The 70,388-nt window shown below is 41.7% G+C and overlaps 7 protein-coding genes across 7 annotated transcripts in view; 4 read left to right on the top strand and 3 right to left on the bottom strand.

The window, feature by feature from the left end:
• The window catches only part of LOC139341524 (serine/threonine-protein kinase 32C), a 73,058-nt gene extending 70,577 nt beyond the window's left edge, over positions 1-2,481 (top strand). The window contains exon 12 of the mRNA XM_070978079.1: positions 1-2,481. This exon is cut by the window's left edge and continues 1,562 nt beyond it. The gene's annotated coding sequence lies outside the window, so the exon portion shown is untranslated.
• A 260-nt stretch (positions 2,482-2,741) lies between these two features.
• On the bottom strand, positions 2,742-8,068 carry LOC139341601 (placenta-specific protein 9-like). Its single transcript, XM_070978176.1, has 3 exons — positions 7,777-8,068; positions 3,488-3,579; positions 2,742-3,035 (listed from the first exon to the last, which is right to left on the bottom strand). Exons 1-3 carry the CDS (start codon positions 7,841-7,843, stop codon positions 2,886-2,888), a joined length of 309 nt encoding a protein of 102 aa, XP_070834277.1. The 5' UTR covers positions 7,844-8,068; the 3' UTR covers positions 2,742-2,885.
• A 3,482-nt stretch (positions 8,069-11,550) lies between these two features.
• On the top strand, positions 11,551-22,530 carry LOC139341267 (L-threonine ammonia-lyase). The gene is made up of 11 exons (XM_070977686.1): positions 11,551-11,823; positions 15,203-15,524; positions 16,650-16,766; positions 17,458-17,699; positions 18,261-18,426; positions 19,660-19,759; positions 19,891-19,966; positions 20,153-20,278; positions 20,621-20,788; positions 20,901-20,958; positions 22,392-22,530. The coding sequence occupies exons 1-11, from the start codon at positions 11,708-11,710 to the stop codon at positions 22,488-22,490; spliced, it is 1,590 nt and encodes a 529-aa protein (XP_070833787.1). The 5' UTR covers positions 11,551-11,707; the 3' UTR covers positions 22,491-22,530.
• A 2,084-nt stretch (positions 22,531-24,614) lies between these two features.
• LOC139341401 (transmembrane protein 254-like) lies at positions 24,615-30,346 on the bottom strand. Its single transcript, XM_070977920.1, has 4 exons — positions 30,222-30,346; positions 28,045-28,148; positions 25,535-25,594; positions 24,615-25,384 (listed from the first exon to the last, which is right to left on the bottom strand). The coding sequence occupies exons 1-4, from the start codon at positions 30,306-30,308 to the stop codon at positions 25,264-25,266; spliced, it is 372 nt and encodes a 123-aa protein (XP_070834021.1). The 5' UTR covers positions 30,309-30,346; the 3' UTR covers positions 24,615-25,263.
• A 5,431-nt stretch (positions 30,347-35,777) lies between these two features.
• Positions 35,778-40,765, bottom strand: LOC139341418 (transmembrane protein 254-like). The gene is made up of 6 exons (XM_070977951.1): positions 40,650-40,765; positions 39,637-39,750; positions 39,480-39,545; positions 39,208-39,311; positions 36,703-36,762; positions 35,778-36,552 (listed from the first exon to the last, which is right to left on the bottom strand). The coding sequence occupies exons 3-6, from the start codon at positions 39,531-39,533 to the stop codon at positions 36,432-36,434; spliced, it is 339 nt and encodes a 112-aa protein (XP_070834052.1). The 5' UTR covers positions 39,534-39,545; positions 39,637-39,750; positions 40,650-40,765; the 3' UTR covers positions 35,778-36,431.
• Positions 40,766-44,107: 3,342 nt separating this feature from the next.
• mxtx1 (mix-type homeobox gene 1) lies at positions 44,108-46,175 on the top strand. The gene is made up of 3 exons (XM_070978052.1): positions 44,108-44,129; positions 44,732-44,916; positions 45,405-46,175. Exons 1-3 carry the CDS (start codon positions 44,108-44,110, stop codon positions 46,173-46,175), a joined length of 978 nt encoding a protein of 325 aa, XP_070834153.1.
• A 7,469-nt stretch (positions 46,176-53,644) lies between these two features.
• Positions 53,645-69,487, top strand: LOC139341090 (rho-related GTP-binding protein RhoQ). The gene is made up of 5 exons (XM_070977417.1): positions 53,645-54,218; positions 54,560-54,618; positions 61,716-61,880; positions 64,345-64,440; positions 66,543-69,487. Exons 1-5 carry the CDS (start codon positions 54,077-54,079, stop codon positions 66,702-66,704), a joined length of 624 nt encoding a protein of 207 aa, XP_070833518.1. The 5' UTR covers positions 53,645-54,076; the 3' UTR covers positions 66,705-69,487.
• Positions 69,488-70,388: the final 901 nt, after the last annotated feature.

Genomic DNA, 70,388 nt, shown 5'->3' with positions numbered 1-70,388 from the left:
TAGGCAAGATATGCCAAAGCTTTTCTACCATTTGCATAACCATTTCTAAGGAACTTTGAGTGTGTGAATGTATGTCTCTTTTCCCAGTATTACATAAAGTCAATGTTCCTTCTGCAAGTGAAAATACTATAATTTATACAATCATATTGTGATTATGTATAAAGTATCTATTTCAGGTGGGGGGGGCTTTAAAGTAATTGTTAAACATTTTGGGAAATACACCTATTCGCTGTCTTTACAAGAATTAAATGAGAAGATGGATCGCACCCTCATGTCTGTGAGTTAAATACAGAGCTGGAGCCAAGAGGCGATTCATTTCACTGGAAGTCACATGCTCTGTATGGCGAACAGGAACCTGATGCAGTGAATTTCTGGAAACGCTGCATAGATGTCCTGGATTGATGGAAACAGAAACACATAGTCACACCTCACCTTGCTGTCAAACCTCAAATTATACTTTATATTTGTGTACAGATTAAAAATGAGAAACAGTTTGTGGTGAGCTTATTAGTTTATCAGTTATTAGTGAGCTTCAGAGGTGTGGTGGGTGGATTGAACTTTGGTTAGAACCAGGCCTGCTTTTCCGGAGATTCTTGGAGGACTGCAAGGCGCTGGTCACATGAGAGGCGGAGGCAGCCAAAGGCATCGTGGGCTACATTTACACAGCGTTCTCACTTACTGGGCTGCATGTGAAATCTTACATTGGCTTGAAAACCACATCTAAGAATGCCCTCGGGAGCTCTCATGAGTTATGATCCCTGTGTTACTGTTCTACTGTCAGAGTTTTCACTTCGTCTGAAATACGAAGGGTGCGAAAAGATGTGAGAATGAAACCAGCAGAGCTCCAGTACAATGGTATTTGAGTAAGATGATTACTGTAACTAATTGCTTTCTGTTGAGTACTTTTTCATTTATTAATATGTAAAGTAATTGATTACATTTCCAGTAACTCGCCCAATACTGGTAATAATAGACTGGTTGCAGCAGACATGCTAACAGATTAGCTTGATAGCAACAGTGCTAGCTCAGCTGCCTCTGTCAGCCATGTGATCCTGGTCTTATAGGTTAAGGCGGTCTTACGAGAGTCTCCCAGCAGTTTCTCTCTGCTTCCAGCCTTTATGCTAAGCTAGGCTAATTGCCTCTGCAGCATCATACTGAACACACGGACCTGAGTGTGATGTCAACTCTCTGCTCATTTTCAGAAAGAAAGCAAATAAGAGTATTTCTCAACACGTTTAACTATGTCTTTAAACAGTATACATTATTAGACTGAGAAGCTTCTCTAAAGGGATATAAAGTGGCATCTTCCAAGTCTGCCCAAATATTTGACGAATTTAATAGTCTCAAGCCCTGTGCTTTATTTTGCATGCACCTTTACAGTATAAGCTTGTTTTTGCCAAAGCCTGGAGCTTGAGCCTTACTGGCTGATTTGTGCATGTACAAGCGTTCGGTAATAGCATATCTCAGTGCTCACCTGACTATAGACACAGTCCAAATCGGAGTATAACTGGCCTGCATAAATGTTTCTGGACAGTGAGTTTTGTGAACTTTAAACTGTACAAAATCGTATAATTCCAGTATTATATGGATGGCATGATATTTTTAGATGATATGCAGTACCTTTTGGCATCCCGTAGATTGTCTTAATGCTTTGGTCAAGTATACAGGCTCGTACCCTTGCTGGATGAGTGGAATGAGGTCAGCAGTTGTGTGTGATGCTCTGTTGTGGGTTTAAGTGTTGCGTTATTGTCTTTGCAGCAGAGGGAGAATATTTGGAACTGGGGCAGGTTTTCACTTCACCCCAGCGCAGAATTTGCTGCATTATTAAAACACTGAATGTCTCCATTTGTGCAAAAGGAAGCGCAGTTATTTCTACGACTCATTAAACCAGTCTGCACCCCATCCGAATCAACATAGGTCTGAAGTGGATGTGTAATTTATGTTAATCATTTGTAAATGGATGATGACTGATTTTGTAGCTTTTCTCAAAGTTACAATGGTAATCTGCAGTTTTGGCATTTGTTCATTGATATCAGTGATCATTCCTAATTGGACCATGCTTGCAAACTCTCCTGACATGTTTCTTTGTGTGTTAATGTTCTGGATGCTGTTAGGTGTTTCAAGAAAAAAAAAAAGAGAAAAAAAGGCATTGTGCTAGTGTTTGACCAGCGACAGCATGTCTCCTATTCAGCTGTTTTCCGATGGATGCTCTCGAGGTGTACCATACTGTAGATGTCTTAACTCTGTGGATACAGTTTGAAAATCAGTGCCCTGTTGAGAAAACAAATTGAGAAGAAGAAAATGTGATTCATGCCACTCTTTCCTCCTTGTGATCCTATTTTGCATAATGTTCTCGTGCTGCAGGATTTTTACGGGGAGTCAGTGAAAAGCCTTGTTACTGTACCAACTGAAACTGCTCCATGTGTTTAAAAAATGCTGCTTTAACTGCTTTGATAAAGAAATAAATCTCCTTCCAGTAAATTGGGTGTCTCTGTCTCTCATTGCTGTGTAAGTACAGCACAGTTTGTCTGCAGGCAGTAGAGGGCGATGGAGAGCAGGGGTATGGATCCACTGAGCTGAGACGTCCAACGTGAGATAAGCTCTTTGAACAGCATTGTAAACATGAGCTGTGCCGCTATTGACTGCAGGAGGATGAATCTGGGACTGAATCTATGAGAGGAAAAGAGATGAGGCTGTCACAGGATTAGTAAGAGTAAATAATGGAGACTAACTCTGGCCTTGGGTGTCCTCATAAAACCTTTATTTTGATGTACAGATACAATAAATGCATACACTGATTTAAAAAAAACAAAAAAAAACATTGCAAACAAACACATTTAATCCTTTAAAGTCAAAGTTCAAGAGCATTCTTGAGTCTGGCTGGTTTAAGACCGGCCTCTCTGCCCAGGGTCTTCCAGGATATCCACAACTGTTTTTCCTGTATTATCCAACAGGGGGCGCCACTTTGGGGCTTCAATGGCATCCAGGAGAGCAGCCAGCTCAACCTCCAAATTCTCCACTGTGTCCTCCACTTTCTATAGGAGAAAGAAGACGTGGTTGTGTGGTTGACATATGAATAATACATTAATAAGTTGTAGTATGAATAATAGAGTCATCACTCATGAATAAAACAATCACTTATTCATATGAATAATACAGTTGCCCATAGCAGCTAGTAAAGTAAGGTCAGAGTAAGTGTGGGGTTTGTAGGATGAGACTTGGAGTAAGTCATCCGCGTTTTGGAAAAAGTTGAGGGGTTTTGCACAGTAAGAGACTGTGGATGTGGCAGTGAGCCACGGCTTTGTCGACATCTTATCCCTAAAAGGAAATGCTGAGGATTTTTTTTTTTTTTTTTTGTCAGCCTAAGATGGAGAAAAAGCTGACATTTAATAATGAAGCTGACAACACCAGGGGTAGAAACATCCCAAATCCTGAAGGTTTCAAACCATTCAGGGCTCAAAATGTGAGACTGGTTTGGAAACGGCACCTTCTCCACTACATCCAGGCGGTTGTGAAGGTTCGTGTGCTCTTGACAGGCACTTGAACGCACCGATCGCGGCCTCAGGTCAGGCTCAGGTCCTGAAAAAGCAAAGATGCATATGTGAGTGGATTTATAGGGTATGAGGTATGCTTTTAATAGCAAGCCCATAAAAAAGCATAAAAGCTTTTGATCGCATGCTTTTACACGTACTGATTTCAAAAGGAATATTTCCCTTAATTTAAACGGGCATTAGGAACTCTTAAGAGAAAAAATATATTTTCAATGAGATACTAAAGGAAAACAGCAACTATTTAAACCATAGACACAGATTCCACACACCAAACAAACAAATGATGAAGATATAATTTCTAATTAAAGCAACAGTTTGATACCACCCATGTTTGTATACGTAAGAGCAGCCCAGTTAGCTTAGCATAGCTGGACACCGGCTGTTTGTGGGTGAATAAACTGGATGGAACAAAAGGTTCAGTCATCAAATTTGCATGAATGAGCCAAGATGGATTTTGGTTCCTTTGCACAGAGCCAGGCTAATTATTTTCCTCACCTTCCACTTTTAAGGCTAAGGTAAGCTAACTGGCTGCTAGCTGTGGCTTCACAGAGTACATGAGAGTCTTTGGTGCTACAATACAAAGCAAATGTAAGAGATAAACAAGTGAAAACATCTGTCAATGAATGTAGTATTAACACTTCATCTAACATGCACTTCTTGGATCATTTAGTTTGTTTCCAGTTCAAATAATCAGCTTACGTGTTGTGTTTTCTTCAGTCAAGTAACATTTATAACGTGGAGTCTAAAATAGTATAAAAACTGTGCGATACTCGGCACGCTGAGGAAACGCATGGTGCTCTTGGTGTGAATTCCCTTCAGCAGGGTGGGGAGGGCCACATTGTTCCTGCCGTTTTCTCCCCACAGTTGTTTCCAATTATCTGTTAGTCTTTGAAGCAGACATATTTGAGGCGAGGCCTGCGTTCTCTCTCGCAGGGCTCTGCTTCCATTTTCTAACACTTTCTTAGTGGCTGTGGGCCAAGCTCCCATTGATAGCATATTATGTTCTAAATGAGTGAACCTTTCATTCATTTACTGAACGCTGGCAGCGGTGCTGCTGCTGCTGCTGTTATTTGGATGAAACATTTGGGGTGCATGTGGACAGCTGATGTCTGAGAGTGAGTCTAGTTATTGAACATTAATGATACTAAGGCGGTGTTAGGTTGCTTCGGCAGAGCGGCTTTGTCAATATTATTCCTCCCATAACGTGGCTGCTTGCCAGTGATGTGCTTTCACCTTTTCTCCTGCAAACATCGGAGCTCATTCCATGAAAAAAAGAAAAAACGATTTAGGTCCCATCTTGAAGGAAATGAGCTGATAACTTCCAGTGAGCCAAAGTACCTTAAGGTGTACCTTCCAGGTGTAAAAAGTTAGAACCCTACGCCCCCAGACTGTCTTTGGTTTACTTGAGATTGGAATCTAATTTTTTTGTTCAACAGCCTGTTGGACACTTGTTTGAGCACTTTAAAAGAGATAATTTGAGGATCATTTTTTTACCTTTTGCCACCATTTAATACCTTTATATGACTCATTTTGTCTTCTCCAGGGTGTGGTTCACTCTCCATATTGGAAAACTGAGTGTCACATGTGCACACACACACATAAACACCAGGTATTCAGTCCACTGTCAAATAAACACAGACTGCGGCTTTGTTCAGCTTTCCAGCTTTTCAGCAACAGTTTCACTGTATTCACGTATGACATTTAAAGTCCTTATTCTTTCATCTTTCAATGATAATCAGATTGATACGTGAATTATTTTTCTGCCAGCCACGCTGCAAACAGTATCCGTACTAACAAGTCATTTAGTCCACCACTGACCCTTAAAATCCTTTCCTCCTTAAGCAACAAAGGCTGTGCCAGCAGAGTTGGCCAGAAATTATTCCAATATCTTATTCTGCACATTGTCCTTCCATGCATAGCCGTGCCTCAGCATCAGGCTGCCTTGATTTTACAGAGATATCCCATGGAAACATTTTACAAGCTCCATTACCCCAACCGGAGGGGTGCCAATTCAGGACATGCAGGAAACAGGCCAAGAAAGAGCGATGGATGGATGGAGGCTCCAACAAGTTCATTAGATTTTCTCACTGAGCGGTCAAAGCAGATGTCTGCCCTGGTGTGTCTTGTATGATGGAGGTTTTGTTGAACTGCCACGGGGGCATGAAGATTTGGCAAAGCTCACCTGCTCTGGTTTGACAGTGACTTATCAGCAGTCTGCTAAAGACATGAAGATTTCCTCCACAGGATCTTGAGGCAGAAGTCACGAAAGCGGTGATTTTTGTTGCTGCGATTCAAAACAACCCCATTCTTCAGCTGTAACAGAATGTGCTGCTGGTTTCACAATCAGCAAAAAAAAAAAAAAGTCCCCTCAAACCACAGCTGTGCTTCCATCTAAGTGTCAGTGTGTGTTTGTGTGATCCGTGTGTACACAGCCCAGCCTGCTCTTTAGGAGGAGACTTTCACCAGAGAGCGACACGCTGATGCTCATGATGAATGCTGGTATGGAAAGGAAGAAGTGGAAGAAGCATATGTTGTATGCAGGAAAATACAGATGCAATTAATGGGGCTGATGCAAAAGGGCCGGCTGAGATGCAATATCATCAACGGTCTGCATCTCCAAACAGCGTGAAGGCATTTGTTCCTGTTTGTGTTGGCTTTTGCACACTCCAAGGAAACACACCACAGGAAAAGCAAACAGATATGATGATCAAACTCACTGACCCCACTCCAGGACAAAGGTGAATAAATAACAGTGTGTGTGTGTGTGTGTGTGTGTGTGTGTGTGTGTGTGTGTGTGTGTGTGTGTGTGTGTGGGCTTGTGCACTGACATGGCTCTCTACAGGAGAGGGGAGGGAGGTTCAGTCGAGTGCAAAATGAAGTCAGTGCAGGTCAGAGTGTTAGTTCACACAAACCAAGCTCTGGCCCGACAGACGGCCATGGAAAACATTGAAGTGCTTTACAAGCACCGCTAGTGAAGAACGAACTAAGATGTGTGTATTACATACCAGCCTGCTTGAATATATGAGGCGATAAAACTGCGTATTGTGTGCCACAGCGAGTCTGCCCTGACACTTTAAATGCTTTCACCCGTTACACGTTAACTGATACTTCAACTGCTTTAAATGCTTACACTTCACATCAAGTGATTTTTACTTTCAGCTGGTAATTCAAATGTTTTCAACTCTTCACCCCTGCAGACATTACAGCTGCTCTCTGACTTTCCATGCCAACTGTCAGATCCACTGTTTAAAGTGTCTCCAGCGCTTCAACTTCCAGCAGAGGAGGAAGTGTTCAGATCCTTTACTTGAGTAAAAGTAGGACTACTGCACTGTAAAAATACTCTGTTGCAAGTAAAGTCTTGACTGAAATTGTTACTTAAGTATAAGCACGTCAGTATAATCAGAAAAATGTAATTGAAGTATTGAAAGAAAAGTTGTTCAATGCAGAATAACATCCCCCATATCCTGCCCTTTTCTGAGATAGTGGCCTCTAACCATGAAAAATCCTTTAAAAAGGAACTATTCCACCCATGTTAACTTTCTACTAAATTTCAAGTAAAATCAAGCTTTTAAGATAAAATTGGAGATGGAACGCTTTGTATGTTTCTCAGTTTGCTTGCTGCTTTTCGTGGATGTGCTTTTTGCTGCATGCTTCCTGCAGTTGGCCATTCTTGCGGTATGAAGTCAGTGTAATTCACACTTGAGGCCGTCAGTCACAGATTTGGCTCTGGAGGATTGGCCCACATTTTTGTGAATTTCCACTGGATTTTAGTAACAGTGGTAAACAAAGCTAAACTCACTGTTAAGAAGCTGAAAGGATGGAGGACGGAGTGATTGTTTGAAACTTCACTGACAGAATGTTAGATGGTGTGTAACCAGAGCTGCAGTGAAATTAGCAACAGATGTGCTGAACACACATCAACCACATGTATGTGTATGTACACCCATGATGTCAGTTCTGCTTCATGTGTGTTCATCCAGCCATCATCTACACATACGCACACGTATCCATGAAGTATGTGAAAAGCACTGCCCCATGCATCATTGACAGAATGAGTGGAACAGTCTGAACATGAACTGCTTCATAAATCACCTTCACTAGTAGATCAACACACCTTCAACGCTGCCCGGCTGAATTCCCAGCTGTCTGTCCTCTGGCCCTCCCTGTCTGACCTGCGACCCCTCTATCCTCCCTCCTCCCAACAACACCCAGCTACACCCCTTACCTGCTGCAGCGCAGCCAATCAGAAGGAAGATGAGTCCGACCGAGGAGACGGAGGAGGAGCCCGTCATGGTGAAACCTGGTGAGCAGCTGGTGAAGACGAGTGAAGATTGTGTGGGAGAAAAGACTGAAATCGTGGGTGAGAGAGGCCCCAGATCTCCTCTAATTTAAGACAGATTGAAAACAACAAGGTTTCTTCTCCTCCGCCGCTCTTCCTCTCTCCGTCTTTGGCCTGCGTTTGCTCCTTCGCTCTCTAATCCTTCCCCTGTTGACTTGGTTGCGCCCAGTTTCCTAATGAAAACATTAGATGCAGAACAAAACTCTCAATGTGTGGGAAGGGGCGGGAGGGCTGTGCTGGGGAGGGGACTCAGATCTCAGTTCAGCCACAGACTGACTGGCTTTGGTTTTACTTTCTATGTGGTGTATTTTTATGTGGTGGAAGTTTCGTGTAACATTTATAGTCACTGCTATTTTCATGTTCACACTGAAGTTTATAAAAAGCATGATCAGCATTTTTCTGACATAGTTTATGAAGAAAACAGGACATAAGGAGACTTCCCAGATATAAAATTTCACTGTTATATTCATATTGTATTCCAGGACTGCACACACCATGCTTTGATTAATCAGAGATTACTCATTTCTGGCTGCACTGGAGGTAAGATTGAACCAGACAACCTCTTATTTGTTTTTGTTTCATTATTTCAGCTGTTTTTTTTGTTTTTTTTTCCTGATAAAATCAATTAAAAACCAGACAAAAAAAAGACTGTTTCTGGGAAACTCAGTCAGTGTTTCCGTTCAGCAGGAAGTCAAAGAAATGAGAATCAATGCAGCAGCAGCAGCAGAGAATGCCCTTTATAATCGCATTGATTGGTTCCTGTTATTCTCGCTGAATTGCCTTCTCCCTCTGCCTATGTGACTCACACACCTTCCCACACACACAACCACACAGCCAATACTATTACGTAGCAAACGCGGTTATCTTCATTAAGCCAGACTGCCTCCAGCCTTGTGCTCTGCTCTCTAGTCTGGCCCGTTAAGCAGATCTACAGGTTAAGCAGCAGAAAACAAAACTGGAGGAAAGTGAGTGAAGGGATCAAAGGAGACAGAGACAAACAGAGCCGGAAGACATTTGTGTCTGTGAGGAGATAGAAAATGAAGATACAGGCCAAGGACATGAGAAAAGAAACCATGACAAGAATTACTGCACACATGTCAAACATGAACAACTGTCTTGGTCTTTGATTTACACTTTAGTTTTAAGCAAAGTCAGTGGAAACTCAGACGTCCTCTGAGGCCATGCCAGAAAAATTAAGCATCACATTTGAAGCGAGTAAGTAAAAAAACAATAATTTCATGCTATCACAATGAATTTGAATGAACTGAACATCTTGCATGAAAGAAAAATAAAGATGTTAGTTTTTCCATTGCCTATTCCACTCTTTAATTTATTTTATGAATTATTCAGAAAACAATTACTTACTTATTTAATAGTTCATTTAACAGGGCCAGTTTGTTTTAAGAAATATTTTGTGGCCGAAAATGTGGAAGAAAAAGAAATGCTTTTCATATGAAGTCCCTGGACAGATATTACACACTATGACACAATATAATATTAAAATTTAAAAAGCAATTGAAATAATTTAGAACCAAACAAAAAACAAAGAAACATTGTTAGGTCCTGGAGGAAGAGAAAAGCAGCAGCACACAAAGCACTCCAGCACAATAAGCTTGACAAATAAATGTTCAGTGGGTCGTATTAATGTTACATAATTATTCAGATTTACATGATTCGCATTTGTTCTAAACTTTATTCCACAAAATAAAATAGAGATATGAAAGAAGTTTGAAGAAAAGTTTACAATACAACCTGTTTTAATAACAACAGAAAGCATATGTATTTTCTATTTTCAAGAAAATTTGGACTTCTCAAAATAGATCATCAAAAATTCTAAATTCTAAATATAATTGTTGTTTTAAATGTTATAAATGTACAAGACAAATATCACTTCTTGAATGTGTATCAGACACTGACGGAGACTTCCATGCGAGGCTTTTCTTAAACAGCACGATGTTAAATGTAAATGTATGTCAAAGTTCATCTTGTGACCCGTCTTTCAGGAAGTGGATGTTAGTGTCCTGCCAGCAGACACATGGTGCTGCGCAGAGCGTCTACACGAGCACAGAGCCAGAGGATCATGGCGTCCAGTCGGCCGACGTCACGCTGATCTGTGGTGTGAGGTGGGGTCACCTTCTCACTGTCTATTTCTGTCCAGTGCTCCTCTTTGTGCTGTCTGTAAGTCTGTTTGTTTTGTTCGGTGTAAGGCCTGGCAGTCGCTCTGATGACAGACATGGAAAGATGGCTGGCCTTCTTCATTTTATCCAGTCACTTATCCACACCTGAATAGGGAGCTCACTAAACCTTGTTGTTGCCAAGAAGTGAGCTCAGCTCTCTGTACCTGTCTGGGCCCTGGCACACACTGTCTTCCTGCCACTTTTTGAGGAGCTAAATCTTAATTGGGTGAGGTGTGTGGCTGTGTGTGAAATCTATGACTCCATCAAAAGAAGCAAAGCTCCACCCTCTGCTTCTCAGACGAGTCATGAGTCGACCTTTGGTGTGCCTGGACTGATCCTATTGCAGATTTGCTGTACTTACAAAAACTATCAGCAGTTTGATTGAAAAGGCTGCTTCAGGTTTTTAATGGTTTGTCAGGTCCGCTCATTGGTAGATACAGCATCTGTGTCCAGTGGGGTCCTTTGCTGTGACTGAAATAATACCATGATATCCGCTCACAACAGCTGAAAACTCACAATAGCTGTTGAGCTGTCTCCTCTTTTTTTATCATATCAAAACTATACCACTATTACCGTGGACAGTACGATGCAGCACACCACTACTGTGACTGACGCATTTTACACCTTAGCACTTTACACCTCAGTCACTACACACGTTCACATTTACCTGCAAATACTGTGTTTGAATCATGTCTGGTGATTATACACAATCCTGTAGTGATGTGAGTTGGGACACACCGTGGAAGAAGCCTGTCCACTGAACTCTGGCATCACTGTTGCTCCTCAGTTCAGGTTCGAGGGACACGTTGGACATCCGATCAGAGCTGAGTAGGATCTGGTCTACCTGCTGAGCTGGCAGCAGCCAATTTACCTCTTCTCCACTTTCCCTAAAGCCCCTGTTATCTGTCTGTCTGGCAGCCTGTCTCTCTTTACAGCTGTACTACATGTACAGTTTGATTGTGTTGTTCAAATTTGCCCTGGGAAGCTTGCTGCTCTGCAGCAACGTGCTGCCTCAGTTTCCTACAGATGCAAGCACAGACATCTGACAGCTGAACAGAAACTCGTCTACTGTTGCCCTCATAGAGAGCAGTGTGAGGTGAAGTGCAATGCACCTGGATTCTAGAAATGGAAAATAGAGATGCGAGGAGTTAGTTGTGACTCTTTTTTGCTGATTTTGCATGTACACTTATCAGATCTTGCAGTTCTCTGCACACAAACCTCCATCTCTATCCTTTCTGTCATTTCTGATCCTCCATCCATAGCCATCCCCTCTGTGTGGTTGAGCCTCCAGATCACTGCTCCCTAGATAAGTCTGCATCTATCTCCTTAAACTGTCTGATTATCGCTACGTCATAGAAAGGGGAAGTAATCCTGGTCTGGGCCCAGGAATAGAGCCCAGGGAGGGGCCAGGCCACTGGAGAGACGCTGCAGAGCCACCGTGCATGTGTCCCTGAGTAATCCCTTCTTAAATAGCTCCTGGGCAGGGAAAGAGGGGGGAGCTGGGACAGGGGACGTTACGCCGAGGGAGCAGCTCCAGTCAGTGTCCTTGTATCCCTCGGACACACCACAGCAGTCGGAAGAGAAGAGGGATTTGGATACGGAGACTTGCTGGACTGTAGGAGGACAGTTCTTCGACCAGGATGAACTTTGCTGCCCAGTTATTCTACTCCAGCTACTTGAGCGAGCGACTTGAGCGTTTGTACTCACCCCGGCCTGCACTGAAAGACAGCGAGGAGAATGACCCCTTCTGGCAGAGGTGGGAAATTACAACATGTAGCCCTGAGGACCCTCCAGACCTTTCCCCCACCCAGCTCAGCCCTGTAGTGTCAGATTTACCCTCTGTCCAGAGTTCGGAAATAGCTCCTACCTCCACAGCCTCAGTGCCTCTTTCTTCAGTTACTTCCATTCCTCCTCCCCGTCCACTTTCTTTGCAGCCTGCCCTGACGAACACAACCTCAAATCTCCAGTCTCTTCCTCCTCCACCTCCTGATCACCTTAATCACAAAAGGAAATCAACACAACCACCGGCTTGTCATCCAAACCCAAGTTCGGCTGCCACTATACCCAAACCAAGATCTAATATACCCCCTTCCACCAATCTTTCTCCTCTGAGGGTACCTCCCAAACCTTCTCCTGTTCCATCCAGGTACCCAGCAGACAAAGCCTCCTCCTCTTCCATGTCCCTGTCTTCCTCCTCTTCCTCAGCGCCTGCTCCTCGTAGAGGAGAGATATATCCAACTTTCAGAGCCCTGGTAGACTTCCTGCTTCGCTTGGTCCTCTACCTTGTCCTCCTCTTGGTCCCCAGGTAATTGTCACAGATTTAGAGAACAACAGAAAAAAATCAAAGAGAGCATTAGGATCAAAGAGGTCATTAATTATTTTACTGCAATACTGTGCTGGCTTTGTGCAATATATAAATGACATCTAGGGCCAAAAAGGGATTGTAAGTACTTCCTCTGTTTGTCTGAGCCAACATGAACAAACTTGATTTTCAGGGTTTAACACATCAGAACAATTTGAGACATGGCCTCAACCATGAAAGAAAAACTGAGCTGAACTTTCATGTACTTTGGTGTGAGTATCCAAACCCACTGGTGCTACATGTGGTACCTAAGTAGGCTAAAACAAACCAGACAAAGAATTCAAGAAAGTTGTCGAACAGGCTCTAAATGACAGAAAGATGCAGAATTGCACTTCTAACAATCCAACATGAACTATCAGGGTCATATAGTGCTAAGAGACATTTTCTTTTCCCAAATGAGCATTTTTCCAGTAGAATAAGGAAGCAGCACAACAGCCTGTCTGGGCATTTAGTCTTTAAAAGGACATTAAGAAGCTGAGATAGTCCAATGATGAAAGCCTGGTGGGGCTGAAACGTCTCCATTTTTTGCTTTGTCCTCACATTTCGTTTTATGTACCATTTTGAATTCAAAGAGTCTATTCCTACTATCTCAGCTCTTCATCACCTCGTTTGAGGAGGCTTTTTGAGGCTTGATACTGGCTGCCGTGTTGCTCTTCCCCCCTTTGATGTTGTTTTTGAACTCTGCTTTTGAACCACAGCACCCTAATCACAGGTGCTGCCTTGGACTTTTCAATTCACAGCTGTGTTAAGAGCACACTGTGTGCCTGAATAATGGACTGAGAGTGACTGACAAATGGGGCAGGGGGCAGCAATGGATGCCGGGGACAAGGTGAAAGGTCATAGTATTGTTAATGGCAGATCATTGTGATAAAAATAGACTGGGATGTTCTCTGCAGTGTTGGCAGATTTAGTCAGTTGTTTGGGAGAACTGCTCCACCTGGTGGTGGCCTCTTGATATTTGAACGCACTAAAAGCTGACTGAAGCAGGTGTATCACTGGATTCTCTTTCATTTTAGTCTCTTGAGTTGCTCAATTCTATCTGGATCATAATGGTGCAAACTCCACCCATCAGCCAGGTTAAAAAGACAATCACACAGCTTCGTTGTTGATCTGAATATGGCTGGCATGGCTCCAATGCACCACCTCGTTTAAAATCTCAAATCTAGCTATTAACCCTTTGTGATCTGCGTTAATGGCTAAGTGACAGGGTTAATCTGCAAAGGGTGTAATCCTATTATTTTGTTTATACTGTGTAAAGGGCCTCCTGATTAACTATGTGGTGAGAGACACAATCGAGTCTGATGTTTCATGTCATAGAGGAATGAGAGGAGTTTCAGGAGATGTTGGAAGAAGCTGAGCTATTTCAATGAATCGCACTGTTTTATTCTATTCAATGCCCATTTACTGAGCTGTTATAAATCAAACTGTCCTGCCCTTGGCCCTAAATTGCCACGATAATTGCCCATGTGTCTCCTAAAAAGAGTGGATGAAAGACCCAATGAATCATAAATTGACTTGTAGATGTAATCTGTCAAAGTGAGTGGAAGATGGCTTGACGCGAAAGGTGAATCAATTCATCTTAGACAGGAGGATCAGGTGTGTGATTATGTGTGATTGTGTGTGTGTGTGTGTGTGTGTGTGTGTGTGTGTGTGTGTGTGTGTGTGTGTGTGTGTGTGTGTGTGGGTGTGTGTTGGGTACATTTATGTATAATACCATGGGTTACCAGGGTTAAGGTCTACTCAGTTTTAATTTAATCAGTTCAGGAATTTCAAACTCAAAAGCTTGTTTTAAAAAGGGAATTTCCACTCAGCCTCAGATGTTCAAAGGACCGGCCTGATTTCAGTGTTTCATCTGAATTTGTTGAATTAAGGTGGTGTGTGTGGGATGGGTATGCAGGTAGCAGATCATGGTTTCCTGCAGCTCTAACACTCTGTACTGACTTTCCCTGATATTGTCTGCTGGAGGCCACACACAAACCTCACTGCTTTCTATTCTGGCTCACATCTGATTAAGACTTTCATTTGTAATGTGACAGGCTTGATTTTGCGCTTTGGCTTCCACTCTGCCCTGCCTTAAGGTCTACTTGTGCTTCGATGTTTCTGTTCCGGCAAATGTTTTATCGAACAGTATGCTCTCTCAGTGAGACTGAAGTTACTGGAAGTTTGATGTCACTCAATTAGCGGTTTAGGGGTTTACCCTTGAGTTTGCTCTAAGACACCCTCTGCTAGATGTTTTTGAGTTACCAATTAACATACTGTATATATCTTCTCTGTATAGAAACACTGGGGATTATAGAGGTTTTACTTAGAAGTTCTCAAAATTTAGCTATTTCAATTGAATCGAGTCATGATACAACAAAGAAAATATAGTTTACAGTGCTACCAGCCAAAGTATTCCATAGTACTCTAGATCTAGATCATTTCTTTCTGAATGTCAGCAGCCACAGGTTTCTATTCTTATACACAGTTACTGCTGAAAGCATAAATTGATTTGACAAGTCTTCCATGGTGGTGCATTCACATGTTGTGGGGAAGTTCCAGCTCCATGACCTGAGAGCTGGCAGCTGAACAACAACCTTTTGAATTCAAGTTCACATGATCTTTTCACAGTATCCATGTGTGAATTGGTTATATATGGGTTTCATTTTCGAGTGTGAAATGAATGTAGGATCTCAGCTCTCTGGCCACAAATCGACTAGCTGTGACTATCTCAAATGCAGCATATTTGATTGGAAAATTAAACTTAACTTCTGTCTGTTGTCGTCTTTCCCAGGGAAGAGTTGCGTCTGGGCCCCAACCAGCCTGGCAGCTCGTACAAATGCGGCCCTGTCAGTAACGGCACTGCAGGCCGCAGACCCACCCTCATTGAACCAGAGCGGCTGAAGGACTTTGGTGAGGAAGAGCTTCTCAATGGCGATGTGAGGGTCTTTGACACCAAGATGGTGGGAGGTCCTGAGATCATGCTTATGGAACCCCCGAAAACCAGACGTGTCAGCGAGTTTAGGATTGTCCCCAAACCCCAGTACCTCCGCTTTGAGGACATCAGCGCTGCAGCCTTCAGGATTCAGACAGAGATACAGAAGACACCCTGCACGGTACATTAACCATGAGCTTATGTTGTGTGAAGTGAGGTGGTGGGAAAGACAGGGGTGGATGACCTCTGACCTCTGTTGGAGGAGCAAACATCATCTCGATCACTAGACAGACACAAAAGGAGTTCTGTTTGGATTTGACGTAGTTTACTGTATGTCTCTGAATTAGAAATATTTGATATGAAACTAATTTCCATTTCCATTTCTACACAACTGGAAATGAAAGACAATAATCTGCACCCCAAAAATGTTCGAATGTCAGAGTGACACAATTTATGGAAAACGATTTAAGAGTAAGCTGTTAATTCAATTATGTTTGTTATTGTGTTTGTAGGTGGTGGTGGTGTTGTACTGGACTTACATTGAAATGTGTTTCTAATGTTTTTCTTCTCCATGTCTTCATGACTGTGTAATACATGATATAATAATACATGATGTGGGCAAAACACTGGAAACAACTCTCAACATAATGCAGTTCAACTCAACATCACTACGACCTCAACAATAAACATGTAGCTATATTAATACCTCTCTGACTGCGTCAAACTGAAGTAAACATTATTGTCTTTGTAAAGGTCTAATCCGTGGTTGAGCTGGTGTATTCTAATGATAACTTCATCAATAGGGTAACCTATTAACAGAAAGTATTTTGAGTTTTGAACGTCATAATACAGAATCATGCAGAATAAATCAGGACATTCTATTCTGCACACACACACACACACACACACACACACACACACACACACACACACACACACACACACACACACACACACACACACACACACACACACACACACTGCACACATGCTGAAAGTCATATATTACTTTTGTGTATTTCCATTCAGTATCTTATCAGTCTGCATGTCTGCTTTATTCCTCGTCATTTTACAGCATTTGTTGCTGTGAGAACAGTCTTCATGCTGTGATCATCCAAGTTTTCTCAATTACATCAGTGTAAACAAAAGCTGTGTACACTGAGGAGCCTGAATCAATTTTGGTTTCTACACAAAAAGATAAACTCAGGAGATTAACTGAATTAATAGTGTTTGGCCAAATCTTAAACTTCCTCATAAGATTAAACAGAGAGCTGCTCTTAAAGTGTTGCCTCTTCTCTGTGTGCAGTACTCCAGACTGTCCAAACAGTACGGGATGGAGATCTACCTGAAGAAGGAGCACCTGCACTACACGGGCTCTGTGAAGGAGAGAGGAGCCCTGTACCTGCTCACCTCCCTCACACAGGTAATCTGCTATCTGTGTGTTAACTGACCGTTACTGACCTGTGCAAACAAATATAGTCTGAGTGTAGCTTTAAGGGACAGTGGCTTGGAAATATGTCCCCTTGCATGTGTACACTGTATGTCTATGAGCAAGTAAGCCTTCCTCTCAACTGGGAGAACTAATATGAAATCCAGTCAACAGTATGAACAGACTTACAGCAAATGTATGTTTCTGAGTGCATGATAAATTCATAGGTTTAACCTAGTTTGAGTTTCTGACAAAGGTAAGTGGTGATGGATGGAGTGCAATGCATTGATGGAAAAATGATCCTCTTCAGTAAAGCCATGTAAAGATCTTCTTTGTGACAGGAAGCATCAGGGATTGTAGGAATTGTGGTACACATGATGAGAAACACTCGCTCATATCCATGTGTTAAATATAAGGCTATCTTAGCTTAGTATAAAGACAGGAAACAGAGGAAACACCTTGCTTTGTTTGAAGTACCAGCAGCTCTAAAGCTCTAAAGTTCAATCTTTTTTAACAACAATTTGCCAAGAAAAGGTCCTGCTCATCAGCCTCTGCAAAACAGTGAACATTTTTATGCTGGAAAGTCAAATTCCAATACACACTAAATGATTTTTCATTGACTTCCACTTGTGTTGACATATATGATATATGAATATATATGAAACATGTGTGTATGTCCCTCCAGGAGCAGCAGAGGAAGGGCGTGATCGTGGCCACTGACTGTAACTTCTCCATGGCCGTGGCTCACCATGCAGTGGAGCTGAAGATCCCGGTGTTTGTCATCATGCCGTCATGCTGCTCCTCACCTCGCCTCAGGATCTACAGGGACTACGGCGCTATGGTCATCTCCTATGGCAGCACTGGCCACGACTCCCAGAACCACGCCCGCCATCTGGCCAAAGAGAACGGATACCTCTACCTGGAAGAGTCAGTCCCACTAATCCACATTTACATTACTATTTACAATGGAAATAATGTGGAGTTAGGAAAAAGTAGCAGACCTCTGCTCGTGGCTACTGAGGCTACATTAGCTGTTACTAGCATTACATATCCAAATCTATCTATCTATCATACTGTGAGTTTGACAGTGTTATAGGAGTGCAATGCTAAATCAGTGGAAAGCTCTTTAAAGCAAGTCTAAGTAACTCTTGCTGAATGATGACTACTGTGGCAATAAGTGGTGGTGGTATATTTTCTTTTCTTATCAATTAAATTTTTCATTTGTAACAAGAAGAATGTTACTTATTCTCACAAATGTCTCACTTTTCCACTGCATGTGCTAATACTTTAGCACACTCTGGACTTCAGTGGGTTGGATACTTTTGGATACTGTTATGGAAATTGGTCATGAATTGAACTCATATTTCTACCACAATTTTCCATTGTTTTCACAGCTAAGAAAAATCTAGTTCTTCTTTCAATTGTAAAGTCTGCTAATCTATAACACTCTGAAGCCCTTCACCTCTCTATTTGTTTTCTGATGTCCAGAGATGAGAGTGCAGCGTACCTGGCAGGACTGGGAACTGTGGGCATGGAGATCTATGAGCAAGTGTCCAAACTGGATGCAGTGATTGTTCCTGCAGCTGGACAGTATGGTCTACTGGCTGGTACAGCTGCAGCCATGAAACACCTCAACTCGCAAATTCTTATCATCGTAAGTTAGATTGCTGAGATCCATGGAGGCAGAATTTCTATGCATCTGTATATCACTGTCAGCTACATGGAGAAGATGAATGCTGTCAGTGCTGTTTCTTAAAATGAGGTCACATTCCCCATGAACCCTTACTTCTTATTGCAAGGAAGAGATTGTTATGTGCCTCCTAAATCTCCCCAGTGTTGATCCAAATGCATTTTTTTCATTCTGCTTGGATTTCCTTAACAAGATAAATGTATTTGAAGTGTTTTCTCTTGTTCCAATATCTGCCCACAGCCGACACTCTGACAGCCTTAGCTCTGTTTACACTGGAGGAACAGAACAGCCCTGTGCTTCTATTTTCAATCATAAATATGTAAATATCGCTGTGTATGAAGAAGCAATCCATCAAGTTTACTGCCAAGTGGAGTCAGTAGTCATCATTATAAAATGCAGCATACTGTATATGTTGGTAAATGCTACCAATCTTCCCATAGATTGTATTTATTTGTATATTTAGACCCCCATTTGCTTCTGTAATAATAACAGGAGCTCATCTCTGTGGTCCTCATATTATATTGACAACACTTCAGTGAAATATCACATGACATGACACAGAACACCTGACATCCATACATACCAAAAGACTCAACAATATTAATACAAACAATACAAACACTGAGAAAAAACAACAACACTATAATTCAAATACCAAACCCCTGTAGCAGAATAAATGGCTCTATATAATTATGTCACCTCTTAACGATATAAAGTAATCAATGAAGCAATATACATTAATCAGGACCAGATTTGACCAATCCATTTCCTGTGTAAATGAAAACACGTCACAGTAATCATACAAATCTTTCCAATTTCATTAACATTAATATTAAGGATGTAGCACATCTAATTACAGCAGGCAGGATGCTGCATGAGGGGTTTTATTTTGAAATGTCTGCAGACTGAGTATACACAACTGATGACGTTCCCATGAGCCTCTGCTGTACTTTGTGTTTGGTGCTTGCTGGTATTAGCAAATATTAGCATTTGTGCTAAAAGGGTGACATGGGAAAGATTATACCTGCTAAACATTAGTGTGTTAGCACTGAAATGATTTGCATGCTGATGTGAGCATTTAGCTCAAAGCCTCACAGAGCTGCTAGCAAGGCTGTAGACTTAAACATGGTGAAAAAATACAAACAGAATAATCTCAGAAACTGACTCAGTTTTCACAGAATGGTCTTTCTTCAACAGGGAATTGAGCCAGAAGGTTTCCCTCTGCTGCTACAGTCTCTGAAAACTGACAGTCCAGTCAAAGACATACACAGCAACCCCAATAAGAAACTCTATGGAGGTAATGTTATCAGGACAGAAATGTCATGCCAACACTTCATCATTATCTGCACACTCTTCAGTTGGAAGCTCAAATGGGTTTTTAGTTTCCTGTTGACACTGAACGTATGCCAATTTTCTGTCTGCTCTCAGATCTTATGGAGCGTTCGCTGGGTGTTAACACTTTCCAGCTGGCAAAGAAACTAGTAGATAAAGTCATCTCTGTCAGGTACTGCATCTCCATCTATTTGAATGCTTTAACTCAGAAATTACATGTCCGTTATTATGTAAGTAAATATGTCCTATATGTTCAAAATGAAGTGCTTTGCTGTTCTGAGCCATCTTTACATTTTGTCATTTGAAGTACTGACTGTCTGACTCCAACTCTTTTTCTCTCTTTACCTCTGCCTCACAGTGAGGAGGACTGTTTGGTGGCAATGCTGCGGTTTCAGGAGTTTGAACGCTCTACTGTGGACACGGAGGGAGCCATGGGACTGGCTGCCATCTTGGCTGGGCAACTCCCAGAACTGAGAGGCAAAAAGTGGGTCAGATATGTTAATATTATTGAACCTGACTGAAAGAAGCTTAGAATTAAAGCAGCCCTCTTCATGTTAGTCAGAGGAACCAAAAGCTTCCTTGTGTATTTGAAACAGAATTTTTTTTTTTGAAACAATGTAAAACGCCTCTGCATCATTTTAAATGCTGTTTAGTCCTAGCTGAGACATTTTTCTTCAAGTCAGAAAAGCTGACTTTTTGGCAATAAAAAATGTCAGTAGAACTAATCCATTTGGCTGCAGATGAAACGACTCCCTCTGTGTGTGTGTGTGTGTGTGTGTGTGTGTGTGTGTGTGTGTGTGTGTGTGTGTGTGTGTGTGTGCTGCAGGGTCGCTGTAGTGGTGAGCAGCGCTAACATGGAGCTGGAGCTGGTGAGGCAGTGCGTGGACCGAGCCCTGGTGCTGGACGATCGGGTCAGTAAGTTCACTGTGCAGCTGGGAGAATGGCCGGGAGACATGGCTAAGCTGCTGGACGTCCTGTCCAGAGAGGACGTCAGGTAGGGTTGACAACCTTCCATTTAAAGTTTTTTTGCTCCGTGGTTTCATGCTGACACCCATCCTGTGACAATGCTGCCTTTAATTTTGTTGCTCTCTGTCTTTTCCTCCCAGGTTGTTGGATGTCTGCCATCGGAGACAAAGCAACAAGGCAGACCTCTTTAAGGCAAAGGTAGGCAACTAATCTGTCCTCTTCACCACATTCTTCTTCCTCCTCTTCAATCCGCTCATCCACCTTTAAGTCACTGCCATGGCTTTGAATTGGCAGGAAAATTGTGTGACTAATAAGGCAAAAAATACAAATCAAGTAAAATGTAGAGATATTTTTTGTGCTGATTTTGCAGATTGTGCATCCAGGAAGGGCTCAAACTCCCACTGCAAGAAATATTGGTACTACTTTCTAATGAGGCACCCTTCGTAAAGTAGTCACTAATGGCTTTATGACAAATTTAAAGTCCCCCTCCAGTCACAAATGTGATCTGTCTCTTGTTCCTACGGTTGAATGTTTGGGCTTCAATATGCAGAATGATGCATGTGCAGTCTGACTCGACAAGACTGTTTTCATATTCTTTGCTGAAAGTGTAAATTTTCTCTACACTAACTGAAAATGTGATTTTAAGAGGCAGACCTACGAGCAGGATTTATGATGTCACGGAGTTGAGAGGCCAATCCTGGTCCAGTATTCATCCATTAAAAAGAACAGTTTTGGGGTTGTCGGGTTGGAAAATCTCTCTGACGGGTTGGTCCAGGATCTGGAAAAGGCACCAAATTCATGACAGCAACTTACTTACAAATACATATTCAGTGGTTTAAAACCAAATATTAATGACTTTAAATGCAGACTTGATAAACCTCTGAGTATTTATTAATGGGTTACCGATATTCATAACTGCATCATTACTGAATAGAAACTATAAACAGAATTAATAAATTATTTATTAACCATTAATTAAGTCCTGTCTTATCCTATCTTATCTTATTGAACTAAACTTTTGAAAGAAGAAATAACTTATTCTTCCCTTTACAGCTGAAATGTTTAATTTACAAGTTCAATTCGATACACTCATGGCTTTTGCTGCTACAGCCTTACCTGGTCTGGTATGACCGTTAGCTATAATGTTAGCCAATGTTAGCAAACTATAAATACGTAACTATAGATTTCCGTTAAACTGACAGCACTGAGCTATTTTGCTAATGACTCTCCACTGCTTGTGCTGCTAAGGTGACATTTTAACATTTACTGTTACGGTGATCAACCTTACAGAGTCACGCTTTAAAATCGTATTTTCCTTGAAGTAAATGAAAAACAAAAGCTGCCACTGGAAAGCAGCTTAATTCATGAATCTTCTTGAACAGTTTTATACCAGACTTGCCTTATTCCACTGTATCTTGTTTTAAAAACTTAATGAAACTGTTGAATTCATTGGAAACACGCAGAATCGCTCCATCGTCTCCTGGTTCTGCATTACTGCCTCTAGTTTACACCAACTCATCACTGCACTGTTATTTCACCTGCAGTGTCAAAAGGTGAAAGGTGTTGCATAATTAACTGGCCTTAATTCTAGTATGTGTGTGTGTAGGCTAATTGTATACCTGTGTTGACAGGTGGAGTGTGTGGTGGAAACCAGGGATAAGACACAGAGCGCTCAGCTGCGCAAGACACTGAGTGAGCGCTACCCCTCTATATGCTGGCTGGACCGGTGATCACAACAACAACATGAACACAAACTATATTTATAATAGAAAACTACAGAAAATGTGAGATGATGTGCAAACACACCCTGTAACATATACTACTATGATATATGAACTCTGTTATAGGAATCTCATTAAGACTGGCTGTTAAGCAAACCTAAGTGTGGACAGAAAAGCCTTGAGATTATAGAGCAAATGTAATTCAGATGACTTCTGTTGCTTATGCTGCTATTGTTCTTTCATCATTGCACCCTGTAATTACAGTAAAGTGGTTAGGCTGCGTTCAGGAGATGAATATAGTTCTTATAGTTATTCACAGAGTATGAATCATAAGCTGTAGATGCAGACTTACTCCTCCCTCCTTCCTAAAGTAAGTACAGACTACACACCTCCCTAAACCACCAGCATAAAAGATGTATTTTTCAATCCAATTTGTTTTGAAATTCTTGTACATATTTCTGTATTTATACTGTCTGAGATGGTAGAGTCAATCCAAGTAAGTGTTCTCCGAATAAAAATGGACTAATTCTGTGATCTGTTTTCATGGTTTTGTGATGTGTTTTTTTTTTTTTGGGGGGGGGGGGGGGGGGGGTAGAGAATAAAACTGGATTCATATTTCAAATATTTTCCTCCACTATTCTCTCGCTGTCTTGATAAAAGATGATGATTGGTGTAATTTCTCAAGAGTAAAAGTGAGACAGGAAGTGAAAGTGCGTTGTATCTGTGCTATCCATCCCTGATTAATGGCTGGAGACAGCTCTAGTGTAGACTGGGCTGTTTAAGACGGGCTAATGCTCTTAAGTTCATAAGCAGAGGACATCGTGACCCTGTGCTACGGGTTCAGCCTCATTCAAACGGCGTCGCACTGTTTACCTGTGTGACATTAACACCTTCCTCTGCAAGAGGTGAAACAACATTCAAAGAGGTGATTTAGAGACCCAAGCTGGAGTAACACTATGTCCTTTAGATAGATAGATAGATAGATAGATAGATAGATAGATAGATAGATAGATAGATAGATAGATAGATAGATAGATAGATAGATAGATAGATAGATAGATAGATAGATAGATTCACAAGAGTTAAGGGTTCTTGGAATAGTTATCAACCAAACTCTGCCAAAACTTTTGGTTCAGAGTCACATCTGTGACATTTTCAGCCACAGCAGGCAGTTTTCAGTGGAACCTGCTCAGCACCAAACAAACACAGTTAGTGACTCGCTGGAGAACATTGTGGAGCATTTAGCATCTAAAAAGAGACATGTTTCCCTCAGGAGCAGATGGAGACAAGAACAAAACTGAATGAGAGTTAATATTAGACTTACATTTGTCAGGTTGTTTCCAACATGACTTCAAATGAATGCTAATGTTGCTCGGTGTCTGCTGGATATGTAAATAACATTCAGCAACTAACATGTTTCCCCTGGCAACATAAAAGCTGTGAATCTGACAGTGTTTTAACAGCTTGTTTCTGATGCTCCTGAATGGCCAGAAAATCAGTTAATGAATACATGTTACTTTCATGCTTTTAGCTGAGCTAGCAGCACAGCTCTAATGATGGTGATGTCAGTCTGCTGGTTGGTGCACTGCTTTGGATGGATTTGCATGACACTTTGTGGACATTCATGTCTACAGAGTGAATCTGAAAGACTTTGGTGATCCAAATTAAAACTGATTTTTCTACCATGATGTGGGCATTCATGGTTTTTCATGTTCCCCACAAGATGAACTGAATCACTTTGGTGATCTCTTAACTTTAACTTCAAAGTTTCAATTTGACAAAGACTTGGTTTGTGACTAAATAACTGCAAATTTGATGACATGCCCATCAGCTTCAGTAGTCCTGCTTTGTGTTAAGTGCTAATTAGCGAATGTTAGCAGGCCAACATGCTAAACCAAAATAGTTAACATGGTAAACATTACTGCTGCTAAACATCAGCGAGTTAGCATTGAATTTGCTGGCATGCTGACGTTAGCATGCAGCGCAAAGCACTGTTACCTTAGTGCACCTTTTGGCTCTTTTTTTTTTATTTTGAGTGACTTCTTCAGTAAATTTCAATAACGTACAGGATGAAGTCCTACATTAAGAACAGTTACGAGTATTTAGAAGAATGTAGAATGTCAGCCAAACACATTTCATGCAGTTTGCAAGTAACTCTTTATTTTACAGCACAAACATTAAGAACTTCCAGTCTGTAGTTTCACAGCACTTCAGTATAAGAAAGGCAAAGGTAAACTAAAATGCTCACAGCAATGCTCTTTATTTTTATTCCAGAGAACTTTCGAGGCTGGTTGCAGCGTATCATCTGCAGCCAACCTGTCTGACGATATGTTCATCACAACAGCTGAGAAAAGATCCCTCCTACTATCAGCCAGGCTGACTGTCAGCATCACGAGAGTACAAAACAATTTCATCAAAGATTTTTCTTGTATCACAGTAAATATTCAGCCCAGCTTTGATGCTGGTAATATTATTATCAATAAAAACTTTAGATTATTTAGAAAGGCATAGTTGTGCTTTCTATTCTCTATTAATAAAAAATCTTTGGGATGAAATGGAGATGCATGTCCATCAAAGAAGCACAGGAAGCAGAATATACTAAGTTGGAAAATTTGTAGTGTTGTAGGATTCACTTCAATCCTTTCAAGTTAAAGGAAACGGTACCAAAGAAAAGGCTCAGACGTCTTCTTCCGTTCAGTGGAAGAAGACGAGGCACAAGGAAGCGTCTGATCCTCTGGGTTCATCTATTGCAGTGTTGTTCTGTCGGCTTCTCGGGCTGGTGTCAGCGTTGTTTGGGACGCTCCGGGTCGTAATTGACGAGCAGGCCGAGGGAAAAGTAGCCAAGCAGGAAGGTTTGGAAAAACCACAGGCAGCGACTGGTCATGTTGTTGATACCTTTGTTACTGCAGGGGGCATAGAGAAGAAATAATGAACAAATGCCAAGATGGCAGCTGACTGCTGATCCCCATGGCCAGTAATTTCATATCATTATTATTATGATGATGAGGATGAGGGCACCATCCAGTGGACAACCACGTTCTTGTCATCCTTACCTGCACACCATCAAAGCAACAAAGGCCTCAAACACATGGATGGCAAGGGCGACCCACCACCTGTAACAAAGAGACGTGTCAAACTCCACAGACTTTTATAATGAATTCAACAAGGATCATCTACACATCGCCCTGGAGCGACAGTGACTTCACACCATGTTCAATTTTCCCTCATGCAAAGATGAACACCGACAGACGGATTGGCAGGAATCACCTGCTGGCCTGAAGAAGATCAACCAGTTCACAAATATCAACCCACTAATGACTGAATGATGTCTTTCAGCTGAGCTCTCTCCTGAGAAAACACCCAGCGGCTGATCTGTATGTCACATAACTTCAACAACAAAACATCCTGTACTGATTGCTGTCCTAACAGTCCACTGGTGCTATGGCAGGCATGTGACTTAAACCACTAATTAGCAAAGTGCTCCATCAGCGGAGGTGGTGGGAACGATCTGTCAATGGGAAAACATTCAGGTTGTAGTTGATAGTTGATTAAACAGTGTATTTGAGCCTTGTGAGGGTGCTTTGCACATCATTTGATTGTCACTGATGCTTCTCTGCTGTAAAGACACTCTGGGTGACTGCCTTTCCTGCTAATGAGGGAAAATCTCAACACTTATATTAGAGCATGTGAGAGAAACGGTGCCTTCCAGATTGAGCTCTGACATGTTTTGTATTTTATTTGGAACTACCAATCTTCAGTGTTAAGGTCTTATTACTCAAAGGAAGAAATCGACAAGAGTATTTCCAGAGGACGGTGTTTGAAACTAGAGATCGACCGATATGGATTTTTCAGGGCCGATACCGATACCGATTATTAATAATCAAGCGAAACCGATAGCCGATATTTAGAACCGATATTCGTTTGCAGCAAAAGTATAAACTTTGGTGTCAAAATTTAGAGTAGCACCCCTGGGATTAGAATGAATACAGTATACTGTTTGTTTGTTTTGTGTACACTGAAAAAAAGACCTTAACTTTTTGTAAAATAACACAAACACAAAATCTTAATTGAAATACCTTTAAGTTTAATTATTTTTAAAACAAAAAGTGCAGGGGCCTTCCAGCAGCAGGAACCTTGGCTCACTACATTTATTTGATAGCTTTAGTAGTTACTTTTCAGATTAACTTTTTACATAAAACAGCAGAATGAGTAAATAAAGATTAAACTTTCAGGGGTTCCCAGAGTTTTTCCACTTATAGCTCCTTATTTATTATCATATTCATTTATATATATTTAGAGTAATAAAGGCATATTCTGAATCTCAGAACAGAGGGCTAGATGTAAACTCTTGTGCTTATACTGTATGTTGTATTACATAAATAAGAATAAGGCACTTAGCAACTGTAAATGCAAACAATAAAGGCTTCATTACACACGTGAGTTGTAGACGCGACTGTAAATTTATTAACTGAAAAGAAAACACACGGAGAATAATCTCTTCGACGTGTGCTCTCTGCCTGACTTATATTCCTGGACTTTACGAGTGACAGGCAAAAAGACGATCATTTAACACCAGTAGTTACGTTGCTGCACCGTAGTGTAGTGAGAGCACGAGCGCTGAGGGAGAGGCGACTGTAAACAAACAAGGACACGTTAGCATGTAGCACTGGTAAACTTATTGGCTATAATCACCTCTGGTGTGGTTTATTGATAAACCAGGAGCCGCCCCACGGGCTGAGACACGTTTGGAGATTTATTATTCCCACAAAGTAACGGTAACCGAAAGGGCCTATATTATTATTGTGCGTCTGACCACAGCTATAAAGCGGTTGCAGCAGTTATAACGTAGCGGTGGGCCATCATGAAATACGCCTTGTTGAAGTTGTGAACAGTTTCATCTCCAGAGCCAAACAGTGGAATTCAGCAGGTTGTCCTCCCTTATACTTGCTATAGTCTACCTACCGGTATGTCGTTATGTCTTTTTTTTTTATTAAGTAAGGAGCTTCAGGTCATGTTCACTTGGTTATGTCTTTTTTTGTTGTTTTTGGCACGCAACACTATTTATCTTGCAAAGTTGTATGCTTGATGTGATTAGACAAGCAGGTCGGTGAAATATCAACTCTGGGCTTGCATGTTATCACTGAAATTAATCATAAGGTTGTGGTGCTTTTAAAACTTCATCATAGAGGGTTTTTATTGCAACTTCAACTGACTCTGTCGCCTCGCCTCTGCTGGATCACCGGAGCAGTTGTCTGCTTCTCCGTGTCTGTGGCGCTGCATGTAGAGGCTTCAGTGTTGATTGGCTGTCACTGACTCACTTGTGCCATGTAGCCAATCAGTGAGGGCTGTGGGCGGGATATTGTTACACAGGCAAGAGTGGTGACTTGAGGTGGAGAGACGGCTGCATCAGAGCCAAAGGAGTGAGTTTTAAAACACATTTTATCGGTTATCTCTGGAAAAAATGGCCGATGCCGATCAGCAAAAAAATGCCGCATATCGGCCGATATTATCGACCAGGCCGATAATTGGTCAATCCCTATTTGAAACCACCTAACACACTTACCCTTTGTACAAAGTGTCAGCATGGTTATCCACAAGGTATCTGCAGAAGGTGCCAAAGGGGCCGAGGTACTGAAATGGGATTCTTTCTGGCGCAAACACAGTGCACTGCAAAACACAGACACAGGAGTTGAACATTAACAATTAATACCCTGACACACTGGCTTTTTAATATTTTTTTTAACCCAAAATGCATGACCAAGTACTTCAGGGGTTCTCACACATGACATGTAAGTCAAATGACTGTCTATGATTGCGACTGTTTGTGTGAATCACCATCTCTGTCTGACCAAAGTGAGCGTGACTGGCTCTTCTTCTGACAGCTGGCTCTGTGGTCCCCCACATTCTGGTCAGTAAGGCGTCTATTAGGACTCCTGTTCATGGGGTGGCTCCATGAATGGCTCCTTGCAGCCATTCCGATCATAATTGTAACGGCTGTATCGACCAAAAAATGACTTGCTGGCCTTGTTGTGAGATATGCCAATGAAATTAAATTTGATGCAGTTATGAAGGAGAATCAGTTCTGCTCCACGTCTTTTTTTGTAAGCCTCGTCATGTGAACCCAAAATGAGAAAATATGTGAATTTGACTCCACATCTTCTATGTTACTGTCAGAATCTCGGTTTTCTGCACCTTTACAGAAATAAAGCTTACAAACAGTTAACCTTGTAACATCCCTTCAAACAGAAATAACGTTTTTAACAGGGGTTAGAGCACAATCACTCGTTTCCACTGCATCCCATTCACTGCCAATCACACAACACGAAAGCATTCTGAAACAAATCCCACAAAAAACATTTTACCACCTTAATATTAGTAATTATAACAGTAAATTAAAGCAGAAGATATTTTTGTAATTACACACCTATACCCATATACCTCTCCTGTCCACCTGGGACATGTCAGGCATGTGTCCATATGGAAAACAAAGGGGTGCTGTTGGAAGGGCCCCTCTGCTGCTTTCCATTCATGGTTTGGACTCCACACACACACACACACACACACACACACACACACACACACACACACACACACACACACACACACACACACGAAAATGTTGAAGTATGTTCCTTCACCTACTATTGATTCTGAAATAACTCCAACAATCAACCCTGCTGTGTGTTAGTCATTTCGTCCACACAGGAGGGCCCCTGTCCACAATATATGACTGAAGCTGTCCGCGATAAGGGACCATTTACACCAAATCCCACTAGAAAAGTTACGTGCTGTCTTTTTGTCCCAACACATTTCAAGCCCGCTGACATTTCATTCATATTTTTTTCTACTGGTCAATTAGAGATATTTTATTGATCAAGCATCAGTTCATGAGCTGCAACGAAACCCCAAGACCGGACCATCGATATGAACATTTGCCAGAGAAACAGGGAGCATTTAATCAAGATTAGCATATTTTGAAAGGAGTTTGGCACGTTTCAGTTTGCTCTTATGTAACAACATAAGATGTCGAGGCAAACTTTAGGCAGAGTTGGCCGAGCAGAGGACAGCTAATTCCTCCACTGGACTTTGCTCATGAGTTTGTTTGACCTGTGCTCTGAATGAGTATCGATATTTTTGTAATTACACACCTATACCCATATACCTCTCCTGTCCACCTAGGACATATGGAAAACAAAGGGGTGCTGTTGGAAGGGCCCCTCTGCTGCTTTGGACTCCACACACACACACACACACACACACACACACACACACACACACACACACACACACACACACACACACACACACACACACACACACGAAAATGTTGAAGTATGTTCCTTCACCTACTATTGACTCTGAAATAACTCCAACAATCAACCCTGCTGTGTGTTAGTCATTTCGTCCACACAGGAGGGCCCCTGTCCACAATATATGACTGAAGCTGTCCACGATAAGGGACCATTTACACCAAATCCCACTAGAAAAGTTCTCGAACTCTGAACTCGAAGGCTACTCTACCACTATAAGGAATTTTACCAATACCAAGTGTTAAACTGCTATGATAAAAAGAAAGAGAACTTCATGAAAGTACCGTTGTTTAGATTCCAGAAAAAGACACAAGCCGGACGACATTTGACGAAACACAGCACGGTGGCATTTACAATACCGGGATAAAATAACGTCGAACACTTGTTTTTGTGCATCTGACTTCGATTAAATGTGATTTCATGAACTTACGGTGAAATATGCCAACGCCAGGCTCACGCTGACAAACCAGAACATGCTGGCTCTTTTGAAGTAATCGCCTCCGTCACTTTTAGCCATCGCTGCAACCGTTCCGCGTTGGTCCCGCTGTCAAATGTGACCGTGCAAGAAAGACAGTGAGAAGAAACTTACGGGGCGGGGAGGGGAGGAGGCGAATTTTTCATGGTGATGTTACATTTTAGAAAATTATTGTTAAAAAATACTCAATAAACCACCCTTTGAAATAAACTTAGGCCTTCTCAGTGTGGTGTTTTCTCAGTGTAATGTATTTATTTAAAACATATGCTAAATTGTATCATACAGTATTATTAACAACATTTCACCTCAATGCTACCCCCTTGTGGGTTCTGTTTCGACCTTTACCCCGTAGTTGAGTTTGTACAAAGGTCCTTTTTTTGACACGGAAAAGGCAAGGCAAAGCAAATTTATTTGTATAGCACAATTCATACACTAGGCAATTCAAAGTGCTTTACAGAAGCATAAAAATGCATTAAAATCATAGATTTCAAAGAAAGAAAGAGATTAGAAGAGAATAGAAAAATAAAAATAAAATACAATTTATTTCAAAATCAAAAACAGAAGCCAGTAAAAGACAACAATTTAGCATTTAGAATGATTAAAACCATTGAGCAAATACATTTACTTTAAGTAGCAAATAATAATGTTTTCAACCCTGATTTAAATGAGCTGACAGTTGGTGCAGACCTCAGGTGTGCAGGGAGAGGAGGTGAGGAGCATAATAACTGAAAGCTGCTTCACTTTGTTTGGTTCTGATTCTGGGAACACACAATAGACTTGTCCCTGATGACCTGAGAGGTCTGGATACTTCATATGGAGTTAATAAATCTAGAATATATTTTGGTCCTAGACCATTTAATGCTTTGTAGACCAACAGTAAGATTTTTAAGTCTATTCTTTGACTCACAGGAAGCCAATGTAGTGATCTGAGGATTGGTGTGATATGGTCCATTTTTCTGGTATTTGTAAGGACTTGTGCAGCAGCATTTTGAATCAGCTGTAGTTGCCTAATTGATTTTTTGTTTAGGCCAGTAGAGACTCCATTGCGATAGTCCTACCTACTGAAAATGAATGCATGAACAGGTTTTTCCATGTCTTCTTTGGACAGACATCCCTTAATTCTGGTTATATTTTTCAGGTGGTAGTAGGCTGATTTGGTAATCAGCTTTAAATGGTTGTTAAAATTCAGGTCAGAATCAATAATTACACCAAGATTTCTGGCTTTATCTGTTGTTGTCAGTGACATTGAGTTAAGGTGAGCACTGATCTTTGACCTTTCATTTTTTGGGACCAAAAACAATCACTTCTGTCTTATTTGCATTAAGCTGAAGAAAATTCTGGCACATCCACTCATTGATTTGATGAATACACTCACTCAGTGAAAGTAAGGGACTGTAGTCATGTGATGACACAGAAATATAAAGTTGAGTATCATCTGCATAAGTATGATAAGAAATATTACGATGCTCCATAATCTGAGCTAGGGGCAACATGTAGATATTGAAAAGAAGTGGTCTGAGAATGGACCCCTGTGGCACCCCACACATTATCTTTTTTCGTTCAGACACGTGCTCACCAATTGACACAAAGTAGTCTCTATCTTATAAATAGGATTTGAACCAGTGTAGTACAGTGCCAGTAAGTCCCACCCAATTTTCCAGTCTGTCAAGAAGTATGTCCTGATCAACCGTATCAAAGGCAGCACTGAGATCTAATAGTACTAAGACTGAGGTTTTGGAAGCATCATTATTCAGATGTATATCATTTAAAACTTTGATAAGTACAGTCTCAGTGCTGTGGTGTGGACGAAATCCAGACTGAAATGCATTAAAAAGATTGTTCTGCATCATGAAAGCATGCGTTTGTTGAAAAACAACCCTTTCAATAATTTTTCCTAGAAAGGGAAGATTTGATATTGGCCTGTAGTTACTAATTACTGAAGCATCCAGATTAGTCTTTTTTAGGAGAGGTTTTATTACTGCAGTTTTCAAGGCCTGGGGAAACTGACCGGACTGAAGCGAATTATTTATTATCTGCAACACATCTGGAGCTATGCAATTAAAAACATTTTTAAAAAACTTTGTTGGCAAAGTATCAAGGCAGCATGTTGTGGATTTTAACTGTGATACAGTTTCTGTCAGCCTTGTATGATCTAGAGGGTTAAAATGTGCTAGATTAACTGGAGAACAAGAAGGCACAGATGGACTTATCATTTTGCCTGAGTTGGAGCTGCACACTGTTTGTCTTATCCTTGAAATTTTATCTGTAAAAAAGGCTGCAAAACCATTGCATGACTTGTTGGATAGCAGCTCAGGAGGGACTGATGCTGTGGGGTTTGTCAGTCTGTCCACAACAGAAAATAAAGTGCGGGCATTATTACAGTTTCTGTTGATAATCTCTGAGAAGAATGCTTGCCTTGCCTTCTTTAGTTCATGGTTATAGGTGTGGAGACTGTTTTTGTAAATCTCATAGTTAACCTGGAGTTTGGTTTTTTGCCACCTGCGCTCTGCCTGTCTGCAGACTCTTTTCTGGACTTTGACCAGTGTGGTGTTTCTCCAAGGTGCCTTTTTCCTTCCTGACAGAACTTTGGTCTTAATTGGGGCGATGGAGTCAATAATAGTCATAACTTTGGAACTGAAATCATTTACAAGGTCATCAGTTGAAGCTGAGGGCAGTGTTGGTGATGGTATAAAAGACTGAGTGAAGACTGCACAGGTATTATCATTAATATAACGCTTTTTGATTACCTCTGTTCCACCTTTGTTGTGAATAGCAGATGTGGCCATTTTAAATGACACAGAGCAGTGATCAGAAAGAGCAACATCCGTCACCACAACCTCAGCGATATTAAGCCCTTTGGAGATAACCAAATCTAATATATGCCCTTTGTTATGTGTTGAATGTGTTACGTGCTGAGATAGGCCAAAATGATCCAGGATGTTTAGAAGTTCTTTAGCACATCCATCTTTGAGATTATCATCATGAATGTTGAAGTCACCCACTACACAACACAGTCAAAATCAATACAAACAACAGACAGTAGATTGGCAAACTACTGCATTGTATTTTGGGGGCTTGTAGATGGTTACGAAGACTGATCGACAGGGAAACTTTGATTGAATGGCAACATATTCAAAAGAACAGACCATAAGAGACTCTATTGAATTGAATGCTATCATTAAACAAAATGGCGACTCCACCTCCTCTCTTATGCACTCTTACTTCACTTATGAAACTGAAATTCGGAGGGGCTGACTCATTGAGAACTGCTGTGCTGTTATCTTGTCCTAACCAAGTTTCAGTTAAAAACATAAAATCAAGCTTGTGCTTGATGATAAAGTCATTGATTCGATGTTTTTAAAAGTTTCTAAATGTCTTGTATGGTGACCTTGAGTGTCAAGAAAGGCGCCTTTAAATAAAATTTATTATTATTATTATTATTATTATTATTAAGAATGATTTGCCTGCCAAAGACCTAACATTTAAAAGAGCTCAGTTAAATGTGCTAAAAAGTCTAACATCCCCATTTTTTAGAACATACTGTGGCTGACATGGAATACATGTTAAATTCGATGACGTGATGTTTCTGGAGAGATGGACCGATCTTCTCCTCCTACCTATTGAGACATGAATCAATGAAGCTTCCGGCACAATGGGCCCTGCCATTTCCTTGGAAAAGTCAGGCATAACATTTGCCTTCAAAGCTGGACCCAGAACACATCAGTTACCAACACAAATAGGTGGCTGTGCTGGGCTCTTACTAGGGGACTGGAGTAGGTTCAGATCAAGCCGTGGAGGGGGTGGAGGTGGTGCCCGTTGGCGCTGTGGTGGTGGAGGGGGACAGGGTGGTTGTAGGGGGCGGGGTGGAATTTGGGGGGACAGGATCCCAGATGGGCGAGGAGTAAGCCTGATACCAGCACTGACAAGTTTGTTCATTTGGTCAGTGAACTCCAGTAGGGGGGAGGAGGGTGATGGGATACCCAGTGAAGATGATGAGTTGGATGGAGTTTGAGCAGTTGGAGATGGTGGCCTAGGTGGAGTTTTAGTGGTTGGAGTCAGTGAATCCTCACGAGCAGTGGCCTCTGGTGGAGGACATGAGGCATCCGCTTTTTTGCTCTGGCATCCCTCATGGTTGGAGCACACAGGCGGGGGGAGAGTTGGTTCTCCTTCATGTTTTGGTGTTTGCTGCTTTTGTTTGGATTCCTCTTGTCTCTTGTCCTTGGGAGTGGGAACAGTGTGACGCAGGAAAAAAGATAGGTTGGAGGCAAAAAGTTTTACTCCTGACTTGTTTAGGGAAAGTCCGTCTCCTTTGAAAAAATGTCTGCAGTCCCAGAAAAAGTTGAAATTGTCAATAAAATGCACTGAGTGGACATCACATGCAATTGAAAGCCATCTGTTTACTGCCAACAATCTGCTGTTAACGTCAGCATGCCAGCAAATTCAATGCTGGCATTTATAATACCATAAAGTGCATATTATTTGGTCTAGTCCTCATAGCATGCTGTTCAGGCAGCTAGCTATACATCAAATTACCTTTTCTATACAATAGGAAGTAATGAAACAGATGGTGGTTTCAAAAACCTATTGGTAGTTTCAAAAGGTTCAGGCTTAAAGAGAAAGCAAAACGCTTTTGTATGTGTTTAAGACTTGTATTTCTTTTCTTTTCTGAAACATTTCTGGAGCTGTATCACCTCTGCAAAAAATGACCCCCAGCTGTGAGTAACTCCTCTATTTCTGTTGAAGAACAATTATGTCCATTATCACCATACTCAAAATGTAAAATATTTTACCATTAATGCTAACATACTTGAGAATACTTAATTTTGTCACTATTACATTCGTATGCATTAAGTAACAGACCTCGGACTAGCCTGTGATTTAGGGCAGAAATGATAAAGGATTGTTGTCCAATGTTTTGTTTATTTATTAGAAAATGAATAAGACGCTACTTTCAAGCCCTCAGTTGTTTTACACTATCGTTGTTTTACACTATTTTTCAGTGGTTTGACTACTCCCAAACAAATTGTGACAATTATCGAAATTTGTGCAACTGCACACAAAAAAAAGGGATTTGGAGTGGATGCACTTAATAAAGTAATATTTTACTTACCGTAAGCAGCGATATAAACTTTGGTGATCTCTGAACTTTTTATCACTTTATCGAAGTTTCAATTTGACAAAGACTTGGTTTGTGACTAAATAACTGCAAATTTGATGACATGCCCATCAGCTTCAGGAGTATTAGCGAATGTTAGCAGGCCAACATGCTAAACCAAAATAGTTAACATGGTAAACATTACAGCTGCTAAACATCAGCGAGTTAGCATTGAATTTGCTGGCATGCTGACGTTAGCAATGCAGCGCAAAGCACTGTTACCTTAGTGCACCTTTTGGCTCTTTTTTTTTATTTTGAGTGACTTCTTCAGTAAATTTCAATAACGTACAGGATGAAGTCCTACATTAAGAACAGTTATGAGTATTTAGAAGAATGTAGAATGTCAGCCAAACACATTTCATGCAGTTTGCAAGTAACTCTTTATTTTACAGCACAAACATTAAGAACTTCCAGTCTGTAGTTTCACAGCACTTCAGTATAAGAAAGGCAAAGGTAAACTAAAATGCTCACAGCAATGCTCTTTATTTTTATTCCAGAGAACTTTCGAGGCTGGTTGCAGCGTATCATCTGCAGCCAACCTGTCTGACGATATGTTCATCACAACAGCTGAGAAAAGATCCCTCCTACTATCAGCCAGGCTGACTGTCAGCATCACGAGAGTACAAAACAATTTCATCAAAGATTTTTCTTGTATCACAGTAAATATTCAGCCCAGGGCAGCTTTGATGCTGGTAATATTATTATCAATAAAAACTTTAGATTATTTAGAAAGGCATAGTTGTGCTTTCTATTCTCTATTAATAAAAAATCTTTGGGATGAAATGGAGATGCATGTCCATCAAAGAAGCACAGGAAGCAGAATATACTAAGTTGGAAAATTTGTAGTGTTGTAGGATTCACTTCAATCCTTTCAAGTTAAAGGAAACGGTACCAAAGAAAAGGCTCAGACGTCTTCTTCCGTTCAGTGGAAGAAGACGAGGCACAAGGAAGCGTCTGATCCTCTGGGTTCATCTATTGCAGTGTTGTTCTGTCGGCTTCTCGGGCTGGTGTCAGCGTTGTTTGGGACGCTCCGGGTCGTACTTGAAGAGCAGGCTGAGGGAAAAGTAGCCAAGCAGGAAGGTTTGGAAAAACCACAGGCAGCGACTGGTCATGTTGTTGATACCTTTGTTACTGCAGGGGGCACAGAGAAGAAATAATGAACAAACGCCAAGATGGCAGCTGACTGCTGATCCCCATGGCCAGTAATTTCATATCATTATTATTATGATGATGAGGATGAGGGCACCATCCAGTGGACAACCACGTTCTTGTCATCCTTACCTGCACACCTTCAAAGCAACAAAGGCCTCAAACACATGGATGACAAAGATGACCCACCACCTGTAACAAAGAAACGTGTCAAACTCCACAGACTTTTATAATGAATTCAACAAGGATCATCTACACATCGCCCTGGAGCGACAGTGACTTCACACCATGTTCAATTTTCCCTCATGCAAAGATGAACACCGACAGACGGATTGGCAGGAATCACCTGCTGGCCTGAAGAAGATCAACCAGTTCACAAATATCAACCCACTAATGACTGAATGATGTCTTTCAGCTGAGCTCTCTCCTGAGAAAACACCCAGCGGCTGATCTGTATGTCACATAACTTCAACAACAAAACATCCTGTACTGATTGCTGTCCTAACAGTCCACTGGTGCTATGGCAGGCATGTGACTTAAACCACTAATTAGCAAAGTGCTCCATCAGCGGAGGTGGTGGGAACGATCTGTCAATGGGAAAACATTCAGGTTGTAGTTGATAGTTGATTAAACAGTGTATTTGAGCCTTGTGAGGGTGCTTTGCACATCATTTGATTGTCACTGATGCTTCTCTGCTGTAAAGACACTCTGGGTGACTGCCTTTCCTGCTAATGAGGGAAAATCTCAACACTTATATTAGAGCATGTGAGAGAAACGGTGCCTTCCAGATTGAGCTCTGACATGTTTTGTATTTTGTTTGGAACTACCAATCTTCAGTGTTAAGGTCTTATTACTCAAAGGAAGAAATCGACAAGAGTATTTCCAGAGGACGGTGTTTGAAACTAGAGATTGACCGATATGGATTTTTCAGGGCTGATACTGATACCGATTATTAATAATCAAGCGAAACCGATAGCCGATATTTAGAACCGATATTCGTTTGCAGCAAAAATGAAAACTTTGGTGTCAAAATTTAGAGTAGCACCCCTGGGATTAGAATGAATACAGTATACTGTTTGTTTGTTTTGAGTACACTGAAAAAAAGACCTTAACTTTTTGTAAAATAACACAAACACAAAATCTTAATTGAAATACCTTTAAGTTTAATTATTTTTAAAACAAAAAGTGCAGGGGCCTTCCAGCAGCAGGAACCTTGGCTCACTACATTTATTTGATAGCTTTAGTAGTTACTTTTCAGATTAACTTCTTACATAAAACAGCAGAATGAGTAAATAAAGATTAAACTTTCAGGGGTTCCCAGAGTTTTTCCACTTATAGCTCCTTATTTATTATCATATTCATTTATATATATTTAGAGTAATAAAGGCATATTCTGAATCTCAGAACAGAGGGCTAGATGTAAACTCTTGTGCTTATACTGTATGTTGTATTACATAAATAAGAATAAGGCACTTAGCAACTGTAAATGCAAACAATAAAGGCTTCATTACACACGTGAGTTGTAGACGCGACTGTAAATTTATTAACTGAAAAGAAAACACACGGAGAATAATCTCTTCGACGTGTGCTCTCTGCCTGACTCATATCCCTGGACTTTACGAGTGACAGGCAAAAAGACAATCATTTAACACCAGTAGTTACGTTGCTGCACCGTAGTGTAGTGAGAGCACGAGCGCTGAGGGAGAGGCGACTGTAAACAAACAAGGACACGTTAGCATGTAGCACTGTTAAACTTATCGGCTATAATCACCTCTGGTGTGGTTTATTGATAAACCAGGAGCCGCCCCACGGGCTGAGACACGTTAGGAGATTTATTATTCCCACAAAGTAACGGTAACCGAAAGGGCCTATATTATTATTGTGCGTCTGACCACAGCTATAAAGCGGTTGCAGCAGTTATAATGTAGCGGTGGGCCATCATGAAATACGCCTTGTTGAAGTTGTGAACAGTTTCATCTCCAGAGCCAAACAGTGGAATTCAGCAGGTTTTCCTCCCTTATACTTGCTATAGTCTACCTACCGGTATGTCGTTATGTCTTTTATTTTTTTATTACGTAAGGAGCTTCAGGTCATGTTCACTTGGTTATGTCTTTTTTTTTGGTGCGTGACACTATTTATCTTGCAAAGTTGTATGCTTGATGTGATTAGACAAGCGTGTCGGTGAAATATCAACTCTGGGCTTGCATGTTATCACTGAAATTAATCATAAGGTTGCAGTATTTTTAAAACTTCATCATAGAGGGTTTTTATTGCAACTTCAACTGACTCTGTCGCCTCGCCTCTGCTGGATCACCAGAGGAGTTGTCTGCTCTTCCATGTCTGCATGTAGAGGCTTCAGTGTTGATTGGCTGTCACTGACTCACTTGTGCCATGTAGCCAATCAGTGAGGGCTGTGGGTGGGATATTGTTACACAACCAAGAGTGGTGACTTGAGGTGGAGAGACGGCTGCATCAGAGCCAAAGGAGTGAGTTTTAAAATACATTAATTAACTTTATCGGTTATCTCTGGAAAAAATGGCCGATGCCGATCAGCAAAAAAATGCCGAATATCGGCCGATATTATTGGCCAGGCCGATAATTGGTCAATCCCTATTTGAAACCACCTAACACACTTACCCTTTGTACAAAGTGTCAGCATGGTTATCCACAAGGTATCGGGAGAAGGTGCCAAAGGGGCCGAGGTACTGAAATGGGATTCTTTCTGGCGCAAACACAGTGCACTGCAAAACACAGACACAGTTGAACATTAACAATTAATACCCTGACACACTGGCTTTTTAATAACTTTTTTTTTAACCCAAAATACATGACGAAGTACTTCAGGGGTTCTCACACATGACATGTAAGTCAAATGACTGTCTATGATTGCGACTGTTTGTGTGAATCACCATCTCTGTCTGACCAAAGTGAGCGTGACTGGCTCTTCTCTTCTTCACACACATTTTGAAAGCATTCTGAAAGAAATCCCACAAAAACATTTTACCACCTTAATATTAGTAATTATAACAGTAAATTAAAGCAGAAGATATTTTTGTAATTACACACCTATACCCATATACCTCTCCTGTCCACCTGGGACATGTCAGGCATGTGTCCATATGGAAAACAAAGGGGTGCTGTTGGAAGGGCCCCTCTGCTGCTTTCCATTCATGGTTTGGACTCCACACACACACACACACACACACACACACACACACACACACACACACACACACACACACACACACACACACACACACACACACACACACACACACACGAAAATGTTGAAGTATGTTCCTTCACCTACTATTGATTCTGAAATAACCAACAATCAACCCTGCTGTGTGTTAGTCATTTCGTCCACACAGGAGGGCCCCTGTCCACGTCACCGCGTAGGTCAATATATGACTGAAGCTGTCCGCGATAAGGGACCATTTACACCAAATCCCACTTGAAAAGTTACGTGCTGTCTTTTTGTCCCAACACATTTCAAGCCCGCTGACATTTCATTCATATTTTTTTCTACTGGTCAATTATTTTATTGATCAAGCATCAGTTCATGAGCTGCAACGAAACCCCAAGACCGGACCGTCGATATGAACATTTGCCAGAGAAACAGGGAGCATTTAATCAAGATTAGCATATTTTGAAAGGAGTTTGGCACGTTTCAGTTTGCTCTTATGTAACAACATAAGATGTCGAGGCAAACTTTAGGCAGAGTTGGCCGAGCAGAGGACAGCTAATTCCTCCACTGGACTTTGCTCATGAGTTTGTTTGACCTGTGCTCTGAATGAATATCGATAAGATTAGCTATCAACAAATCAGTGACTTGGCAATGAACTCGAAGGCTACTCTGCCACTATAAGGAATTTTACCAATACCAAGTGTTAAACTGCTATGATAAAAAGAAAGAGAACTTCATGAAAGTACCGTTGTTTAGATTCCAGAAAAAGACACAAGCCGGACGACATTTGACGAAACACAGCACGGTGGCATTTACAATACCGGGATAAAATAACGTCGAACACTTGTTTTTGTGCATCTGACTTCGATTAAATGTGATTTCATGAACTTACGGTGAAATATGCGAACAACAGGCTCACGTTGACAAACCAGAACATGCTGGCTCTTTTGAAGTAATCGCTTTTAGCCATCGCTGCAACCGTTCCGCGTTGGTCCCGCTGTCAAATGTGACCGTGCAAGAAAGACAGTGAGAAGAAACTTACGGGGCGGGGAGGGGAGGAGGCGAATTTTTCATGGTGATGTTACATATTAGAAAATTATTGTTAAAAAATACACAATAAACCACCGTTTCACACAAACTTAGGCATTCTCAGTGTGGTGTTTTCTCAGTGTAATGTATTTATTTAAAACATATGCTAAATTGTATCATACAGTATTATTAACAACATTTCACCTCAATGCTGCCCCCTTGTGGGTTCTGTTTTGAACCTTTACCCCGGAGTTGAGTTTGTACAAAGGTCCTTTTTTTTGACACGGAAAAGATTAGAAACACATGTTTGAAAGAGATGCAACTATATTAAGAGAACTAGTAATACTGTGACGGATCACTATAACAGTATGATATGTTTAGATGCCATATTGTTGAAATATTCTGTATTTTTAACTAATTCTTAGGGATAAAGTAGAGGCTTTGAGTTAACATTCATCCATATATTTTGTAGCATTATCTCAGTTTCACACAACATAATGTCTAAACTATATAATACTCTGTAATATTTCTAATGACTATATAATACCATAAAGTGCATATTATTTGGTCTAGTCCTCATAGCATACTGTTCAGGCAGCTAGCTATACATCAAATTACCTTTTCTATACAGTAGGAAGTAATGAAACAGATGGTGGTTTCAAAAACCTATTGGTAGTTTCAAAAGGTTCAGGCTTAAAGAGAAAGCAAAACGCTTTTGTATGTGTTTAAGACTTGTATTTCTTTTCTTTTCTGAAACATTTCTGGAGCTGTATCACCTCTGCAAAAAATGACTCCCAGCTGTGAGTAACTCCTCTATTTCTGTTGAAGAACAATTATGTCCATTATGACCATACTCAAAATGTAAAATATTTTACCATTAATGCTAACATACTTGAGAATACTTAATTTTGTCACTATTACATTCGTGTGAGGAGATGCATTAAGTAACAGATCTCGGACTAGCCTGTGATTTAGGGCAGAAATGATAAAGGATTGTTGTCCAATGTTTTGTTTATTTATTAGAAAATGAATAAGACGCCACTTTCAAGCCCTCAGTTGTTTTACACTATCGTTGTTTTACACTATTTTTCAGTTGTTTTACTACTCCCAAACAAATGATGACAATTATCGAAATTTGTATAAGAAAAGGTGCAACTGCACACAAAAAAAGGGATTTGGAGTGGATGCACTTAATAAAGTAATATTTTATTTACCGTAAGCAGCGATATAAAGTTTGTATTTGAAATTCATGTCCAACTTCATGCCCAATGATTGACAAACAAGACAACTGAACAACATCCAAGTGCAGTTTAATCAAACTGCAGGAGGACTCCCAGACTCTGCTGTGTACGTTGCTTTGCTTATGCATCCCTGTGATTCACAGCCGTGCAGCACTGCAGTTTTCCTGTTAGGAGGATTGTGCTTTGCAAATTACATGAAGAGATAAGCTGATCAGATAACTTATTTGCTTTTTCAAATATGCACATGTCTGTAGTTGCAGGATCAAACTAAGCAAAGCTCTTTATCGGGATTTTACATTAGCTGAATAGCCCACAGTGTACGCTGAACCAGTGTTTAGTTATCTTTAATCGCTTGATCATTGTATGTAAACTTGAGTATGGCAAGTGTTTAATCTGCTGAAATGGTTTATTGATAAAACTTTTTCCCATTTTATTATTTTATCTGAGAAATTTTAGATAATGAATACATGGTACAAGCCTTTAAATGAACATCCAGACTTCATGTAAATACTCATTTGACTTATTCCTGAGTTTGGCAGCTTCCACAGTTGCCAGGGTGTTGTGTGCACAGCAAAGTCTGATAGGATTTGAACAAAGCATAGAGAGAGTTGGTGGGACTTTCAGGAGCCGTCTCCACACATGGAGACATTGATTCTGCAGGTTGTCCAGATAAAGATAAAAAGAAATGGTCTTAGCTTGTTTCATTGCATTAGATAACTCTAGTAACTCCAGCTGCATTGTTTTCGAATACACCTACAAATACTGTAAGGCTGTTTCTGCACTTTGTCCTTTTGTACTATTTGACTTTAGATTCAGAATGTTAGCATTTACATTTTCAATACATTTGCATGTAGCTGATGCTCAGAAAGCAAAGAACACAACCGGGAGGTCAAGACTATATACCAATAAGTACCAAACATTAAAAGCAAGTGTAAATATATAAGTAAACACTTCATGTAAACAAGTACATGGCTGTTGTCCAACAGCATGTCAGAGCACAGATGACAGACTTGACATAAAGGTTGAGGTTAAAGGTCGCAGCATCTGCATACAGCCTGGTCAAGACATGGACATGTTAAAACAAGCTTGCCACTCACTTTGATGCACCTATTCAGTGTAATGAGGCTGCTGTGTAAAGGTCCAATTCATCACTGAATAATTAGCCAGCTTTGTTTTTCCGCTTGTGATAGCAGGGAGCTGCTCTGCATAATAAAAGAAAACAGGAGCCACTGATAGGCTTCAGCTCAGAACGCTGGTTTGCATTTTGCTGTAAGTTAAATATTTCTTTAAGACTCCTGTCAGTTGATCAGTGTTCAACAGTTTGCAAAGCTGCCTATGTTTGTGCTTAACACTAATCAGGTGACTTCCACGAGCCAAGTGTGAATAAAGGGGCAGACTTGAATTATCAAGAAAGATAAGGTTATCATCTTTCTTTAAATTAAAACAGGTTTTACATTTGTACTTGGTGCCCGGCCATGAAAAATACTTATACTGGCAGAATATGTATTTATATGCATTGTAATAATACACATTAATAAGAAAGAGCTTGTTAACAACCACAAAGCCTCAACACACATTTAATTCTAAATTGTTTCATTCAGTCGTTACAATAGTAACAAAATAGACAAGTCATGGGTGGGAAAAAATCACATCTGTCTTTGGGCCTTGCTTTGTATACATGCTGTTTGATATGTCACTTCAGCAAGCCAAAACACGACCACAACACAGTCACATGGTGTCTTTAAGCTAAGTGGTATCGATGAGCCTAACAATCACAGTTTCTTTTGTCATTCTGCAATGTGTCATATTAACCATTGACCTTGGCACCACTCTGACAGTGATTGGGGAAGGGGGGGCTTTTGTTAAACACCCATCTTCAAAGGAAAATGACACCCCACCCAACACCCTGTTCTGGCCTTCTGGGTATTCAGGTGATCAATATAAATGGTACCCTGACCCAGGCATGAGACACAGTCAGAGACTCTCAGTGAAGGAACACACAGTCATACTGAACTCTGTCACAGCAGAAGTTCATTAGAAATCCATTCGTTTTCAGAGCTTCATTCACTTTACTGCTGCTATGTGGAAGGACTCAAGCAAGGGTAAGAAATGCTTCATAATCCATAACATTTAAGAAAAGCAAGAGTGTTTGCTTGCTGAGAACACCAAGACCAATCTTTGTTTTACTTAATTTATCCATAATCTGCAGCCATGTCTTAGTATTTGTAAACAGTTTGTGTAGTGTAGTCGTGGATGGAAGAGCTCAGTGTTTGCAGTGCCGTGTGGATGGGTTTTACTGCACCGGGATGACTCAGGCAGGTCGTGTCAGGCAGTGGCTGAGTCAAATGAATTTCAGATTCTTCTATTAGGCTGTGCAAACACTTTGCATGAGGCAACTCAGCAACCTACCGCCTTGTTTGGCTAAAAAAACTAAAACGTCTTGAAGAATTTGCATATATTAGAAGCAGGTTTGGTGTAACTAGTGAAACCAGGAAAAAGCGGAATACAGCACCAGCGTAGAAAGGACACTTCTACACCAATGAGCACTCTTCTTGTAGACAAATAGCTGGATAACAACACAAAGCAGGCGAACAGCGGCTGGTTCAGAGCACAACAAACTATGCAGAAATTATGGAGGACTAAGAAAAGAATCAGTGTCAGAGATCCTTTCTGATGTGGAACCTGCTCCCTCATCTTCCCTCAGATGATGCCAGATCTGTGACCTCCAGCGGCGGCTCCTCTCGCAGCACCAGTCGCCGGAAGAGGACCAGCTTCTCCAAAGAACATGTGGAGCTTCTGCGCGCCACCTTTGAGACTGACCCCTACCCCGGCATCAGCCTCAGAGAGAGCCTGTCCCAGACCACAGGCCTGCCCGAGTCACGCATCCAGGTAAACAGTCGCCCAGGCTGCCTTATGTGATGAAATGAATTAAAACTTGTCAGTTCAGTTAAGTTTAGGAGTGATCTTTTTGGGGGGAGTTGGATTACACACTTCCATGCATGCTTTTCACATAAGCACATGCAGTGGATACGACACAGACAGATGTATAGCTGTGTTGTAAGGCGTTTCGCACTGCAGTTTCTTATCATAAAAAGGCTCTGTTTTCAAATGCATCCTGCATAGAATTGCAGATAGCGCTATCACTCTATCACTTTATTTCCTTATCTTTAAAGATGACACAGGCTGTTTGTATCAGGATCTTGTTTGAGGTTGCAGATAGACTGTACAACAGGCTCTGACAGCTGACAGCCACTAGATCTGCTCTCCCCCGAATCCACTGGTGCTTGTTTGCCCAGAAAATGATTAACAGAAAAGAATGTGTTGTTTATCTGTCCTGATTTCAACCTAAGCTCCCTTTTTCTTTCTTTCCTGTCCAGGTGTGGTTTCAGAACAGAAGAGCTCGCACCCTGAAGTGCAAAGGAGCCAAGAAAGCGCTGTGGCAGTGTGATAGTCCAGTCCATGATGCTCTACCTGCACCTCACGCTGTAGCCAGCAGGGGCCCACAGGTTGGCTCAGTCCATCGGCCACCTCAGTGCCCTCCACCAGCCTACCCAAACCAGGTGAAGGAGGAGATGGAGGAAGCTTGCTACTATGGACAATGTCCCCCACCCTACTCCACCATTGAGGAGCATGGACACTCCTTGTATGAGCATGGCTCCATGTATGAGCTCCAGCAGGGCAGACTGTTGGGAAGCAGCTCCAGCCCACCCCTGAGGGGCCTCTGGTCCCAACCAGCCAGCCAAACCTCCCCTGCCCAGCCTCTGTGGTGTCATCCTCCAGTGGAGATGAGAAGCTACAGTTTGAACTCCAGCCAGACAACCCTCATGTATCCGGGATCAGCAGAGCAGCAAATGTACATGCCCTGCACCACCTCCCACTCCTTGACTCCAGACACGCCTGATTCAGGATACTGGGATGCTGGTCTGGAGAACAGCCCACCACTAGAGGGTCAGTACTCGCAACTGGAGGATTCGTGGAGTGGGACGGCTCTTGAAGGCTGCAGGGAGTCTGGACATCCAGCGCTGGTCCAGCATGCCGCCCTGCCTGAGCTGTCCCTGCAGGAGATTCTGGGGGAGCTGGATGAGGACTGGCTGGGAGGAGAGGGCGTAAACAGCCAAGCCACTGGGGATAAAATGGCTTTCTGCTAACAATTCGCTGATAAGGATGAGTTATTATTATTAGAAATCAAATGTATTATTTTGATTTTGGTCATTTGTGTATTCCCTCTGAGATGTGTACATATGAAAATACCAGACTCTGACAAACTTTTGGGAGTGGGATCCACATTTTCAAAATCCTGCAATGATTGATTACGATCCCACATGATTTTTATTTATGCACACTAACTCCTGTTTCTTTTGGTTCATGTATTTATTCAGTATTTATAACCTGTATTTTTTGATTTTCTGCACTTTTATATAAATAAATCAGTAGTAATAAAACATGACATAGTTTTATTTGTTTTCTTTATCCAAGAATGTGCTGGGGGATAATTTACAACCAGCAAGATTTGGGTGTGTTAATATCTGGAGGAGAGTCATGAATTCCTCTGGTATCCAGATGTGACAGATTTCCTTTGTAGCCAGGGAGGAAAAGTAGGCCACGCACTGCAACCAGCAGATGGCGCCTGTGAGAGGGATAAGAAGGACACACTTCTGTCTGACCTAAACCTCCCGTGGAGGAGTACAAGACCTAAAATGAAGGATTTTGTTCCAACTTAATGACTGCTCATTTGAAGAGTAAGATTTCTTTTGACAGATAAAAAGAAAATTCGTCCTCTCCTCTTTTTGCAGGATGAAACGATCATGCTGTATGTCATCCACTGCCACGAGAGAACAGCCTTGGCACAGAAATGAAAGTTATTACTTTAATCTACTTTCATCCAGTATAAAGATTTAAAGCACATATTTCAAATATGAAGCAATGACCATCTGAGTGTACTTTTTCCCCTCAGAATAAAAAGGCTTTCAGAGCTGTTATATGTTGGCATTTCACATTTATGGAGGCCTGACCCTGACAGAAAGCTTTAGCTTACTGCTAGCTGCGAACATCTAGGATATATTACAGTTTAGCAACAAACTTTATTGTCCAAAATGACATCAGTGAGCTCAAACATAAAACTTTACTGGGATTTTAATCATTTTAAACTGCCAGAGGCGTCCTTGTCTGAAATAGATTCTGTAAAAAAACAAAAGTATTCATATTGGTGCATATCAGACAACATATATGCTGATGCTGGTATCTGTGATAGGCCTATAAATGTGTGAGTACCAAAGAAAGGACAGTGAAAGAATTGAAAAATAACCATTTTTGCTGACTAATTGGAGGTCAAAGGAGAAGTTTAAAGCTTTAGATTTCTTACAGTCTATTTTGATTATTATGAACAGCATTATGATATAAGCATATCACATCTCTGACTTGTCTGATGCCTTTTACTACACGTTGCCATTACTGGAGCTCCTCAAACATTATTCTGTAGATCTTTATTTCATTTTTGTTCAAGAGCCTGAGTCATTTTGTAATTTCACACTGATGGAAAGTACCACTTTCTTTTTACTTTCCTTTTCAGTCCCACATCAGGTACTGAGGGTCAAATTATCAGGTCAAGATGAAAGAGATCTCATCTTTTTACCATCTGCCAACACCGTCCCTGTGTCGTCCCTGTGTGTATCAGCTCTGAGTTTTGCTCTGACCTGACGACCACAAACACACATTTCTTTATCAGACATGGAATGGAAAAAGCCAAAGACGGTACACAGGATGTTGGCTTGAGGCTTGACACTGTTTCCCGCAACAATGAAATGTGCTTATGTTGTTTATACTGTTTTGGCCTCCTGCCTTCATCCTCAAGATGAGAGGAAGGGTGTTGCTCTTTTGTTAGTATCTGGTGTGGGTTCCTGTTCCCAGAAAAAACACACAACAGGTCGAGACTCAGGAGGGAATGTGGTTCTTCAGCCTCCTGTACTCACTAAAGATAGACCAGCAGAGGAAATGTCGCAGACTGTCGGCGTCTGACGTGTTTCGGGCAGGTGTTCGCCAGCACATGATGCTCAATAAAACAAGATGCAGACAGCTGAGTGTAAAGAATACCAAAGCAGAATTAGATTTTCCAAGGACTAACACGAATCTCAGTAATTTTGGACAAAAGCTGCCAATAGCTGACAAGTAGATCTTCTTACAAGCCTACAGTAGTTTTGCAGTTTGAAGTTATTTGGTCATAAACTGAAGCATTGGTCAAATTTCAACTGTGACCTGATGATGGCACTGGATGAATGTCAGGCGATCAATAGAGTCATTGAGGACAGTTTGTATCTAAAAGGTCATTATGTCACATTACAAGTGAACCTTTCTAGTGTAGATATGTTTTCACATTCAGGCACTTTGGATTGGTTTAAATTAAGGACCGAGGAAGACATGGCTCAGTTAAGTCAGGTCGATTTTGTTTATACTGCACAAATCATGATTTCCCTCAAGGGGCTTTACAATCTGTACCATATAAGACACCCTCTGTCCTTAGATCCCTTGTAATTAATCTCCTGGTAAAAGCTACACACTCAGACACAACTGATAACTGAAGCAGATGGGGGCAAATGTGATCTGTTTCATAATTGCTCTTCAGGCGGTCAACAACTCTTGGACTAATGCCTGCGAAATTGGAAATATGTTATGGCTGCCATAATGTTCATTTAAAAAAAAAAGTGGGGAATGTTGATGTTTGTTTACCTTTATGAGAAAATCAGGCCAAGTATGACATGATTCTTTGACAGCGCCCACGCTGAATAAGAGTGTGAGTCAACCATGAGAAGCACTATCATCCATCAGACCTTTAGATGTTGGTGTAATTGGGACCGTCTCCGTTACACATGCTTGAAAGAAACATCCATGGCGCTAATCAGCTGTCTGTGTTTACTGTAAATGGTTTCGCCTGTGTCTCCTCATCTTGACCTTGTTACGGTCAGCAGCGGTTGCGTAACAGAAACATTTCCTCTAAAACTCCACTCATTTACTGTGAATCTAGCATTCGGCATGCAGCGTGTAACATCATGCACTTCATCATGTGTTCAGGTTGGGTTACTAAATAATACACAGGTCAAACCCTTCACCCATTAGCCCACTTCCAGACATGTTGTGGTCCACTTGTAATCAGCTGAGTGTTTCACGTGATGAGGGTTTTGTGTGTGTGTGTGTGTGTGTGTGTGTGTGTGTGTGTGTGTGTGTGTGTGTGTGTGTGTGTGTGTGTGTGTGTGTCTGTGGGTGGAGGTGTCTGGTGACGTTTTGGCTTGACCAACATGTCTGACATGGCCCACATTCTCCTGCAGACAGTGTCCACACACTCATCTTTTCTGCAGCTTCTTCAGCTCCGCACAGTGATCGTCAAACTCCAGAACACTGGAGGGGAATTGTATTGGTAATTTCATTTAAGTGTACAAACATGCTGAAACACACACAAAGCAATAAACAGTAAACTGTTTCTATGAAATGGTCTCATTTTACTCCCACTCACCAAACACACACACACACACACACACACACACACACACACACACACACACACACACACACACACACACACACACACACACACACACACCTACACATGCACAACTGTTAACAGCTCTAGTGTTTGAACAAACTGGGGGCAGACAGCCGTGTGAGTGATGGTCCTCAGCTGCTGGCAGTTCCAGGGATGAAGCCTAGCCTTCACTAAAAATATGGCCTGTAATTTAACCAAACCCTCCCAGGGAGTCCACGCTGGCCACACGCTCTAATTTAGGAGCTCATCTGAGCGCTTTGTGATTGCACTGCGCCACTCTCTCCCGTCCGCCGCCTCATCCTCTGTTTCCACGTCCAGATTGTGATTGATGTTGGTCAGTGACAGATAGGAAGTGCGTGTGTGTGTGCCGGCATGCTCATACGTGCGTCCTATACGCTCTAGAAGATAGTATCTGGAAACTGGATAGGAGACATGGGAGTGAAGAGCTCTTCCATTTGTTTGCCTTTCCTAAAATAGAACAGCAGACTACTTGCTGGCCAGACTGCAGTCTCCTGCAAATAGACTGATGAAATACTATACTATTGAATATGTTTATATTCTCTCATGTTCACTCACATAAAATACACATAATCACAATTTCATTTTCATTCAGACATTGTTGTCTGTGTTGAGAATACACAGAGTGAACAGGCATATATTGTGCTTACATTTTCTGTTTACATGTGAATATGCTGAGATGCAGAACACAGCAATATATTTTATTGAAGCCTCTGCCTTTAAACTTAGCTCCACACAGAAATAGAGTGTTGATATTAAATGTCATCCACATGGGAAATAAGGTCAGCAGCTCACTAATGAACTCCTGGGCAGCACCGTCTTCTGGTATATGCCAGTGCTAACCTACACTACAAGCAACCTAATAAACCTGATCCGCCGCATGAACACAATATGTGCCATTCAAAATATGTCCTTAAAAATAAGGAAAGCTTTACATGGATAACTCCCTGCAGGAATATAAGAGGAATGGTCTTGTGATAGCTAAGATATAAAACACATGAGGATGGGTAAGGTGACATCAGAAACTCATTATTAAGGACCACAGGTACACTATACGAGGATCAAAATGAAGGTTACAGCATTAACACGGTGAGACTGAAGAAGAAAACCCATAAAATATGGTTGGATCACGAGCATCACTATGTTGGCCCATAAAAAACAACCAACACAACACATTTATGTGATTGAGGTGAGATTGAAGATGAAGTCATGATTTATTCTCATTATTTGTCAGTACAGGAAAATATCATTTAGTGCAAAACTGACAAAAATGGTCATAAACTGTTTATGAAGCCAAACTTTATATATGCTGCTTTTAATTCGCATAATTTACTCACTTTAAAATCCTAATGCTCCCTTTATAAAGCTCCAGAGATACTTTTTCTATCGAACATGAGAGCGCATTGTGTGTCTGGCTGGTCAAGAGCTTCAGCAACATTATAACACAGTGAGTGAAATATTCAGATCCTGGATACATTTTTTATGGATGCATCCTCACATCAGATGACAGAATCGGGATGCTTTATCATTATAAAAATTCCACAGGGACATCAACGTCTCCATGGAATTATTATGTAGCTTGCAGATCTTCACGAGAATTAAAAATAAAGCTCTTTGCATGACGCCTTTTTACACAGCATACAGCACAGTGATGAATATGCCAAACATCAAATGTGGTGGTTAACACTGACACAGATTCATGATCAAGGTGAGAGTAAATAGTATCAAGCTCATGTGCATGATATAATGCCCAGTAAAATAGTAGGATAGAGAAAGTCTGTTTATGTGAGGACAGACAGCAGAATGGTACCCACTGTGATGCTGCCTCTGTGATCAGCACTGACTTTAACTAAGACCCACCTTTTTATTTAAGGACACACCACTATGGGATAGATATCACAGGGATTGATGTCAGAGGTCCTATAGTAAGCTATGAGTGTGAGGGGCACCCATCACAGATCATTCTAGTTTTGTCATGTCAGCTGAAAGCCCCCTTGTTGCACGCCTGTCCAGCACGGTGCAGAGAGCCCTGTGTCCAATGCAACACCTTCAGCAGGAGTACTACATGTATGAGGTAATTGTTGTTTGGTCATGTGAGCTGCTGCAGCAGCTGTCAAATGTGATGATAGCAGGAGAATCCTCGACCCCGCCCACTGCAGCTGATTGGACAGCTTGCAGCCATCTAGGGACCATCAACCAAGAGATCAGCCTATAGAGGGACACAGAGTTTAGTTTCATCCAGGAAACGGAGAGAAAGGGTGAAAAGGAGAAGAGGAGTATTATTTTGTGAGCAATATTATAATAATATAATATCAGCAATAATCAGAAGAATTCAGTGTATATATATATTATTTATAGTATTTTTAACTTTTTAAATCTTTGCAGTCAGTTTTTATTGAGTGTAAATTCAACTGACATTATTTCACATTTTCAGTGTGCCCTTACTTGCTGTCACTACTTTCTTTTTTTCTTTACCGTCACCTCTTAGTGACGAGAAGCCCAGTTTCCTGTCAGCTGTGACTCATTTGATGTTCTGCAGTTTGGGTTTCAGTCAACTGTGTAATATAATGCAAGTTGTGTTGCTGATTTATTTTGCATCTTCTGCAACTGTGCGATTCACTGACTGACTTCAGGGTCACAAAATTCCAACAATAAAGCAATGACACCATAAATAAATAGATAAAAAGCTAACAAGATACGAGCGTGCACTATGACAGAAATATCAAAGAGAAGAAGGAGATTGTAATGGTCATGTCTTTGCTCCTAAGGGGCTATATTTCATTTTTCTTGTTTTACTATATGATGACTAAACAGATGGCTGGTGAATGAGTATTGGTAATACTACACGTCACGTAACTAATAACATGTTCTTTCCACAGTATTTCAATCATATTTCAAATATTTCACTGATATTTCATTGGTATGTTTGATCCCTGTATTGATCCCTGTAAAATGGAATATTTTGTTAACTGACTGTGGAATCCCCCTGGAGCTTTCTTAGGACCCTTGGAGTTCCAGACCGTCTCTCTAGGAGCATGTGGCAGACAGAGAGAGAGAGAGAGAGAGAGAGAGAGCATGACAGAAAAATAACATGCATGTGTGTGTGCATGCTCATTCCTTTCCATTGGTAGGGAGACGTGCTTTATTAAGATGGTTAAGAGTGCACTAATTCAAGGAGACAGCCCACACCTGGCCAACTGCACCACAGAGGTCAAATCTCTGTATCTCCCCTCCTTCGTTCACAAACACATACCTCCTCCTGTGGCGTCTCCATCTGCAGCTCCCCGGCCCCATCTCAAATACCCCATCCATCCTACACACACACACACACACACACACACACACACACAGACATACACACACACACACACACACACACACACACACACACACACACACACACACACACACACACACACAAAAGCGGTAGCACATTATGAGTGATTCTATTCATCTCCTCAACCACAAAGTCATGTGAAAAGCAGACAGAGACTTCCCTAAACTCAGAACCTAAATGACTTAGGAGTTTGACTGAAGTTACAACAGTTCAGTATCTAAACAAACAGGTGGTATATTCTTACATATGCTGGGCTGCATGCCCAGCCAAAGTATCACTTTTTTTTGGAAATTAGTGATAGCCAACCTATAGAATGATGTTACTGCCATGTTTAATATTACATCATTATAATGTTGCAGTATATTCCTGCATGGACTCAATGAATCCAGCCTACAGTGGCCTATATCAGTAAGGTATAGGCTGATAGTCCTATGCCTATACCCTATGGTGTGTGTGGTAGTCCCATGGCAAGTTTATAATCTTATATTTAAGGATATTGTTCTATTTTCCAGTGAGGCTGTCTTCTAATATTCCTGTTATTCAATACATGGACCAAAAGCAATGATATGTTTGCATAAAATCTCCCCAATAGGCCCATATGATGTCATTTCTTACAGTCCTTGGTCCATACATCCCCACCAGGCGGAGTGTACTTTATCCAGAGCCCCTTGCTTTCAAATCCAAGCTCCGCCTCTCCAGCAAGCGCACCCACCTTGTCCACCAGCAGCACAGTGCGCCAGGCAGCCAGAGCACAGGCGTGGGGCTCACCGGGGAGCAGGCACGAAGAAGCGGCAGCAGCGCGCACTGCCAGCGGCGGGGCTTCTCGCAGGAAAGACGGTCGGTTCGTGGTTGGGGAGGGGGACCCGTTTAAAACCTAACAGGACTTGAGAGGTCCTGTGCATTTTACCAGCCGTGAAAAGGGAACTCCTTCACGGCCAATTCTGGGAGTACCGTAACCGGTGTTGGGGAGGAGGGGAGAAAGATGCAGTTCCAGCCCGACTCGGTGAGCCGCGCAGTCCGCCTCCGACGCTGGTGATGCCCGCCGTGCGGGTATCACCGCCCAGCAGCAGCGGCAGCAGCAGCGGTAGCAGGAGGAGGAGGAGGAGGTCAGGACAACAGGGCGTCGGGGGGCCGGTGATGATGGTGGTAAGGTCGGGATCATGGCAAACGGAACCGGTACTATCATGTTAAAATGCGTCGTGGTCGGAGACGGTGCAGTGGGTAAAACGTGTCTTCTGATGAGCTATGCCAATGACGCCTTTCCAGAGGAGTATGTACCCACAGTCTTTGATCATTATGCAGGTAGGAATACAATTGTTCTATCATTCTGTGTATCATAAACGTCTAATGATATCATGGCACACTGAACTGCTGCTGTTCTGTGTTTTGTCATAATTTCTCAGATTAAAATCCAGTCAGAGTGAATATAAGGTTGCCTGAGTCAAATCCCCGTTTCCTCTGCCACTCTTTCTCTAACTGCATTGGCTTGCATCTGTTGCTATAATCAAAACCACTTGTTTGCCTTCTTCATAGCACAGAGGGGTTGGGGACTCTGATCCCCCCCCCCTCCCTTGCTGCTCCCCCTCCCTACCCTCACCCTCTCTCCTTCCTCCTCTCAACTGCTCTTTGTCATTTTCTTGCAGTGAGTGTCAACGTCGGTGGAAAGCAGTACTTGTTGGGACTGTATGACACAGCTGGCCAGGTACAGTGTATTTTTTACCTCTGGCCATGCGCCAAGCATGTCAAGGACACACTCACACATACTGCCTCTCACTCTGTCTCTATCTCGGCCTCCCCATGTGCTCCTGGGACCAATAACTATCCGACGATGCCTCCAACACGCCCACAGGCTTCATATTCAGGCCAGACACTAAGCTGCAACAGGTGATGGCTTTCGCACATGGGTTTACTGCCAGAGTCTGGTGTGCCATGGACAGTGATGGTAGTGAAGGGTTTCAATAGTTCTATTATGTGGAGAACAGGGCTCCTATGTCCAGTAGTGATGTCACAGGTTTGTTAATAGGGCTGCCTATTGCCTGGGCCTTTTCTTTACAATGTGCCATTCAGCAGGAAAGAGTTAAAACTGTACTGAAAATGCAAAATGCATCTGGCGCACACACACACACACACACACACACACACACACACACACACACACGCACACACGCACGCACGCACGCGCACACACACACACACACACACACACACACACACACACACACACACACACACACACACACACACACACACAAAATAATGTATCCACTCAGCAGAAGAGCCAGTGTAAACACACAAAGAAGGAGGAAACCATGTGAACACACATGACACAGACAGGCTCATTAAGGCCCATCAGTATTATGCCATCAGAACTTCCAGTTTTAGGGCAAAAATGATTGTTTAGTGTGTATGATAGTTCAGATGATAAGACTAGAGCTGGAATGTTTAGCTAAGCAGTCGATCTACGCAAATCAGTTGGGAACAAATTTGAGAACCGATCAACTGCTGTTGAAAAATGTTGTTAAATCAACAATGAAAATAACTTTCAGTTGCAGGCAGAGATTACTCTGAATCATTAATACTCCCCCCACATCAGGTGGAACATTGATCCTGTTATTTTAATCTAAAAATCAGAAATATTAAAGGTCCTGTGTGAAGTTTTTGACCACCAGCAGCAATGTTTTTACAAGTGGGTCCTGGATTTGTTTGCGTTGTGTGTGTGCTGCATGTGGGGGCTGGTTTTGATGCAGATCCACAGTTGGCAGTGGTTCACAATACTGGCAGCAGTATGCATACCCACAGTGTGTGTATAGGTGAGAAAAGCTGAATATAAACACAGACTTTATTTGTTTACAAGACAGTCCACAGGGCACCTTTAAGTGTTTGGACTCCCCTCAGCTGTACTGCAAGGCTTGTCAGCAGTGGTGCACCCGTTCTCTGCCCCAAGACCTTTAACCTCCCGTCCTTCCGGCAACCTAAAACTGTACGCATGTCAAATGCTGAATAGTTAACGCTTTCATCAGGGCCGTACTTAACTGTGTGAAGTCACAGTGAGTCACAGTCTGAAATCTGATCCGTTCATCCTTCAGACAAAAACTAGGTAGTAAGAGGTCAGCCGGGGGATATTCAGCCTTCTCTCTGTTCTGTTCATTCATGAATGCTAAATGCACAAGTCCAAGAATAGCAAATCACAGGCACCCCCCCCCCCCCTCCGACCCAAACAGCTACCTGTGGCTGCGCTATATTTTCTTCTCGAGAAAACAGATGGTAAAAGTGTTACTACGTTGTAAAAAGAGGAACACAACCTTATTGTCCATTCTGCCGTGTTTGAGAGGGTGTGTGTGTCAGAGGAGGGTTTGTTTTTAGCTGAATAAGAGCGTCTCTGAAATGGAGAAGTTCTCCCAGATGTCTGCCGTGGGTGCTGCCGGCCGCTGAGAGTAGAGTTACTGCTCTTCAAAACGCGCCCCTCCACCGCCCCCCGACTCCGCTGACCTCTTTATGTGGAGCACAAGGCCAGCTGGTAATGTTTATAGCTTCAGCATCTGATCAAAGACCTGGCGCCCCAAAGAGAGAGGGAGCGAGAGAGTGAAAGGAAGGCAGAAAGAGGAAGAGAGAGAGAGACAGATGGGGGAGGAGGGGGGTGGACCTGCTCAGAAAGTGGATAAATTCAGTCCTCTCAGTTTCATTTTCTTTTGCCCTTCTCTCACTCAGTTTTTAATTTAAAAGTCTCCCTTCATCGTCTCCACCTCTGGCCTGCGCTGCACATGTTCGATTGACTGAAGCTCCCTCTAATGTTTATATTCCTGGCGTGGCCGGGGCTCCCACAATGCTTCACTGCTCCATGAGGGTATCGGCAGCATTGCGGATACATGCTGCCGTCGTGCCCTCATCGGATGGGATTCCATGCTGTCACATCGGTGCAGCATGTCAGGGCCTCATAATCACGGCGTGACATTGAGCTGAGTGCCACTGTGCTCTGTCTGCTGTTGATACTGCTTCCCTGCCTTCTATTGTCTGTGTGCTGCCACGCCGCTCCCCCGGCCGCTGCCTATTGAATTATTCCATATGGAAGGTCTGCAAAGTCTGTTTTGCTGAATGTGACGAGGGAACAGAGGGGAAAGTCTTTACTTATTCATTCATTCTCCTTCTGCTGCTTCTGCACTCAAGAACATCCAACGTTGCTGCTTGAGGAGGAGCTGGAGGAAAACAGGAAGTGGATGCTAAGTGCTGTGGTACCTAAGGAAGCGCTTTAAGGAGAGGAACTCAGGGGTTGCAAACCTGTAGGACCCGTTCCCTGCAGCCCTATTAACCCGCGCTTTGTTGTTGGACTGTTCCTCATTTGCTCAGCCTTTCAAATGCCCTCACACTCAACTGCACATCCTGTAATCACTTTTACCACTTCACTTCACCCAATGTAGCCCCCTCTCTCTCTACTGTTTGGTGCAGTCTGATGAGTCTTATTTGACTCAGCAACCCAAAGTGGCCCAGTGACCCTCAGACGTCTCAGCGGGAGTGGGAGGGTGGCAGGTGGGGATGGGGGTGAGGGTTGGAGGGGAGTAGTGGAAATGGTTTTACCCAGCTGGAAGCCTGTCACCACTCCGTAGGATTACTATAGACGCGCCTCAGCTCACACTTTCAACTAGAGATTTTACAGTTTGCTATTGTTCTGTAGGGAGGGAACATCCACTCATTTAAAGGGCAACAACGATTTTAAGTTAGCAATAAGTTTTTAATACATTCATCTCTCTGACAAAAAATGTAAGAAAGTAGCAAAGAATGTCCTCACACTTTTTTCTGAGAGCCCAAGGTGAAATACCAAATTACCAACAGTAATTCAAACCAGACAAACGCTCCAGGGCTGTGGCCGCTCAGGGGACCCAAGGCTGGAGGCCATGCCGTTGTGCATATTCCTCAGTGAAATGGGTTTTGGCTGTTTTCACACCTGTGCTTTTTAGTCTGGTTTAATTCGCCTCTGCTTTGTTTTCACCCTTGGTGCGATTCATTTTGGCAGGTGCCAACACAGTAGTCACACTTGGGTCAGGACCAAAACAACTGCACTGAGACCCCAGAGAGGAGTTTGTCCCGGTCCAGTCGCAAACTTTGAGGTCAGTTTGGGCTAAATGACATGTTGTACATGCTCAGTATTAGCTCCCTTGCTGGTATAGTTTTGCCTGGTATGTCGCCCAGATAATTACCATGGTTATGAGCCAATGGCACCATTGCTCAATGTTAAATTGCATAATAATGTTTCTCTCACAGAAATATGCATTCATACATAGCATAGAACCTTCTTCTTCTTCGCCCCAAACACATGTGATCAGTAAGTGGAGTGAACGTCCTCACGTGGTTTGCGGTGATGCCTTTTGGTTTTTCACAGGCGGAGTAGTACTTGCAGTGGTGAGTGACTAACCCTTTTTTGGTGAAATCAGTGGAATTTCTGTTCATCAACTTGGCCAAGTAATCATCTCAGCAGGACATTCTTTTGAATTAGTATATTTTTATTTTGTAACATTTTATGAAAAGGAGGTGAGCCAGTGTGAAAAGGATGTGTATAATGTCTTAATTTATGTTTTACCATGCACAGTTTGCCCCCCTGCAATTAACTGCCATTTAAGGCATTATTATAAAGGCATTAAACTGTCAGATGTTTGAATGGAGTATGGCAGGATGTTCTCACCATGCAGGCATGAATAGACATGGCGCATCAATGCTTGGGCTATGATTAACGACCGTTTATCACCATTAAAGGACCACTTAAAAAGAAACAAGCATAAATAGTTTTTTTTTTATTCCAGAGGTTAAATCCAGTTCTGCAAAATGTGCAGATTTGCAGATCAGAGACAGAACTTTGTGAATAGAAGCGTCTGTGTCTGGGCTTGCGTTTCTACCCGGCGGCCATGTTAGAGCAGGCATCTCTGACTCTGTTGACACAGCCAGTTTATAGAGCCCCGAGGAAGCGATAGGAGTGGAAAAGCAGAAAGATAGAAAAGAGAGAGCGGTGTGGTGGGGGGACGATGGAGGAGGGAATGACTCACTGATATCATAGCACTCATATGTCACTGAGTCAACAGAGCACAGTCACACAGCGAAGCTCGCACACTGGCCAGATGAAGACGCAGAGTCTTGCCCTGATGAAAATGAATGGACATGTATGGAGAGAAATCAGTGTTAATAGATCATACACACACACCAAGCGACTCTCGCTTCCATTTCTTCTGTCGCTTCTTTCCTCCCTTTCCACTGATCATAATATTTACTGTACACTCCTGACTGCCTTGGAAAGACTGCTATGCAGCGTCTCAGTGATGTATTCATGAACTGTTGACCTGAACTAATAAAACTGTATGACATAATTCTGGCGGAAACTTCTGTCCAAAGCACCTTCACAGGAGCATGAGTGTAAACACATCTTCACTCAGCGCTGATCAAACTCAAGATTGAGTTACGTGGGAGTATCCACTCTGTCTGTGTCTCACTATATACACTCTGAGAGACTAGCAGGCATGCTGTCTTTGGTAATGTGTCAGGGGTGTACTGTGAGGAAACTGTGTGAGGGGCAGAGATGGGTCTCAGAGAAGCTCCGGGCCTGTTTACAGTAAACTGCTGAGCGACTTGCGCTGTGTTCCTTTATGTCTGTGTCTCACCGGGGAATCGGAGGATTCACTTGAGCAAGGAAAGGTCACGAGCACACAGAGACACATAAACACACACAGTGGGCTTGATCCCACGTGACAGATATTATGTATCAGTGGGGGCAGCACAGAACGTATGTGCATGCAAAAGCAGTATGTGCTGTTACATGTTCTTCCAAAGAGGTAAAATGAGCTGCATAAGTATTAGTGTTACTCTGCTAGCGTGGCTAAAAGTTTCAATTGAATTTTCAGGATATAAACTATATCAGGATATATGAATCTTATAACATATACCAGATGAAATTCATCTATCATGGTATGTGTTTTTTTTTTTATTTTTAAAAATCAATTGAGTAATTCTTAATGTATTGAATTACTGGATAAGAATGTCTGCAAAATTCATAGTATGTCATCACATTGACGCAAAAATCTGGGAAACAAATCATTTACGTAAAGTAGTCCCTCTTATCGATTACAGCAGTGGCCAAGATGACCAACACCCCCCGGGAAGGACACCACAGTGTAAACATTATAACCAAATCTGTGAAGGTTGACAAATTTATATTGTCTCCATATACTGTATGTCAGCCCGTCCCTAATTTTATCCTTATCACCGATGATTATCTCTGTCAGATAAGTGCACACAATTCGAAGTCTTCATGTTGGTCTTTCACCAGCTATACCACTGAAAATCAGACATGTCTCAGAGTGTTTGAGAATCATTCCTATCATTTGTCTCAGCTTGCTTGGAGCACCAGATGGTTTGCATTCATTACTGAGTTATCACATCAGGAAAGTGTCAGGTAAGCTGTCGGTCACAGTTGCTTAAAGGGCCGTGATTGTCAAAACACTCTATCATCTCATGTGACAATCCCTAACCCTCTAAGACGTTCACAACAGGCGCTGAGAATGATTTGAAATGCCTGCGTGAGCCAGCTCTCTGAAAACCTGTGAAATACTGCGCTCATTTGCAAGTAAGAGTAAGAACAAATCATACATTTATGAATTATATCCACTTGACCCACTCCAGTGAAGCGTAGTTGAGTCATCTGCAGTACGAGCATAGGAGTGAAGATTTGTATGCTGGTTTCATCATCTACTCCAACGGAATATAAAGCCAGAATTTCTTAAATTCATTACGCAGGCAACAAAAGATGACACACTAGCCTGGCTTATCTACTGCTGTTTGGAGAATCCTCTGACATTCAGGTCATTTGCATAACCAATTCCCTAATGTGTTTGTGTGAGAGGGACTTGGAGTTAGAGCGGTGTGATTGTATTGGACTGTCCTGCGTGTGTTTGGCAGAGAATGGGACTCGCTGAAGGCATCGGAAAGAGAAACTGTCATGCCAGCGCTCGGTTGTCCCATTGCAACTGTCTCTGGCGCAGTGGGACATTGCATCCAGTGTGCTTTGATTTCGGGGATGTGGACAATAAATTTTCCAGACAAGAGAGTGAGGCTGATACACTTGGTTTGATTTGGTCTGGTTGAGTCATATCTAATTACTGGAGATCCATTGATTGCACGTGTCTTCGAGCTAGCAGCAGAAAACCATCCCAATGTGTGCCATCAGGAGAAGGAATGAGACGGGTCATGCATATTCATATTTGTGCAAGTCGGACACTCTGTCAAAAGGGTTTATCTTTGGCGAGGACAAGAGAGCGCTTGATGTGGCGCACAAAGGACAGTATTGCTTCTGTGAATTAGCCATTTATGCCACACAAATATCTGAGACGGCAGCGTGTCTGGTTTTCAGTGTCTTGTGCTGATGCCTTGTGCTCAGCTTGCATTAAAGGACTGCAAATGTGAAATAATCCTTAATTGTGTCAGAAAGAGAGGGCAGAAGAGAGCAACGCTCATGTGATGGTCATCTTCTTCACATTCCTTCCTCTTCATAACTCATTTTAAAGTGCATTTTTTTAAGTGTAGCATTCTTGCCTTAATAATCAACATTTGTATAAAACAGCCAAAGTCAGCCCTCATGGCTCCAGTGAGGGGTAGAAGTCTGCGTTTGGAGGTCACTTTTTGCACACTTGAATAATTCATGAGAATGATTTCTCAGATATTAAGATACAGAACTGAATTGTGTCTGTTCATTGGCTCCTTTATCCCCGGCCACCCTGACTTCTCATCTCAAATGTTAACCAGCACTGTCTCCTCTTCTTCCAGGAGGACTACGACCGCCTCAGGCCATTGTCCTACCCAATGACCGATGTCTTCCTCATCTGCTTCTCGGTGGTAAACCCTGCCAGTTTCCAGAATGTGCGTGAAGAATGGGTGCCGGAGTTGCAGGAGTATGCACCCAGTGTCCCCTACCTGCTCATTGGCACGCAGGTGAGTGCTGTAATGCTCTGGTTCCACCACAGGTGCTGGTGTTTAGATCCAAATCGCTGCTTATGTGTGATTTTTTTATTTATATGTGTAAGATATGCCAGGATATTCTGAGATACAATAATAGAGTCTGTCACATCAGTACCTCAGCTACATTTTTGTCATTTACAACATGTTGATGTGAATGACATTCATATTTTGAGCCTGAAATTTGCATTCAGTTTGTAAAAGGAAAAAAAATGGCTCCACATTGATGACAGCTCATCTGGTCAGTTTTAATGGACTGGGTTGAAATATTTCATGTCATTCCTCAATAGATGTAATGAAAAAATACATAGAATATTAATTTCCTGAAAATCACAAAAGATCATGTGAATGCCACCTTACTTCGCCTATTCTGTTTCTTATTGTGCAGCCTAAGATAAGATAAGATAAGATAAGATGAGACTTTATTGATCCCACACCAGGGAAATTCAGTCATTACAGCCAGCAAGTATTAAAAAGAGCAAACACAGCGGCATAAAAAGGTCAAGGTAAAAAAAAGTGTATGGGATACAGAATAGAAAAAACAACTATGTATACTGAATGTACATGTGTACAGATTGTAAAGAACAGTAAATGCCATAACGTCCTACTGCCATAAAAAGTACAATTGCTTACTAACTGCTGTCGAGAGTGTTGTTTGATATAACCAGTGTAATCACATCTGCTGAGCCTCAGATGCTGAAACATGCTCAATATCCTGCAAGGGCCAGAATCAAAAGCAATTCAAAACGAGGCAGAACATAGAATTGATGACTGTAGGTGAAGTTTCACTATGTTCATAATGCAGGTTATGGTGAATCAGTGAAAAAACTACGTGTGAAACTGCACTAGGTACACAACTTGCAAGACAAACTGCCATTGAGGCATCCTTTATCCCCACATCTCTCCCGATATACAACATGTAGAGCATTCTGGAGCAGACGTTTGGGCAATGGTAGAGAAGTGCATTATGAACTGGGAAGGGGCCAGAACTGTCACATCTAAAAGCACCGTGTACCACCACTAATTTAAGGTGGCAATAGAAATGTGAAACAGGCCCAGTGGACCATAAACAATGATGAAATGGCCCAATAACTGTCCAACACCTGGGATTTGGTTTGGAATGGTCTCGTTCTGTCTCAAACAAACCAGCAAACTTCAAATATTCATGAAACAAAACTAAGAAAAACAAAAGAAAAGAGGCCAAGTAACACCATTAGGTGGTGCACATCACACCTTTGATTTAAGCATTCTAGTCTGTAATAGCTCGTAAACTGCACATTTGAGACTGGATTGACATTGGTTTGGTTATATTAGCCTTGAGAAAATAGTGATGTGATCCACAAACGTCTAAACAAAAGTCAGCTCATGATGGATTCCCAGCATTTGAGATGTGAGACTGAAGCAAAACAGTAACCCTAACCCTAACCCTGTAAAACCAAAACAATGAGCTGAAAGATGCTAAAACTGCATTCTGGTCAGAATTTTCTGAGGGTGCATCAGTGCAGTTTTCAGCAGAGGTGATTAAAAACCTGGGCGCCCTCAGTCTTACCAAACATTTGAGACAGCCAGTATAAACCTGCCTGGGGACCTGAGGCTGATGTGGCTCATATGGGGTTAAAAGCTCTGCGGTGTTGCGTAGCCCTCCCTTCCAAAAAGTTAATTATTAAATCAGAAAAACTTAAACCAGCAATTAACTTAAGCAGAGATGCTCAAGCTGAGCTAATGTCTTGTGATCTTCAATAGAGGAAATATTAAGCTCATGAAGATGTGAAGAGATGACACTGATCCTAAGTATTAGATTATTTTCTAAGCCTCAGAACCCACTGCCAATACCATACGTCCTCTTAAAAATGAGCTGACTTGTGGGGGATTTTTGGTCTGTGTTCCCAGGCAACCAAATGCCAGTGCAGCCAGGGCCCAGCAGTGATGAGGAGGATGGAGTGGGTGTCTGATTTATCTTGTGTCAGCTGATGTTTACTGGCCTTTTATCAGTTCCTGTCATAACTCACTCTCCGCTCTTCTGCTGGATGCTGATGTGCGCTGTGCACATGAGCATCATGACAGCGAGCCACGCTGCTGCAAATCACACCAATCAAGAAAAGGGTTAATGAAGGTTGCTCTCAGAGAGCTTGTGCAGGTGGATGCATTTATCATAATTGGTTATTTCTGAGATGGGGATGAGTTTTGTGTGTGCTGAGCGTTGCAATGAATAAACAAAGAGGAACCTTGTGGTTGGCTGTGAAATCGCTTTGCACAAGAGCAGGAAGTGTGGGCCAACACGGCTTTGTTGCAAAATGAGAAAACAGTTATACAGTTCAGCTCTCATGGCTATGTTTAGAAACATGGAGAAAAGTGATACCTGATTTGATGTCGACAGATCAGACAAATCAATATGAAACCATTAACAAAGTATTTCATTTATGTCCCTTATCTCTTTCAGATTGACCTTCGTGATGACCCCAAGACCATTGCCAAACTGAATGACATGAAGGAGAAGCCCATCGCCACTGAGCAAGGCCAGAAACTAGCGAAGGAGGTTTGTATGTTTAGCAGACTGGTGAATTAATACGCAGCTGGTGAAAGAGAGTCGAAGCAGAGTTGTAGAAGTTAGCTGTCAGGTCCAGTTAGATTCCTGCGTGTTGATTTGACCCCAGAATGTCTGTGTAGGAATTTAATTTCTCCTGTGAAATGCCTGGAATCAGATCTCTGTACATTCTTTGCCTTGAAATCAATCCAGGAATACATTCTGGGTCAACATGGATGCCCAGAGGAGTTCAAGGCTGTAGGATGTAGATACCAAATGTGGTCTGTGATTAATCGCTCCTGTCAGACAGAAACCGAGAAAAGAAGTCAACCGTTCAAAAATCACAATCTAGGCTCATTCAAAAGTTGACGTCCACACAGTTTTGGCAACATGAGATGGGATTTCGGTGGGATTGAAGTCTCATGGGAGTCATGAAGTTTTCTGAGGTCACAAGGGTCCATGTATGATAATTGCGAGATCTTTGAAAATCACTCAAATTACAGCTATTTCCTTTAATGTGAGCAGTATTTTACCTTGGACATTATCACCTACAGCTTTCCGTTGCTGTCCTTTAAAAACTGCTCCGCTTGGATAGAACAGGGCTTTTATAAAGTAGTTTGAATCGTGAAATGTGACGAGCCCCAGCCCTTTAATGTATTACCATTACATTCCAGTCACAGAGCTTAGCATTCATGTGTAGAAAAAATGAATCCCCAGCAATGTTTGAAACAACCCAGAAGGTCATTTAACGACACTGTTTTGAAGGTATTTGCAGAACCTTCAAACTCCTTTAACAATCTGCATGAAAACATGCAAGATGAAAGCAGGAATTACAACACATTTTAGAAAATATGCTTGTTAAATACACTGTCTTGCTGAGAGCTAGAAAAGCTTGATACGACTGTCATGTCTGTGTGCTAAGTATGAGCTACTGCCAGCAACCAGTTATCTTATTTTAGCATAAAGGCTGGAAACAAGGGGAAACGACTCACCTGGCTCTTTCCAAAGGTAACAAAATCTGCAGCATCTGCAAAGCTCATTAATGAACGCTCTGTGTCTCATTTGTTTAATCCATACAAAAGCCAAAGAGTAAAATTGACTTCTGGACCATAGGCCCCTTGTGCTAAGCTAAGATAATCAGCTGCTGGCGGTAGCTCATAATGGCCACATAGTGGCAAGAAAGCAAACAAGCTTATTCCCCAAAGACTGGGTTTATGTAAAGACATGAGAGAGGGTCGAGGTGTCCTGGTTAGAGGATGTTGTACTGAAGACAGTTTGTATTTTTATTGTATTTTCTACATTCGCAGAGAGACAGTGGAGCTGTTTTACACAGACCAGACACTGGAGGTATTTTTAGCTGCCAGTTACCCAAAGACCATGTTCATCATGTAAATGCCCACGACATGACGGTTATGGTCATAATGGGCACTTATTTTAATGAGACTACCATGTAAAATTGCCATCATTACATAATGAGGTGCATGTCTGAAAGGGGCTGCAGGGATACATACATAAGGTGCAACATGTTAGCAATGGCTGGTTTTTCTGCAGTTGAGACAACTTACTGTTGTTCACTACTCACCATTAGCAGCTAAAGTTACCCAATAATATCAACCATAGCCAAAGCAGCGGTGCTGCCTGAGCATCTGCTTCTCTTTGCTGTGTTTCCTCACTGATGGAGAAGAGTGTTGTATGCTGCGAATGTGATTGTTAAAAAGCATGATGTCACCCATAATGTCCTCTGAGCAAACTAAATGTAATGTCAAGTCATTTGGGGTGTTTGCATAAGCCATCCAAAAGAAAAGCCATTCAGTGACATTTTATTCTGAGTTATGTGTGGGACTATTTCTTGGCAGGGCCCAGGAAATTTCTGGACTGTGCAACCCCCCATAAAACAGAAAAGATGTTTTTACACTTCCTCTTTGTATGAATCAAACAAACGATTTAGAATGTGTTGGTTTCCAGTCTTTCTGTTAAACTAAACTTTTGGTCTTCTCATGTAACTCTGAGCAGTATAGCAACAGTCTAACTATTAGTATAGTAACTGCTGGCTGACCAGTGCATTGTACAGGAGTTGTTGACTGAGGGCCCATCCTTTCTTTTATTCCCATCAGATTGGTGCATGTTGCTATGTGGAATGTTCAGCTTTGACCCAGAAGGGCCTGAAGACAGTGTTCGACGAGGCCATCATTGCAATCTTGGCTCCCAAGAAAAAGAAGGGAGCCCTGAAGAGAAGACTGGGACCCCGCTGCATCAACTGCTGTCTGATCACGTGATACATAAACCCAGAGATCGTTCAGCCGCCAATGATAAACCAAACCTCGACTGAAGGCAAAAGACACCAGAGAAAAATGCACAAAAGAGAGGACTGAAAAGGACAAAACAAGAGCTACTTTTAAGCTGCAGGGCTCTTGAAAGGCCATAACTCTCTCCTGCTGTCCAACACAAGTTGAGGATGCAGTTTACTACCAAAGGAGCACAAAACCCAAGTCAGTCTCTTCTTCAAAAAGACTTTTTGCCTCAAAAGTACCTTCTTTTATAACCATTTGTAATCAGTTTTCCTGTACGAAATTGTTGTAAGCTGTCATACAGAAAACACAAAATGACAATTTTAAGAGAAATGTTACATTTTAAGGAGTTCGTATTATTTCTATGCTTTTGGAAGCTAGATTATTGATCTGTGAATCTCTCAGTATAAGAGCAGATTTTCAGGTTAAGAGAAAGCCTGCAGCTGATGAATGAGAGGCTGACTTAAGTGACACTGTGACAGTGACCAGGATACATTTCTGGACATAAGGGCCCAGTTCTTTTCTTTGTTTTTTTTTTTAACCTTGTGCTACAAAGACTCTGCTGGCCCACAAAGTCTATCTACACCTATTTGTCAGTTGAGAACGTGCAAATGAAACCACACAAGGTGATTTGCGTTGTGTGAGGGTAACACAAATGAGTGAAATGCTGTTCAGTCAACACATTTCGGACCTGGGACTGTGTTATGTTCAAGTTTTAGGGTCTTGTTTTGCCTTATGAGAACTCCATTATTTTATAGTGTGGCATGCCAAAATATACTGTAAGTTAGGACTGGGCGGAGGTCTTCATCAGGAACTGAAGAGGTCTATTATCCATTTTTAAAATATATATTATCCAGAGTTTATGATTCTATATCTCGAAAATGGAGATGATTTAGTATGTGCAAATATTATTTTGTCAACTGATAGCTTACTTTTTTTTGTTGCAATTTTGTTATCCTGCAATAATGTTTTATCATTTTATCACCCTTAAGAAGGTTTTGTAAAGAGAAGAAAAGGGATCTCATTTTAGAAATGAAACTCTGATTCATATCCATCATCAAAAGATATCAAATGCACACTTTCATCAAAATCAGGGGGCTAAGATGACCCGATGCTGTATATCTAATGCACAACATGAAGCACAGTCGGCGCCACTTCATTTCCCTGCACAACAAAGCACATTCCTCTGCTTTTCCACACTGTCCCTCTCCCAGAAAAGGCAGATTGAAGCACAGAAGATACACACTCTTCCATCAGGCACAGGATGAGCATAGCACACCATTCACCATGCACAATCATGATCCATCCAGTCTCTAAAGTACTTAAATGTCAGCTTTTCATGAAATACAGGAAAGACGTTATTGAAAGGGTTCGAGAAACCGTTGGCACCAGCTGTTCGGAAGTTCAAACTTGACCTACTTTCAGTGTTTACTCAGTGGAGATTTACACTTTGCTTAATTGAAGTGGGTTGCACCACCGAAACTAGTTCTTAGGTTGAGATTAAGTGGCAGGCGTAGGTGTTGCATAGTCAGCTAACCTAACCGAATGACAAAGATCTTGTCAGCTTGCAGAGGTGTTTGTCCTGAGACTTTAGAATTAAGTTTAATAATGATGTAAACTGGGAAGATTTCAAATTGTATTGTGCAAAACCAACACAATATATCTCAAATTACAAAATGGTAATAGTGTTCGACTAAAGACAAGCTAAATAACTCTAGTAAGGCTAGCATCATCGGATATTTCCAACATGACCAACTCTGACAGTTTCTCTCCATGTACGCATATAGAAATAAAGCAAAGTCATGCCGACCTTCACAAAGTATCAGAACTTAAGTTTGATATATCACTAACACTGTTCTTTTTGCCAGTTACATCCCTTCATGCTCCAGTGTCTCTGTACAGATGTTTCCTAGCAGCTGATTTACTTGCTAAGACATTTCAAATCACTCACTTGCTAGTAGCCAGTCGTCACTAAGAGAGGATTTTACACACAAACTTAGCGATGGATTTACGAATAGCTGGTGCCACCCAGTTTGTAGTATAGAAGTCAATCCTTCAGTAGAGTTAAAAATCTATATTGGAAGTTATGAGGTCCTCACATGACAGCTGTGAAGTGTTTTATATAATGTATGGAAACAACATTAGTTTGACCACCAATCACGTACCAATCCTGTTTTTTAACAACAGGTCATCCCATAAGAATCCATTGATCAGTGTAATAAATTGACATTCTGCAACATTACAATTAGAAACTGAGATAATATGTGAAGCTTACCAGGATTTAGAGAGTAGATTAAATATTTATGAGCCCCCACAGCAATTGTATGCAACAAAGATTTCAAGCCTACATGTCTGTAATACTGTGGGTCATAACTTGATTGTGACTGAACTTTTCTTGCAAGCCAAACATCCAAAATATCGGCTCTTTTTGCTTTTATGCGTTCGTTATTGGCTTTTTCTAACTGTTTTTTCGAGATATTAATCAAAGGTGCCAACTCTTGCTAAATGACTTCAGTTCATTTTCTGTTCAGAGTCAGACATGATGATTGATTAAAGCTTTAATGTAAATGGTGCTCCTCCTCTCTGTCCCAGCCTGCGTTGTATAAACTTTCTTTCTGAGCAGCAGAGTGGATTGCAGGGTGAACAGCCTTCTTTTTGCTTGCTTACTTGTGTGAAGGTCCACCCTCAGGATCCAGGACCTAAGTGCCGCAGCCACCAATGCATTGTCCCATTGATGCTCCTCTCTTCTCAATAAATGTGTTTACTGTGTTAATAAGCCGGCTTGGGGGGTTTAACTTGGAGAGCGTCAGATGTGCTGTGGAACGCATTTATGAAATTAACTTTTGCAGTGTGTATTCCTGGAACTAAAGGCACTCATGTTCATTATGGGTCAGACATCACTGGGTTGACATAAGCGGGTCAGCAGAATTAAACACTGAGGCATGTTTGCATGAATAAACAGCAATGCTTTATGTTCAATAAGTTTGCTTTTATTTAGGAAGTTTATTTTTCTTTTCAACCTCTTGTAAGTTGATATTGCATTTATTTACCATTAATGCCACTCAGTCTGTACAAGGATGAGTTGTTTTGATCTCTGAAGCATGAGCGCCACTTGCTGACCACTTTTTTTTGGAAAGAATGTCCCTCCTTTCAGCTTTTTACTCAGGTATTAGAGGGCACTTTAACATGCACACTACTCCTTTACTCTGCTGCATGTGTGGATAGTTTACCATCTGAGAGGTTCATCAACCATTGGACAATCTATTGGGAGTTAAAGGTCCACTGTGTAGGATTTAGGGGGATGTTGGCAGAAATTAACATAATATTGATAATTGTGTATAATCACCTGAAAATAAAAATTGTGCTAGGTGAACAGAACCTCCCTTGATTAAAGCTTTAATGTAAATGGACAATGCAAGGGAGGGTGAGGGGAGGGGTATTCGGTTGGTTGCAATCTGCAACCTCACCACTAGATGCCGCAACACACTGGATCTTGAAGTTGGCTGTCCTTGTTTCACAGCATCTCAGAAATGTTAGTGCCATTTCTGAATCATACATGTTTTCTTCCATTCTGGAAAAACTAACTTGCATTAGGGCTGGAAAATACCATGAAATTATTGATCCAATACCAAGTAATACCAGGGCCAGAGCTACAGATACCAATACTGTTTC

This window comes from Chaetodon trifascialis, chromosome 13 (assembly GCF_039877785.1).
Source record: "Chaetodon trifascialis isolate fChaTrf1 chromosome 13, fChaTrf1.hap1, whole genome shotgun sequence".
In the NCBI taxonomy this organism is placed as follows: domain Eukaryota; kingdom Metazoa; phylum Chordata; class Actinopteri; order Chaetodontiformes; family Chaetodontidae; genus Chaetodon; species Chaetodon trifascialis.
Note: the sequence above shows the minus strand (reverse complement) of the source record. Positions and strands in the feature narration are given on the sequence as shown.

Bases quoted from the DNA above. Each gene is read 5' to 3' on its own strand.
- LOC139341601 (XM_070978176.1), bottom strand. From the start codon at position 7,843: ATGACGGGCTCCTCCTCCGTCTCCTCGGTCGGACTCATCTTCCTTCTG. The intron at 3,580-7,776 runs GTAAGGGGTGTA...TTGCTTTTTCAG, and splicing joins GATTGGCTGCGCTGCAGCAG to GACCTGAGCCTGACCTGAGG. The intron at 3,036-3,487 runs GTGCCGTTTCCA...TTTCTCCTATAG, and splicing joins GCCTGGATGTAGTGGAGAAG to AAAGTGGAGGACACAGTGGA.
- mxtx1 (XM_070978052.1), top strand. From the start codon at position 44,108: ATGTGGAAGGACTCAAGCAAGG. The intron at 44,130-44,731 runs GTAAGAAATGCT...ATCTTCCCTCAG, and splicing joins GTGGAAGGACTCAAGCAAGG to ATGATGCCAGATCTGTGACC. The intron at 44,917-45,404 runs GTAAACAGTCGC...TTTCCTGTCCAG, and splicing joins TGCCCGAGTCACGCATCCAG to GTGTGGTTTCAGAACAGAAG.
- LOC139341090 (XM_070977417.1), top strand. From the start codon at position 54,077: ATGGCAAACGGAACCGGTACTATCATGTTAAAATGCGTCGTGGTCGGA. The intron at 54,219-54,559 runs GTAGGAATACAA...ATTTTCTTGCAG, and splicing joins AGTCTTTGATCATTATGCAG to TGAGTGTCAACGTCGGTGGA. The intron at 54,619-61,715 runs GTACAGTGTATT...CTCTTCTTCCAG, and splicing joins TGTATGACACAGCTGGCCAG to GAGGACTACGACCGCCTCAG.
- LOC139341401 (XM_070977920.1), bottom strand. From the start codon at position 30,308: ATGGCTAAAAGTGACGGAGGCGATTACTTCAAAAGAGCCAGCATGTTC. The intron at 28,149-30,221 runs GTAAGTTCATGA...TGTGTTTTGCAG, and splicing joins TGGCGTTGGCATATTTCACC to TGCACTGTGTTTGCGCCAGA. The intron at 25,595-28,044 runs GTAAGTGTGTTA...TCTTTGTTACAG, and splicing joins GCTGACACTTTGTACAAAGG to GTGGTGGGTCGCCCTTGCCA.
- LOC139341418 (XM_070977951.1), bottom strand. From the start codon at position 39,533: ATGTGTGTGAAGAAGAGAAGAGCCAGTCACGCTCACTTTGGTCAGACA. The intron at 39,312-39,479 runs GTGATTCACACA...TGTGTTTTGCAG, and splicing joins ACTTTGGTCAGACAGAGATG to TGCACTGTGTTTGCGCCAGA. The intron at 36,763-39,207 runs GTAAGTGTGTTA...TCTTTGTTACAG, and splicing joins GCTGACACTTTGTACAAAGG to GTGGTGGGTCATCTTTGTCA.
- LOC139341267 (XM_070977686.1), top strand. From the start codon at position 11,708: ATGAACTTTGCTGCCCAGTTATTCTACTCCAGCTACTTGAGCGAGCGA. The intron at 19,967-20,152 runs GTACTGCATCTC...TCTGCCTCACAG, and splicing joins GATAAAGTCATCTCTGTCAG to TGAGGAGGACTGTTTGGTGG. The intron at 20,279-20,620 runs GTGGGTCAGATA...TGTGTGCTGCAG, and splicing joins CCAGAACTGAGAGGCAAAAA to GGTCGCTGTAGTGGTGAGCA.